The sequence below is a fragment of the Neofelis nebulosa genome, chromosome 8 (genome assembly GCF_028018385.1).
Source record: "Neofelis nebulosa isolate mNeoNeb1 chromosome 8, mNeoNeb1.pri, whole genome shotgun sequence".
Taxonomy (NCBI): domain Eukaryota; kingdom Metazoa; phylum Chordata; class Mammalia; order Carnivora; family Felidae; genus Neofelis; species Neofelis nebulosa.
In genome coordinates this window covers 92625635-92676365 of record NC_080789.1, presented here as the reverse complement: position 1 = coordinate 92676365, position 50731 = coordinate 92625635, and the positions used below count along the sequence as shown (strand labels likewise).

Here is a 50731-nt window from a genome sequence, read left to right as displayed (position 1 = left end):
TTGCCTTGGTGTAAGAGAGCCATTGTTTGGCAAGGAAGGTACAACATTTGGCTCATGCCCAAGATATTAATGTGTGTTTCTCATAACCCACAAGGAAGCTTGACAAAATGTGGAAGAGCCTATTTGAGGGCTCAGGGCAACAGCTTCGGGGCAATTTTTGAGGGGGGTGGCCAGTATATTGATTATACCTGCAACAAGTAGGTGGAGCCATGTCCCTCCCTGGTAGTAAAAATATTTAGAATAAAGAATGAAAAGATAGGAATAGGATTTGTCTATTACATATATGTGTGTGTGTGTGTGTATATGTGTGTGTGTGTGTGTGTGTGTGTGTGTGTGTGATATATATATATCACAAAACAAACTTTATTACACATAATAAAGTTTGTTTATTTTGAGACAGAGACATCAAGAGTGGAGGAGGGGCAGAGAGAAAGAGAGAGAGAGATAGAGAGAACCCCAAGCAGGCTCCATGCTTCCAGTGCAGAGCCCAATGGAGGGCTCAAACCCATGAAACCACGAGATCATAATGGGAGCCAAAACCAAGAGTTGGACACTTAACCAACTGAGCCACCCAGGTACCCTGTCCATTTTTATGACACTTTCATGCTCCCACTTACCTCTTATCCTAGAAAATTCAGGCTCTGTGAGGTTAGAACTGGAAGCTATAATTACTGCTTTGCCCCTATGGGGCTTTGTGCAATAGACCACCAGGCAAAAAGGAGTTACTCTATAGGCCAGGGTAATTGACCCTGACTACTCTCAGGATCTAAGGATTCTACTACACGTGGAAGCAAGAAGGAACGTGCATGGAACTGAGGTGATTCGTTGGGTCTTTCCTTGATGCTTCTGTGCCCTATAATAACTGTGAACAGGTGACTGTAGCAATCACAACCTGACAAGGACAAGGACACCAGAGCTCAGACTCTTCCAGAAGGAAGATGTAGGTCACCCACCAGGTAAGAAATACAGACCAGCTAGAGTTCTGGCCAAGGATGAAGAAAATTGAAATGGATGAGAGAAGAGAGATAGGATACATGTCGATATGACTATAGGATTGGCTAAAGCAGCTGGGAATGTAGCTTGGGTTGCTAACCTCTTCAAGTTGTTTTAGGAGATGTCAACTGACACAATCTTAGATACCTGGATTTGTATGTCCAGGAAGTGAGGGCATCTTTTTTACATATAAGATCATATATTAGTAGAGGGTGAAAACAGAACTGAATTGCTCTGAGTGAGCTTTATCGGACTCGGTCAGTTGTGTCCCGACATTGGCTTGCCTCTTTACTCAACCTCAGTAAGTTGCCTTACTTTCCATCCAGATTCGTCCCAGCAATGGCTCACACCATGTCGTGCTGCAGTCTTAGTCACCTTATTTCCTAATACCACCGATTGCTCACACCTTCCCCAGGAGATGAGGACTGGGCTTCTGTGCAAACATCATGCCACCCACTGCAATGGGGGAGCCATAGTAGTTGTACTGTTAGGTCCTACTTGCTTGAATATATGGGGGCTCTGACTCCTCCAGTGGCTGTCCAGACAGATCCAGTAACCATGATGGAAGCGTGGGGAAGTTAAAGTCGCAAGAGGTAGACTTTGACCAGTGAAAGATGGAAGATAATCTGCTTGCCCTTCCTTTCCCATAGAGCTTTCTTAGCAATGCTTTTATTCTGCCTTGTGTAACTGAAAAACTCCTTGGATTTCTTTGAGAGGCTGGGCCAGTTCCATAACAGATCATCTTGTATTTGCTTTTCCTTTTTCCCAGCCTCAACCTCTCCTTGTTCTTTATCCTTCCCCTCAATAAAATGTTGGTTAGCATTTGTGCTTTGCCTTAAACTCTGATTTTTAGAAAACCTGGGCTAAGATATTGCACTTTTGAGACATGTTGAAGACTTGGACTACATGAGTCACAATGCAGATGGCAAAGAGGAGTAGATGTGTGAGATAATTAGGGAGAATAAATTCCTGCATTTGCTGTTGCATTGGATTGGACTTGGAGAGCTGAGTGAGGGTAAGGGAGGCAATTATGAAAACTTTGAAGTTTATAGCATTGGCAACTGCTGAAATGATACATTAACTGAGATTTCAAATATTAAACGTTTGGGGAGAAGGTAATGAGCTGAATTTTGAATCCATTCTGCTTGAGATAGCTGTGGGACAGCCAAGTGTTGAAGTCTAGGAGGAAGTTGGAAATGTGTTCTTGGAGCAAAGGCAGTGGCTTTGGTAAATGAAAGGTTGAGGTCAGCTCACTACAGTGTAAATTTTTTATACACATAGATTTTTTATGGCCACATTTCTGGCAGACACGTAGGTGTGTTTCAGCAGTGAATATAACACCTTTTGGAAAATAAATCATCCAATAGCATTTATTTGAATGTCCCATGCCCTAAAACATTTTAACACTCCTGTCATTTATTTCTTCCAAATCATCTATCATTTATCCTTTCCTGGCTAAGGTTACATTTTTCCACAGGGCTGGCTACGATATGCTATCACAGGAACCAGTAAGGCTGCTCTCTCAGGAAGCATCTCTCTACTGCCTTGCTCAAGCTTGATATTCACAATTAGTGGCTCTACTACTGAAATGAAAGATGTAATTCATCAAAACTCTGTAGGTCATTAGTGGGTTGGAGAGACTGAGATTTTTCCTAGATTTTTCCTGGGGGGAAGATTTTTATTGTAAAGAGAGATGTATGTGTGTGCATGTGTGTGTTAGGATTGGGGGAGCAGGAGGTGGGGAGCGAGAAAGAGAGAGAGAGAGAGTTAGGGGTGTCATGAACGATGTAAAATAGTGGTTCTATTTAGTGGTTAGGAGCTCAGGCTGCCTGGGTTCAATTCTAGCTATGGTGACCTTGGTTCTATCCTCTTGGAAAAGTTATTTTACTGAGATTTAATTTTGCCACACCTATAAAATTAAGCATAATCACTGTAAATGCCCGTAGGACAGTTGTGTGAATTACATGAGAATATGGATGAAAGGTACTTAGGTTATAGAAAGCTCTCAAAAATTATTAATAGTATTTTTGAAGTATAGATTGTGGAGCCAAGGACAAACATTACCTACTTTATAATTCTATGTGGAAAAGGCCTTTTTGGTCATGTATCTTCATTTATTAGTGACTTTAGATTCAGGATCCAATTTCCTTTCTCTCAATTCATTTACTGTATAATTTAAATAAATAAATTTATTCCAGGCACCCCTTACTCCACCCCAGTAGAAGTCTCATCCACCTGCCTCACTTCTTGGTTCGCTGAGAATGCAGCCTCAAGGATTACAATGTTCACTCATTTACTTGGAAGGTGTACTATCTGCTTTACCTCCAAAATACACCGTAAATTTTCTCCTCTCATCATCTACACAGCCTTGACAATGTAAGTGACCTCCTGATGGCACCCTAATTTTTGTTTTTTGCCCCCACCATCTGCTTTCCTCTCAAAACAGAAACCATGTTGGGAGTCATTCAGTTGATTTCTATTTTGATTAGAGTGAAAGCCAAACTTTTAAACATGGCCTCCAAGCTCTTCCATCAGTAGATTCCTGCCACACCTCCCACCTCATAATGTGTCACAAACGTGTCTTCGCAAGTGATGTTCCTACTGTGATTGTTACCACAACATATCCTTCATTTTCTTCACAGCTCTTATATCACAGTTTTTTGTAATTATCTTGTTTATTTATTATTCCATTTGTATAAACCTCTCTCTCTGAGGCTAGATGCTTTATTCCTACCTTGTTTATCTTTGAATCTCTACTGTCAAAAGAGCCTGGCATGGAGAAGTTCCTCAATAAAGATTTGTTTAGTAAATGAATGAATGAATGAATGAACACAGGGACAAATACCGCCCATCCACGTCTCCATAAATAATGGTGTCAGAAAATGAAGTGACAAAGACCACCCACATGACAGCAAATACAAAGTGGCTTTATGCCTATGGGTAGTTAAAAAGAAGTAAACGTGAAGGTTTTAACAGCTAAGAAAGCAGAGCATAATAATAGCAGACACGTGGTTTTTGTTTGTTTACCAGGGATTATTCCAAGGAATTTAACCATATTAACTCATTTAGCTCTCACTACAACCTCACAGAGTAGAAACTGTTATTAGCATCCTTACTTTATAGATGAGGAAGAGTCACAGGGAGTTGAGTAAATTGAGGCTCAAGATCACGCACTTAACAAGTGTCAGGGCAGGGTGTGAACCCAAGCAGTCCGTTCCAGAACCCACACTCATGCGCACACTACTCTCTGACTCTCTAAAGTAGTCTAACAGACTCATCAGTGTGACACTGATGTGACGTGAAGAAAACAAGAAGCATATCTCATAAATGTTTATATCTACCCCAGCACTTAATCCATTGCCTTACCTGTGATGATTGTGTATCAAATGGAATCTGATATTAAAGTCCCTGAAAATGTCAGCAGGGCTGGTGAAGAAGTAAAGGCCCTAAGATAGACCTTAAAGATCAACAAGTTAGTTGGAAAAATGTTCTAGAGATTGGCAAAAAAAGTATGATTAGATAAAATTGGGAAGCATGGTGATAATAAATTCAAATAATAGACTGTTCATGGAATCCCGAAAAAAAAAGTAGGGTGAGAATGAATGTGTTTCTGGGGAAAGAATGGCATTCAAAAGAAAAAGGGTAACTTTACTAGAGAATACAAATATATGATTAAATTGGCAAACATAACCCTTCAGTGGAGAGGAATGACTCACCAGACTGCAGTTTGATGAAAATATCATCTCTTGAGGCCACACGATTTCCATTTCTCTGATTCCATATTTACCAAGCAACCTTTGAATTTAAATTCAGTTTCTCAATGTTTCCTAGCATGGATGAGAAACAAAAAACCAAACACGCAAGCGACCTGTCTGCTTTAAAGTAAAAATTTTCATGGGAAATTATTAGACTTTCTCTGGATTATCAATTCCAGCCATGCTGTTTGAGCACTTTGGAAAGACCTCTTTGAGCTGTGGTGTCGTGTGGAGATGATTGGAACATCCTGCTCTCGGCTTACCTACGGTGGTTGTGAGGATGCTTGTTTTTGGTATAAATGTGGGCCTTATTATCATCTGGAGGAGGTGACCATTAAACTCCTTGATCTGTAGCTGTGAGGATCATATACTGGATCCACATTGTCTTGTAGTAGTATATCTCCACCTTAAATGCTCATTTTTCTAGGAAGGAACGTCCCTTTGAGACAGTTTGCTTATTTGGCTCTGTTCGACCTTGATCCCTCCTCCTTCTCTATCCTGTGAACTAGCACTGATCTGGTGAACCAGCAATGGACATTTCCCCAACTGCAGACTAAAATAATAACTGGCGTTCCATGATAGTGGCATCCTGTAATATTGGTGCTGTGATCCCCTTTTTAGTTGTGGCCTTGGGAAAACCTAAGAGATAGAGGTTGTGTGATCTTGGCAATAACTTGGAAGATTTTTTTTTATTATTCACTTGCATCAAAAAGCCACAGAAGAATGAAGCATTTAAGCCTGTTTTAAAAGTAATCACTTTCAGGGCACCTGAGTGGCTCAGTCAGCTGAGCGTGTCTGACTCTTGGTTTCAGCTCAGGTCATGATCTCACAGCTCATGAGTTCGAGCCCTGCGTTGGGCTCTGTGCTGACAGCACTGTCTCTGCCCCTCCCCTGCACTCTCCCTCTGTCAAAACAAACAAACAAACAAACAAATAAATAAATAAACAAACTTAAAAATAATTTAAAAAATAAATAAAAATCATTTTCAATGAAGAATTATGTAGCATAATCTCTCTCTCTGTCTTTCTCTCTCTCTCTCTCTCTCTCACACACACACACACACACACACACTGAATATCATTACACAGTCTTTCAATTTTTTCATCCCCCCAACACAGACAAGAACCACACATACCGTGTGGGGTGAAGATTTTGGAAAGAGGCATGGAAATAACATTAGCTTGAAAGACTTAAGTGAACTTGTTAACCACTGTGACCTTCACCTTTTGTCCTACTTCTAAGCTCCTAACATCTTCTGATTTTCAGCATCACTGCACAAGCTTTGGTGCATGGGTCCCTCCCAAGGCTAATGTTAATAAGTAGATATAAAAATACTCACAATTATGTAGATCTTAAATATGAACACACTCTAAGACAAAGGGAGTGGAGTTTACTACAGAATGGGTGTTTGATAGATAAGGAATATGGGCTGGATGGCTAAGAACACTGCTTTGTACTCTTGCATCTGTGACCTTCAACCCATGCTTACATAACTAGGCCTCACCTCCACCTCCGGTCTTGACTGAAATCATCTATACTACATATGAGGCTTTTTTCTTCCCACCCCCTTTTCTCCTCTGTTCCATTACTTTTTCATACTTAATGTCTATGTGGAACTAACTCACTGCACTGTTTTTCAATTCGTACTCCCCAAAGCCTCCTCTGGAGTCATAAAACCATGAATAAGAGGAATTAGCAAACAGAAAGCCTATGATTTTAGAGTATCTGGGGTAAATGGGAATATAATTAGGCTGGTGCTGGTTTACAATTAGGAGAGGGATTATATCTGCTTTTACTCACTATCTCTGAAGGTAACCTGGAGAAATATGACTAATTTGGGGAAGAATTATCACGTTCGCCCATAGCTCTAGGTCAGGCTCTCTCTCCCCCAGCTGTGGTAACCCTACAGGCCCCTTCTTACAGAGAAAGCACCAGCTAGCACCCCTGCTGCTTTATAAATGCTCTCTCCAACCTGAAGGGATTGTGCTCACAGCACAGTGCAATTTTCATTTAGAAATGGGCTTCCAATTGTGTTGACACACCTCATTAGCTAAGCCCTACCTCTTAAGTCAGGGACTTTTGTGCAGGTGTTAAGTACTGGGGGGAAAAATAACAAGGAAAGGAAGAAAAGCATCATTCTTCACCTAAATAAATAAGGGACGACAGCACTCTTTGTCCCAAGTCCCTTGTACCATGTAATTCTAAACTTTATTATTGTTGTTGTTATTGTTTTGTTCTTGCTCACTTTTCTTCACCCCAGGGCAAGAAGCCACATTATCTGTGGAGGATGAGGGTGAGATTAGATATGGGTTTAGCTTTTTAGAATTATAGAAAAATTGCTCAATATCGTTTTTCTCTAAAGGGCTTCCACCGCTGTGCATTCTCTTCATTGTCAGGTGTGCCATTTGGAAGTATTCAGTTAAATTTATTTAAATGTTTCATTTTATCAGCCTCTGCTGAGGGCATATTTGGCACTTTATTTTACTTATTGGTTTATTCGATGAGTTGTTTCTCAGTTGTCTACGGGAATATGTGTACTGATAACTGCAGCAGGTGTTTAAGCGTTTGGAAGAGAACCAAGCCAGCTTGGGCCACGTCCTGTGGTAGTAAATTTCAGCTCCCTCTAGGTTTCTCTTGCTCGTCGATGATTTACATGTCAGGAAGAGCATCAAGGAGGTTCTACTGAGTTAGATGACTCTGCCATCCTCAGAAATATTTAATGAATCAATTCTCATTATAAGACCAGGCTAGAGACAATTGCTCGTTCACTTCACTCTTTTTCTTCCTGTTTCTTTCCAAACGCTTTCCCGAGAAAGGGAATTGCAGCATAAACCTGCTGTGTGCAATTAATATGCGACGCTTGCTTTTTTCTGGACCCCTTTGTATGTTTCATGATTAGCTTTTGTGAACAGCAGAAATAGGAGACAGAATGTCAAGAGAGAGAAGGGACTGAAAAGGCTTTTGTAACAAACCATATTGTCAAACATTACCAGGAAACACACGGCGGAACAGTGGCAACGTGCAGGGAGGAAATGCACCAATGGCCACCGCAGACAACAGAGTACATTTAATTTCCTTTAAGCTCTTTATTTACAGGTTATGGTTTTGCAGAACATATTCTGGAATGCTCTTTGGGCAAATTGATAGTTTTTGGAGCCACAACTTTCATCTTCGTGAACTCAGCGCCCCCTTTCCAGGTTTCCTGGAATTATTTTTGTTTTGGCTCTCATTCTATGTCCTTTTCGTTTGACCTATTTTTAAACTGTACTCTTCCTTCATTCTAATTATTGGCTGCCTCTAATGATGTTTCCAGAGACGCCAAAGCATGATTCTAGTTTTGAATTGCGCCACTCCACCAAAAACAATCAGCAAAGTAGCCCACCACTTGAAACACAGATCCTGTTCTGTTCAAAAACATTTCTTACAGTCCAGAAATTGTGTTAAAGTCTTCACTTGTTCATTGGAGACATGGAGACATCACAGTAATTCCAGTCAGTCTCCAGCTCTGTTCTGGAAAAATTGCCCTAGAGCGGTGTTCCAAAGCTTGAATAACCATAAGAATCAACTTCTTGAAAATACAGATTCCTGCCTAAAATTAGACTGGCTTAGATCGGAATCTCTAGGAAGAAAGTCTCAGGAAGCTGTGATTTTGACAAGAGTTTATTCTTACTATCAAACAAGTTTGGGAAATGCTTCTGTGTCTATGAGCTACTGGTCCAGAGGAAAGAGAATGATCTATGAACAGCAGACATAGGTTTAAGCCTCTGCTTTATCATTTACTAATTACATGGCCTTGAATGAGTGAACTTCTATGAATCTCAGTTATCTAATCTGTAGATTAAGGGTAATACTAAGAGTCAAGAGCTGATGTTAAAAATATTTGATAGCTAGAATGGGATGGCAGCAACCAATCAGCATCAACAGTGTCCCGAGCACTGGGCAGGGCACTAACTCGTTAACTGCTGGATCATGGATCATGGACCAGGGCAAGTGGTGGCAAGAGAACCGGGATAGCCAGGGACTCAGGTGGGGGCACTTGGAAGACTGAAGAAGTAGCTACTTACTAATCCATGAAAAAGTATTACAGGACTTTCACAATTGGGAAGGTTATGTTCATATGCCTTTCAGCAGGCTATCAGCCCTATTGACATGAAAATGTATGTACATTGTGACTAGTAAAATAATGCTTGAAAACACAGTGTCCGGTACTTTGTAGGTATTCAACAAATAGAAGTTATTATTATCAGTCATGCTTTTTTTATTATTTATATGGCACCTGTTCTACTTGGAGTACGAAGTTGAACCTGACCAAAGAAGGTTAGACCCAAGAGTCCATAGACACGCCAGGGCTTCTAGAACAGGATAGCAACTGTATTATTGATCTAGACTTGAGGGGACAAGGATGTGAATATAAAAAGGGAATTTGAAGTTGGGAGATGACTCCAGGAACAAAGAACAGCTGGCATATGAAGCGGGGTTAGAATGAATCTCATGTGTCACCCTAAGCAGAGACAGAGCAGGGACATATTATGGGAACTGTCTGCCCCCAGAGAGATCTGGCACAGATCCAAGGAAATAGCTATTCAGACATTCAGGAGTAGATGTCAAGAGCCTAGATGCAGAGATGGGGCATAAATTAGGTGAAAGACCAGGTAATAAACATGGCTCAGGGACAGGAACCCAGACTTGCAGAAACTTGGCTGCATTAATCACAGTGCCATGAAAACAAACAACTTGATTTAACATGGAGATAAAACTTCTCAAATACGAACACTTAAACTCCTCTGCCTAAGGACTGGGCTGATTGTATTGTATGGGTTAAGTCTTAGCCTATAGATGAAGGCTGAGTGTACATGTTCCCAAGCAATACTCTGATCTACATGGTGAGAGCCAAAGACATCATTGCAAACTCCAGGGAGGTACCGAGGAAGGAATGCGTGAGAGACTATGGCAATGATTTGAAGAAAGACAGGCCTGGGAAACAGGAGTAGTCAGCAGGCATGGAAACTGTCTTTTGGTGACACATCAGTCTTTTTCTTCCTATAGTCACCAGCTCTGTCTGCCTCTCACCAATTTTTCTTTCATCTATGGACATTTGTTCCCCAAATAATGTAATTGTGTGTGGAAGCATATCTCCATTGCCCTGGGGAAATATGATATACATTTATTAAATGAAAACAGAACTATATGTAGTAAGTAAACCTGGTTTTTTTTTAATTGAAAATACTACTTTTAAGGTAGTGACAGCAGTATAGCCTGCAACCCTGTCATTGAATTACTGTTGGAAGGAAGAATCTAGCAGCTGGCACCTCCGCGGGGCTGGGAGAACCATTGGAGCCAAAACTGAGAAAACTTCACGTTTTGTAACCCACAGCAGTATTGATTATTCTCTGCTGCCTTCTGTGGGAACCAGAAATAATTGCAGCAAGAAGGCTGGCCAGGGGCAAGTAGAAAAAGAGGTTTCCAAGTAGTTGAAGAAGCACCAGGGAGAGGAGTATCTATCGACTGGGATCTCCTGGTCCCAGGCTGCCTTTTGCAACCTGCCTCTTCCTCCATTTACCTCTGGCCAGTATTGATGTGGAGTAATTGGGAACATTTCTTCACTCCACTTAACCAGACTGCCTCCTGGCGCTCTCATTTCTAAATTTTGAGCTGGTGACTAGAGTTACTACAAGGTGGGTACCTGGTACCCAATGACTTAAATAATGCATATTTATTTATATCTTTGAATAAGTTTTTTTAGGCACTTACTGTTCTAAGAACTGTCACAGTGAAGCTGAAGGGGGGTGAGTTTGGGCTGGGAAGACACTTTCTGTTTTTTGAGTTTAAATTAAATCCTTGACATTATAAAACATTACAGATACATTACCATTGTCGATTGTGTACCGTTCATATGTTTTTGCTATTGCATTATTCAGAATTAAGTTAAAAATTCTTTTTATTGTGTCTTAATGTTTCTAGGATGTGGACAGATCAATATTTCTAGTCTGTGCACACACTCTACCTAAGGGCTGTGAGTCATATTTGCTTTGAAAGAAATAGCACTTAAGGACTGTCAGTCAAGTCAGTTGTAAGAAACATAGAGCTCTTTAAGAATTACTCTGCTTCCTCCTCACATCTAAATATAGCTAACCAGTTGGAGTATCTGAGAAAGATAGCTAAGCTGTATTTAAAAAAATGGTATAATTACAATTAATCAATGCAAAGAAGAAACTCAAGGTCTTTGTCCCTATATGTATCGAATATAGAATCTTTATTAAATTAAAATTTGTACAACACTATGAGTGAGGAATATTTGTAAGGAAATGACCCAGTTTGCTATGGTCATTTGTATGTCAATATTATGGTGTTTTGTTTTAATAGGTCCCTATGCCCTGGTTGGGAAAGCACTGGGCAGTGTGTTCACACACTGGGATGGGATTTTTAGTCTCCATTTGGCCACTGCTTAACTTCATGGCTTTTAAAAGCCACTGCCTTCATTTCTTCCTCCCCAAGGTCTGAATCTCGTTTCACACTACAGGTTTTGAGGACTACTATTAAGAATTAACTGTATATCTTCAGCTTTACTTGCTGTGTCCCCATGAGAAGTTGACATTAATATCAGTACAGTTTGATATAGAAGAAATTCTCCTTTAGCACTAAAACTGGCTTACCTAATTCAGATCTGTTTACTGTCCCTGATAGTAAATAAAAGCAAAATTGTCCCTTTGGTATCTAATAGACAAATAATGTGGCAACTGTTTATCCAGCGACTACTTACCTTTGCTTCGTCAATGTGTTAGGTGTGTGTATATTTAATCTTCTCCCTATATGAACTTCCATTTACCTACCACATAATTTATATTTGCAAAGTGATATTTGGATTCTTCTGGTATATTACTGTCACGGGTGCCAATAAAGGAACCATGCTGTGCCCTAATATCCTTGATTATATTTGTAGCAGTGTCTGTAGAGGTTGTATCAGCAGACGGAAGAATGGACTGTACCATTAAATTAGCACAATTTTGCAGCATTGCCTGGCAGACGCTCACGCTTAATCCAAGAGGTTATTCAACCCTATCCAATATGATTCCTCTATAAATATTTGCCCAAGCTCAGCACCAGCCGTTATATCACTAATCACACACAGGTTTGTTATAGCGAAGACCCCCAGTGTCAGCAATTTGAAAAACAAAGCTAATTAGTTTTGATTTAGGGATGGGAAAACGTATTAAGTTGAAAGTGAAGAGTTTGCATAGGATGGCGGCTATTTAGAACACATATGAATAGGAAAGAGATTTACTATTGTTTGCATGGGATTTTGAGAAGGAATGGAAGGACTGCTAGGCTAAGGATAAGGGCATATGCGACAACAAGCAGTGATGACTGGGGTGAGAGTGGGACAATAGCACAATCCCTTTAAAAATGCTACAGCAAATAAATATACATGAAATAAACAGTGTACTTTCCATGCAACCAGCTTTAGGACAAGTCTTTGCTTTCCTATACCAAACAGATCACTGCTTCTAAACTCCTCCAATAGAGAATTCTGGTACCAACAACAGAGTTGACCCATATAGTTTGATTCATGAGGAAGGTAGCAAAGGAAACCTTTACCTCTATATCCCTCAGTTACCAGTCTACTGTGGTACTGAGGTTGTTGTTATTGGTGTTGTTGTTGTTGTTGTTGTTATTATAATGTTGGAATCCTTTAAAAAATATTTTGAATTGCAAAAATTTTCCATAGTAAAATATATCTTTTTTGAGAGAGAGAGAGAGAGAGAGAGAGAGAGAGAGCACATGGGTGCAGGGGAGAGGCAGAGAGAGAGGAAGAGAGAGACTCCTAAGCAGTCTCCATGCTCAGTGCAGACCCAGATGTGGGCTTGATCCCACGACGCTGAGATCATGACCTGAACTGAAGTCAAGAGTTGGACACTTGACCAACTGAGCAACCCAGACGCCCCAACATATATCTTTATTAGCACCAAATAATCCAGTACTACTTATTCCAGGTTTTGAAAGGCACTGCCATTCAATGGAAAGATCTCTATCCTGAGACATGAAACAAAGAGAACTCACATTGAGTCCTGACATTGGGTCATCCTCTGGACTGCCCTCTTTAATTTTTTTTTTAAATGTTTATTTATTTTTGAGAGAGACAGAGACAGAATGCGAGTGGGTTAGGTGCAGAGAGAGAGGGAGACGCAGAATCCAAAGCAGGCTCCAGGCTCTGTCAGCACAGAGCCTGACGCGGGGCTCGAACCCACAAGCTATGAGATCATGACCTGAGCCAAAGTCGGACACTTAACTGACCGAACCACCCAGGCTCCCCTGTGCTACCCTCTTTAATACGCTTTCACTTAATTTAATACTCACAACAAGTTTACTTTGTAGGGCCCATAATTTCCCCTTTAAAGATGAGGAAACTCAGACCCCATGGGCTTAAATAACTTAGCTATGGTCATCTCACCCTGTCTCCCATTGAAAACCAGATTCTTCTAATAATAGTTGAGATCTTGGTAAGCTGTTTCCTTCTTTGGGGTCACTTGCCTCCTCTGTGATCTCTTCTGTGAGATCACTGCTATCTCAACTTTTTTGATGACACTATCTTATCAGTAAAAAAATGGGCATTTACTCTCTAGCATATATGTATTATAAGATATACATATATACATATACATATACCATTATGAACCCATTCTTTAACTAGCAAGCTCATTTCTTTCTTAAATTACACATTTAAAATGCATAAAAATATAAATCCCAATATATTTCTCCCTCAACTGAATGAATCAAGACTCCTGTGCACCCTACTTTGGAAACTACTGGACTAGATGATCTCCGCAAGTTCTAAAAATCTATGATTTTAGGTTGCCTGTTCAGTTCTGTAAACTATAAAAAGAATGCACTGATAAAAAATCTTACAGCCATGGGTAAATTATGATAGAGGAGCCAGAAAGAACCTGGAAAAACTAGGCCAGGCAAGTTCAGCTGAGAGCAGCGAGAAATGTAATGTGGAAAAACTAGGAATTCAATACATAGGGGAGAAGTAGGGATCAAAGGAGATTATAATGAATAATAATAATAATAATAATAATAATTACAATAGCATACTTTCTCTGTTCCAGGCCCTGTTTTAATAATTTTACATGTATTTATTTATTACTATTTTTTTTAATGTTTATTTTTGACAGAGAGAGACAAAGCATGAGCGGGGGAGGGGCACAGAGAGAAGGAGACACAGAATCTGAAGCAGATTTCAGGCTCTGAGCTGTCAGCACAGAGCCCGACGTGGGGCTCGAATTCACAGACCATGAGATCATGACTTGAGCCAAGTTGGACGCTCAACCAACTGAGCCACCCAGGCACCCCTACATGTATTTATTTATTTAATCATCACAAAACCCTATGAGGTAGGAACTATTATTATCTCTATGAGAAACAGAGACAAAAATGAGGAACGGAGACAGAGGCCAAGTAACTTACCAAAGGTCATTTATCTAATAAGTGGCTGAACTGAGATTCAAACCTAATCACCTGTCCTAAAGAATGAGCTACAAAAGGAAGCAGAGAGGACAAAAAGTCATAAACAATTGTTAAGCCTTTGTGGGTATTTGTTCATTGTCTTATTAGAAGCCAAGCCTCCCTACTTCCTTCCTAAAACCATTCCCAGTCTCTCAATCAACATTTGGATGAAGCTCTCTCTTATCCCTACCTCTGGAGGTAGAGTCACTCACCAGTTGTATTAGTCAGGGGTCCCTGGGGTTCCCCAGAGAAACAGAACTAGTAGGATAAATAGATGAATAGATGGATAAATAGTTAAATTAGATAGGCAAAGAGGTAAATAGATTTATTATAAGGAATTGGCTTGTGTGATGATAGAAGCTAGGAAGTCCAAAATCTTCAGTATGGACTGGCAGCTTGGACACTAAGGAGAGCTGATAGTGTAGACGAACACCACTGGCAGTCTGCTGGAAGATTCCCTCTTGTTCTCAGAGGCTGGTCTTTTTGTTCCATTTAGGTCACCAACTGATTGGATGAGGCCCATTCACATTATATAGGACAATCTGCTTATTCAACGTTCACAAATTTAAATATTAATCTCATCTCAAAACACCTTCCATGTTGACACATGGACCACTCAACCACCACACGCATGACCAACTAACCACCACAACAGTGTAAGTATTTCAATGTAAATTATTTTATCTACCCCTTTTCAGAGATGCATAAGTGACCTAATTAACACCAAATAAGGTCAGGAAAGCTTACCTCTACGACTTGATCTATTTCTGGGGACAGGACTACCTTGCAAACATGAGGGGAGAGGGTGCCTGCAATGCAGCCAACATCAAGCAAGCAAAGCTGAGTAATGGAGAGAGATTCCAAATTCATTTTATAAAACTTCATCTAAGTCCTTAAAGAAACTGAATATACTTGTGGACTAACCAATTGCATGAGTTAATAAATCTCTTTTAATTGAATTTCGGTTGGGTATTCTGATACTTGGAAGGTAAAAAACGAACAAACAAACAAATAAATAATAATAAAAAAACCTCTAACAAATAGAGAGAGAGAACTTGGGCAGGGGGATGAGTCCAAACTTTTTGACACTAACCTTAGAGTATAGGCAGCTGCCATGCTATCCCATAAAAGAATCAGGACAGCTGACTCTTAGATCCGGAACAGCACTGCAGACATTTTCATATATTTCTAGGTGCAGAGAAAAGACTGCATGACATTTTCTGCCAGATGAACTCTTGCCTACATTATGGTTTTACCTAAGGCTCACTTAATGACTAATAAACAAAGAGAAGGATGTGGCCATACATGAATTAAATCAAAGGCAGATACATGAAAGGATTTATGACTATAATTATCTTAATATACTCTACAAAATTATTTATCTTAAACTCCAGTGAAAAATAATCTTGCATGAATCCTTCTGCAAACATTTTACTTTTTTTTTTTTTTTCAATCAGGTCAATCTCTATGTATTTGTAAACAATTTAAAAAAATTTATTGAGAAATAACTGACATACATCACTGTACCAGTTTAAAGCATACAGCCTTTGGGCACCTGGGTGGTTCAGTCAGTTAAGCGTCCGACTTCCGCTCAGGTCATGATCTTGCCGTCTGTGAGTTCAAGCCCCGTGTCAGGCTCTGTGCTGACAGCTCAGAGCCTGGAGCCTGCTTCGGATTTGTGTCACCCTTTCTCTTTGCACCTCCCCTGCTTGCTGTGTCTCTCTCTCTCTCTCTCTCTCTCTCTCTCTCAAAAATACAATAAACATTAAAAAAATAATAATAAAATTTTAAATATTTTTATTTTTGAGAACGAGACAGAACACATGTAGGGGAGGGGCAGAGAGAGAGGGAGACACAGAATCTGAAGCAGGCTCCAGGTTCTGAGCTTTCAGTACAGAGCCTGATGTGGGGCTCAAACCCACAAACCACAAGATCATGACCTGAGCCAAAGTCAGACATTCAAAGGACTGAGCCACCCAGGCACCCCATACTTTTTTGAGGATCCTCAATCCTGTTTTCCATAGTGGCTGCACCAATTTACATTTCCATCAAAAGTGCACAGGGGTTCCCTTTGCTCTGTATCCTCACCAACATTTGTTATCTGTTGTCTTTTTGACGACAGCCCTTCTAACAGGTGTGAGGTGATATACCTCATAGTGATTTTAGTTTGCATTTCCTTCATGACAAATGATGTGGAGCATCTTTTCATGCACCTGCTGGCCTTTCATATATCTTCTTTTGTGAAATGTCTATTCAGTCCCTTTGCCTATTTTTAAATTAGATTATTATTCTTACTTCCTTATGGAGTCTAAGGAGTTGTTTATATATATTTTTATTTAATTTCTTATCAGATACATGGTTTGAAAATATTTTTTCCCATTCTGTATGTTGTCTTTTCACTTTATTGATGGTTTCTTTTGCTGCACAAATCTTTTTAGTTTGACATAATCCCATTTGTTTATTTTTATTCTGTGACTTATGCTTTCAGTGTGATATCCAAATCATCATTACCAGGACCCATGGTGAAGAGCTTATTACTATACCTTCCTCTAGGAATTTCACAGTTTCAAGTCTTGCATTTAAGTCTTTAATCCATTTCGAGTTGATTTTTGTGAGTAGTGTAAGATACGGGTCCAGTTTCATTCTTGTATGTGGGAGTATGCAAATATCCCAACATCATATATTTAGACTATTTTTGGCTTCCTTGTCAAATATTAGTGACTCTATATGCTTAGGTTTATTTCTAGGCCCTTGGTTCTTTTTCATTGGTCTATTTGTCTGTTTTTATGCCGGTACCACACTGTTTTGATGACTGTAGCTTTATAGTATAGCTTGAAATCAGGAAGTGTGAATTCTCCTGTTTTGTTCTTCTTTCTCAGGATTTCTTCGGCTATTTGGAGTCTTCTGTGGTTCTTTATAAACTTTAGGAGTAATTTTTCTACTTCTGTAAAAAAATGTCATTGGAATCTTGATAGGGATTGCATTGAATCTATAGATGCCTTTTGGTAGTATTGACATTTTAACATTAATTTTCCAATCCATGAACACAGGCTACCTTTTCATTTATTTGTGTCTTCTTCAATTACTTTCATCCATGTCTTAGTTTTCAGCATAGAGATTTTTCACCTTCTTAGTTAAATTTATTCCTAAGTATTTTATTCTTTTTGATGCTGGTATAAATGGTATTGACTTTTTAATTTTTTTCTCAGAAAATTTGTTGTTAGTGTAGAGAAATACTACTGATTTTTATATGTTAATATATGAATTTTGTACACTGAAACTTTATTGAATTCATGAATTAGACCTCAGTTTTTTGGTTGAGTCTTCAGGATTTTCTCTATAAAAATCATATCATCTGCAAATAGAAACAATTTTACTTTTTCCTTTCCAATTCTGTTAACTTTTGTTACTCTTTCTTGCCCGATTGCTTTAGGACTTCTAGAACTATGTTGAGAGGGGTGTGAGTGGGCACCCTTGTGTTGTTCCTGATTTTAGAGAAAAGCTTAGTCATTTGTTGTCTTATACCATTACTTTGTAGACTTGTGTGCATGAAAAAAAAAAAAGAAGTTATATATCACTTCAATCATTCTTAGAAGACCAAGACAGAATGTACTCAAGGATTTTCTCTATGGGCTTGGCAAAAAAGAGAAAGCATAATAGCGGAAAAATCTGAATGTGTTGCTCAGCTTGGCGGTGGTAAGTTTAGAGAAAGGCACATGGAAGCTGAAGTGCTTTCAAAATGCAAGGTCAGCCCAAATGTGTAATAGACAGAAAAGATGAACCTTCAGGTTCAAACAAATCCTGTCTGTCAAAAGAGGAACAATGTAGCAATGAGCATATGGTCAGATAACAGGCCAGGCATTAAGACAAGCCCTGGGAAATCCAATAAAAGCTATTGAGTATCAGATTTTTGGCAGGGAAACCATCTCTGAGGTCTCAAATGAAAGCAGGACTCTAGACATTGAAGACTAGCAAAGGGTAAGGAGCCAAGAATTCAAATCACGTGTATGTCACAATCTAGAATTGAGTCAGAGAAATGTAATGCTCTAAAATAATTACAATTAGGAATTAGGACATTATGGCATAATAGCCAGAACCTTAGACTTAGAAACTGTAAGCTCTAGTAACCAGCTGAGTTATCTTGACAGATATTACAACCTCTCTGGATCTCATTTTCCTCTATGGTAAAAATAAGGGGATTGGACTAGAGGAACCCCAAGATTCCACGAAAGTGATTTAGGGATTTCCTAGCCAAGGAAATGCATATTTGCTCCAACCACTAGAGATTTAGGACCACCTGAGAAACCTGTACCTTGGTGTAAATTATTTAAATATTAAGAGTCTGTGTAAGATTTTGTGTAAAAACAGAATTATACTTAAAAAATAGTTTGAGGGGTGCTTGGGTGGCTTAGCTGGTTAAGCATCCAGCTCTTGATTTTGGCTCAGGTCATGATCTGACCATTCATGAGTTTGAGCCCTGTGTCAGTCTCCACACTGACAGTGTGGATCCTGCTTGGAATTCTCTCTCTCTCTTCCTCTGTCTTCCCCTACTCCTTGTGCATTCTCCCTCTCTCTCTGTCTCTCTCTGTCTCTCTCTGTCTCAAAAATAAATAAATAAACATTTTAAAAAGTAGTTTGAAAACCACTTGAACTGGTGCTACTTGAGTTTGTTTTCATTATTGAACATGAGAACTAAGATTATTTATCCTTCCTGCAAATAACCCTACATGGTCAGTGGCTTGTATTTTATTGATATCATTTGAGAGTATTTTGTGGGGAAAAAAAGTTTGGAAAAGGGAGTACTCAAATATTTGAATTTCTGATAAAAAATGTTTATTATTGTATTTTACATTAAAAAAACTAATAGATATTATCATGGACATTTTTCAAAAATAGAGATAAATAAAAGGAAGAAAATGGAGATCATACAGATGCCTATAGGCCAGAAAGTACAATTATCACCATTTTGTTTATTTCCTTCTAGTTTGTGTGTCTGTGTATGTGTGCATGTGTGTGTCCACATGCATGTACACACATGCACATTGTTTCTCAACGAGCTTAGAGCCCTATATATTCACTGTGTATTTAAAGGTGAGTATGGGTAGTCTAGTGGGAGTGTTATAATGTTATGAAAGCAATCAAATCATAAGATAATGTAAACATACCATAAAAAAGGTAAAACAAAAGTTCAGTAGAGAGTGAAATCACTTTTAATTTGGCAAAAGCCTCAAAATTAAGGGAAAATAGAAGTTAGGTTAAGCTATGTGAATTTTAGATAGACTGAAGTGAAAAAAGAAGATATTCTCAGATAAGACAACAGAGGAGAGGTACAGCAATGGAAACTGGTAGAACATATGTCGATTAACCAACCCCAAAGTAAGCAATGCATTTAGACTCTTTTCCTCCAGTCTTCTGATTTCTCTGCCTGTCCTGGAATTTCATATACAGTTAAGATATCAATCATTTGTACACTGGCCCCATAAGCTATTAAAGCATTTTGGCATTCCTAAGCCATCGCTGACAGAGATTAGGAAGGATAGAAGCTTCACAGTATTGACAGAAAGGGTCTTGTCACTGTCAATGTAGACCAATCTATTTTCAGATCTCATGTGAAGCAGGAAGCAACTTTATCCTACTAGAGGGTTTAAACTCCATCTCTCACTTGCTTGTTCATTGTGAGTAAGAGCTTAGATGGTCACTGATATTACAAAGAGATAGCAGACGTAGAGAATATCATTGTTTGCAGCCAGTCAGCACTTAAAGATCATATTGAAAAGAAAAACTTTTCCATAGAAGCTATAAATAGACTTCCGTATATATGGACTGCACTAAGGGCAAGTGCCCAAGTAAAGACCAAGATATCACAGTAAAATTTCTAAAGCAAGATGCAGCATGGGTTTTGCTGGACAAAAATAGAGTAGAATATATAGGGGGAAAAATCATTCTGGATCAACTTATTGCCAGTTATTGAGTGATTGAATCCAATTATTGCCATTTTCTTCCCAAGGAGGACTTGGAACTGTCATCAGAGTTGCTCTATATTCATTGTACGTTAGTGGTTTAAGCAAGACATGGCTGTGTTCAAGGGCCCTCTACATTCTCAATCTGTTTGTTGGAGGCCAACTCAGCACCTCTTAGGAGTTCCACAAAGAAAATCAACTCCCTAAGACTTTGGAGAGAGTTGGATACTTTACTAAGGACTATATGGGGAATGAAAGAGAAGGAAGGTTACATTACACATTGTGCCTGAAATCCTGATGAGAATCCTCATTGGTTACATCTGTTCTTCTTCTGAAGCTCCTCTCTTCCCCAGCCACCTATCCCCTTCTCAATCTTTTCTCCAATAGCTCCTGCTGACCTACTGGCTCTGGTTTGTAAGGTTTCTGCTCTAGCAACCCTTTCTTCTTTTTATCTCTCTTCTATCTTCTATAGAGTTATTTAAAATCTCTCTTTTTTAGTTGCCACCTCCTTTTGAGGGTTTCAGGAAAGGCATGAGTTTTAGTAAACTAAAAATTTTCCATAATACAAATTTTATAGTTTCACATATGTATAACTAGGATTTATTGTCTATTTTCAAAATGTCTCGTTAGCAATTTCCAATGAGTCCTTTATTCTCTTTTCAAAGAGAAGTTCCTTTGGCTACTATTATAGCTGGGTGCAGGTCCAACTTATTTCCGTATTACATCAAGATTTAGATGTCCCAGAAGTTGACCAAATGAAGTAAGAAAGTCCAGTCCATTTCCCAATATTTTACTTTTACTGTAATATAATGCATCCTACAGATGAGATTGGAAAGGTAGGCCGGTTGAAATCATTGTTTCTTGAATCCTATCTTGAATTTCTTGTATAGGAGAGTGACTTTATCAGAGCTGTGTTCCAGAAAGTCCAAATAGGCAGAGCTGGGTAGGCTACACTGGTGGGGACATAAGATAAATTGGAGAATCCAGTTAAAAATTGTGGTAATATTTCTGTGGTCACATGGAAGGTATCCCCTGAAGGGCACCTGAGATCATTTTCCAAGTTCTACTACAACCTGGTGAAGTATTTCCTTTGTTCTGGACAATTTATTATTTCTCCATTGGTTTCCCACTTAGAAAAGGAGTACATTGTAATGTAGGTAGGACTAGTCTGGCCAAAGGGAAGGCAGAACTTCCTCTTTTTATTTAATATAAGAATTCTGATTTATAAATCAACAAAAATAGATTAGTATGAATTTATTTCGGAGAGCCTGAACACTGGCCTGGGTCAATAAAAAGGAAATATTTAAAGACAGAGGCATCTGAGAGGCATCTTATCCATGTTCCCCATCCTTCCCTTTATTTTTTCAATGATCATAGCACATTTCAAGGTCATTTAACCTCTGTTCTTAAGTTTTTAAATCTATGCCAAGAAGGTAATACTTGTTCTAAAGTGCTGTTTTAAGAATCAAATTATCAGTGGAAGAAAAGACCTTTGGAAAAAAATTGAAGTGTTGTAAAAGTGTAAAGGGTAGAATGTCAACTTTTAAACAGAAATTGTTTGGCCTGTGTTCCTGATGGGTCATACCTGGCTGTGCTGAAAGAGTAAAATACATTTAATTTATAGAAAATCTATGTCCCTGTCTATGAATATTTGCTGTAATGTGCTCCATTCTTGGGCTTTTTAAAATGTTGAGAAACATTTCTATTAGATTTATATGATTTCTAGGATAAAAATTTTAGTTCGTATAAACTGGTAACCCTCTGAATGTTTTCTGAAATGGTTGGAAAGATGTCCAACTAAGATGAGCCAAATCAGATGTTCTCAGTTTGAGGTATGTTGTTCTGTGCTCATCATAAATACAGTACTTCTTAGCATTTAATAATCTCAGTGCCCAAGTCTCCCGTTTCCAGCACTCATGCCATACCTGAGACTTGCTTGAAAATTTGTATTGTTGCTACCACTGATATATCTGTTCTAGAAAGAAACCAGCTTTCGTTTCTAGGACTGTCAAGTCAGGAGCGTTCACAAGAGCACAAAGATTCACTCTATTACTGCACATCATAGAACTCATGCCTGTAGCTTGAAAATAGAAGTCTTTGGTGTAGGCATTTGCTTGTTTGACAGTTCTGTTCTAAATTTTGAAACTACTGGTACCGTAAAGTGCCTGTCTGACAATGGTGTACCAGAGCTTAGTCATGCAAAATAATTATTGTTCACGGTTCCTTAGCTGAAGTCAATAGCTCCGTGCAAAACACAACATAATGCAGAGATCTAAAGTTACTAAATCAAAACTGAGAAAAAGAAGACTTTTAAACAGGTTTGGCAGGAAAAAAATGTAGGCTCTACGAGATTTGCCAAGTGATTTCTCTCAGCACATGGAAGGCTCTAATATTTGTAACAGAGGCTCCATGGTAGAAATGATGGGATTAGTACATTCTGGTTATTGCTGTCAGTAAGCTTATATGATGTGAAAGAAGCAAGAGCAATTACGGAGATATTAGCAAATGGTGCATAGTGCTTATTTTCTAAACTTGAAATATTTTCACGTTTGCTTCTGGGAATTCAGTGTTTTAAAGTCTCCAATATATCACCTACACTGAAGGGCTTGGTTAAATTAACCTAAATTATGTAACTAAACTGGAGTGTCAGGATGCCTTCCCTGGACTTATAGTAGCATCCATGAATGAGTGTAGTGGTATGTGCCGGAGAAGTTAGCATTAATCCTACAAATGAAGAATTATGTCTCCATGTTGCCGGCCACATTTGCCAGAGAATCTTGGCTGGATTAGGTGTTGCTATGTGACTGCTTCAGTGAAAGGGATGATGTCCTGCTTAATCCTTGGCAGACAACTGCACTTAAGAATATCCCTTTTCTGGGAAAAACAAGCAATACCTACTGTTTCTATGGAGGAGGGAGAAGCACAGAAATAAACAAGGAGTTCACAGTTTCCTCTGTAACATATTTACCTACATTTTCCTTCAATAGTTTCAAACCAATATTAAGAAGGAACTGATAGAGGTGAATATGCAATTATTTTAGGTTTAGCCCATTGCCTCCTTTCGTAGAATTCATAAATTTAAAAAATGTTTATTATTTTTTTTGAGAAAGAGAGAGAGGGAGGGAGAATGCATGTGCGAGTAGGGGAGAGGGACAGAGAGACAGGGAGAGAGAGAATTCCAAGCTGGCTGCACACTGCCAGCACAGAGCCCAACGTAGGGCTCAATCCCACAAACCATGAAATCATGGCTTGAGCTGAAACCAAGAGTTGGATACTTAACTGACTGAGCCACGCAGGTGCCCCAAGAATTCATAGTTTTTTAAAATTAATTTGTTATTGAGGGGTGCCTGGGTGGCTCGGTAGGTTTAGCATCTGACTTCGGCTCAGGTCATGATCTCATGGTCTGTGAGTTTGAGTCCCACATCAGTCTCTGCGCTGACAGCTCGGAGTCTGGAGCCTGCTTCGAGTTCTGTGTGTGTCTCTCTCTCTGCCCCTCCCCTGCTTGTGCTCTGTCCCTGTCTCTCTCTCAAAAAAATAAACACTAAAAACCTAAAAAATTAATTTGTTATTGAAGTATAATTTGTACACAGAGAATTATATATAATTTGTATATAGATTTTACATGTATAGTTCATTGAGTTTTGATAAACGAGTACTCTCATGTAGATATCCTGAACATTTCCATCACTCCAGAAAGTTTTCTTAGGTTCTTTTTCAGTCAATTGGTACCCCATCCGATTGTAAATAACCACTTTTCTCATTTCTATTGTCACAGATTAGCTTTCTTTTTCTTTGAACTTCACATAAATAAAATTTTACAGGATACAGTCTTTTGTATTTTGCTTTCTTTTTTTAAATGTTTATTTATTTAATATTTATTTAAATGTTTATTTATTTTTGAGAGAGAGAGAGAGAGAGAGAGAGAGAGAGAGAGAGAGAGAGAGAGAGTATGCCCAAGCAGGGGAGGGGCAGAGAGGGGGACAGAGGATCTGAGGTGGGCTGCGTGCAGACAGCATAGAGACTGACATGGGGCTGGAACCTGAACCTGTGAACCATGAGATCATGACCTGAGCTGAAGTGGGATACTTAATCGACTGAGCCACTCAGGCACCCCGATGTGTTTTTTTCTGTGTTGGTTGTTTCTTTTTATTTTGTTTATATTGACCTAGTTAGTATTTTTATGTGAATGTTACCACAATTTGTTTTCCATTCTTCTGCTGATGGACATTTAATTTTCCCCAAGTTTCAGCAATTATAAATAAAGCTGCAAAAAAATTCTTAAACAATTCTTTTTGTGTCTATATGTCCTCATTTCTGTTGAATGATACCTCAGCATGGAATTATTGGATTATAGCCTGGATCTATGATTATAAGAAACTACAAGAGTTTTCCTAGTGTGGGTGTTACATTTTATACTCTCACAGTCAATTTATAAAAATCTCACTTGCTGGGGCACCTGGGTGGCTCAGTCGGTTAAGCATCCAACTTCGGCTCAGGTCATGATCTCATGGTTCATGAGTTCAAGCCCCGCGTCGAGCTCTGTGCTAACAGCACAGTGCCTGGAGCCTGCTTCAGATTCTGTGTCTCCCTCTCTCTACTGCTCCTCTCTGTCTGCCTCTCTCTCTCAAAAATAAATAAACATTAAAAAAAATTTTAAAAATCTCACTTGCTTCACACCGTGATCAATATTTTATTTTCTCTGTCTTTTTAATTCTTGCTGTTCTAATGTTTGGGAAGAAGTATCTCATCGTGGTTTTGATTTGCATATCTCTGAATACTAATGACATCAGGTACCTTTGTATATGACCCTGGGCATTTATATAACTTCTTTTGTGAATTGTCTATTTAAATCTCTTGCACATTTTTCTAGTTTTAATTGTATACTTCTGTCTCTTAATTATTGTTATAGGTATTCTTTGTATATTTTGCATACAAGTTCTTCATCAGATAAATGTTTTGAGAATATTTTTTTCCAGCCTATAGCTTGCCTATTCATTTTTCTTAATGATATTTTTTGATTAGAAGATTTTAATTTTGATGAAGTTCACCTTATCAATTTTTCCTCTCTTATAGATAGTGCTTTTTGTGTGTGGTCTAAGAAATCCTTGCTCACCCCCAAGGTATTTCCCTGTTTTCTTCTAGAAGTTTTATGGTGTTAGTTTTTAAGTCTATGATCCATCTTGAATTAATCTTTGTGTATGGTGTGAACTAGAGTTAAAGTACATTATTTTTTTAAATATGGCTGTCTAGTTGTTACAGCTCCACTTGTTGAAAACATCCCTTTTTCCATTGAATTGCTTTGGCATCTTGTTGGAAATCAATTGACTGATTCAGTGTGATTCTATTTCTGGACTGTATTCCATTCTTTTGACCTACTTGCCTATCCTATACCTTTGCCATATTCTCTTGATTAGTTTCATGAGTTTTGTTATTCTTTAGTCCTGTTTCTCTCATTGTAGCTACTTTTACCTTATGTAGGTAGTAGATTCAGAGTTTATGTCAGAAGTTGGTAAAACCCAAAATGCTCCGGAATTATCTCACAGTGTATATATATGTGTGTGTGTGTGTGTGTGTATATATATATATATATATATATATATATATATATAGTAGGAAAAATAAAAAAAATAAGAACTCTGTTACAGGATTGTTGGAAGAAATAAACAATCTAGTATACTTTTATTTATTTATTTTTTAATTGTTTATTTATTTATTTTTGAGAGAGAGAGAACACAAGCAGGGGAGAGGCAGAGAGAGAGGGAGACGCAGAACATGATCCAGGCTCCAGGCTCCGAGCTGTCAGTGCAGAACCTAACACAGGGCTTGAACTCACAAACGGTGAGATAATGACATCAGCTGAAATCAAGAGTTGATCATGACCTGAGCTGAAGTGGGATGCTTAACTGACTGAGCCACCCCTCTAGTATACTTTTAAAAAGCACATTATAATTCTAAAATAAAATTTGTATGCTTAGAATGTTGCTTATTTTTATTTCACTTTTCTTAAAAGTTCTCAGGCATGTTTACTCAAATCTTCAAGAAGGATATGCCCCCTTAGTTTCAGATTATAGGGACACGTTTTCTGTGGATTTGGAAAAAAAAAAAATCTAAAATAATTACAAGAAATGATGGGCACCTGATCCCTTCCACTTACAGTAAGCCATGCCTTGTAGTGATGTCAGTCCTTTCTGATATTTCTCCTCTGTGGATTTTTTAAAAGGCAAGAACTGCAAGATTGCAAATGCTTTATTCTTCTAGACCTTTCTGATTTGATTTCCTTTGTCTTTGCTGTGGCAGCTACTGTGCTGAATGACCACTGCTCTCCCCACCCCCAAATCACTGACCTTTTAAACTGTTTTAATATTTACTAGGGAATTACTTGTCCTGGAGCTTGGATAGGACTTCCCTGAAAGATTTTATTATAGACTTAAAACAATGATGAAGAGAAGGGTTCAAAGTCTGAACCCCTCCCTTTACCCAAGGTAAAACAAATTGGATAAAAACTTTATTTTCATTTTTTAAATGTTTGTTTATTTTTGAGAGAGACAGAGTGTGAGTAGGGGAGGGGCAGAGAGAGACACACACACATAGAATAGGAAGCAGATTGCAGGCTCTGAGATATTAGTGCAGAGCACGAGGGGGACTGAAACCCGGGGACTGGAACCCATGAGCCATGAGATTAGGACCTGAGCCAAAGTTGGAAGCTTAACCGACTGAGCCACCCAGGCGCCCCAAAGGTGTCAATTCTTTTTTTTTTTTTTTTTTTTTTTTTTAAATTTTTTTTTTTCAACGTTTTTTATTTATTTTTTGGGACAGAGAGAGACAGAGCATGAACAGGGGAGGGGCAGAGAGAGAGGGAGACACAGAATCAGAAACAGGCTCCAGGCTCCGAGCCATCAGCCCAGAGCCTGACGCGGGGCTCGAACTCACGGACCGCGAGATCGTGACCTGGCTGAAGTCGGACGCTTAACCGACTGCGCCACCCAGGCGCCCCCCAAAGGTGTCAATTCTTTATTGCCCTAGTTCATACCCCAATTATCATTCTCATTTCTAAACGGAAATATTTTCTTCCTCAAGTCTGGTCGCCTTCTTACATTTTTGGCCATTGTCTTTGTTTTCTAGATTATAAACTCCTTGAGCAAAATTATCTGATGCTATTTATCTTAGTTTCAGATTTTAGCATCAAGCCAAGTGCTTTGAATTCACTTCTTAAATGGCTTTTGAATTAAATTAATTACTGCCAAGGGTTGACATTGTACTAAAGACAGTGTCATATATATAACAGGCAATAATTGCTCATGGTTTATTGATAGCAGGAGCTCACGGTTTCTTCATTGATTAGTTAAGTTTGGATACATTTTATAATTAGAGCATCAGATGAGTCAGGTGCTCCTTTTGCTCCTTTCTTTTCAAAAACATGTTAGAACTGCTCAACTGGAATTCTAGAGATAAAGTTACTTAATAATAGCTCTCTGTGCCTTTGTCTGTAATATTATGGTTTGGGCTGTATCACCTCCTAATAGATGAAAAGAGTACTAACCTCCTATGGCGAGAATTCATCTCAAAGTCCGTCCTACTCCTGTTAGCGTTATAGACAGGTTCCAGAACACTTTACTGAGATAAGTAAACAAGTATAATTTTCAAAGATACAGACCTGAAAATGAAGCACTGATGCTAGAGTCCCAAATACTCCTACTGAGATGCTTGTACAGAAGTTGTTCTCAGACTTGTGATTAATTTCTGCTTCCTAGAGCAAACTGGTAAGTCTTACTTCCCTTTTTGGTAGAACAAGGACTTGTCCATCAAATCCTGGACAGCTAGTCCTGAGGGCACTCCTTAGAACCTGAAGTAGGTAAAATTAGGATGAAAAAAAAAAGAAAAAAGAAAAAGAAAAGGCAGTATACTACACAGGAGGTGGTAAATGTGTGAGAAGTATTACCAGGAGAGAAGTAACATAGATTGCAAACATAAATCCTTAAATGGTTTTAGATAAAACCAGGGAAGCTAGATCCATAAATATTTTTGTGGGGACTAGGAAGCTTGGAAATATCCCTAATCTAGATATTGACGTTAGAATAACCATGCCTCCCTAAAATACTCCCTAAATGTCCCTGAAAAACCGTACTAAGCTGATTGTGTAATCAACTGATCCAATATAATCTCCTCTAAATCCAGTTTGGACCCTGAACAAGAGGGGACAGAGTGAGGAAGCAAGTTGCTTGGGATCCCAGATTTGGAAGACTATAGGTGCTCTTTACTAAATGTTATATGGTGTCCCTGCCAGCTTTTGCCTGCCACGTGCTCAGGCAAAGCGAAGTTCACTGGAAGGCAATTTTATCAATGATTTCTAATCAGGTTTTGTTTTCTCCCCCAGAGATTTAAATCTTCTATAAAGCTTTAAAGCTTTCAAAAACGCGACAGTAAAACCTTTTAAAAACTGTTTTCAGCTAACTAGGACTCACCTGCCTTTTCCTTGCTTTCCACTCCCACATTGGAAAGGTCCGAGGAGACCAAGGTCCTATACTAACCGCTCACACCCCCACCCCCCGAATAGGGGACACAGCGCGGGCGGGGGGGGGGGGGGGGCAGGGCTTCGACCCGAGCGCAGCGGAGGAGGTTCCAGCGGGGAACGCATGGGCCGCGGTTCCTCCCTCGCACAACAATCGGGTGACTTGGGGGAGGTGCTTCGCAGGGCTGGGAGTCCTGCTTCTGGAGCTGCAGCGCGAGTACCAGGAAATTAGCAGAGTAGGTAGGGCGCCTGCCTGCTGTCCCGTCTGCCCGCGCTGTGAACGCCCCGCGGTGGCAGCGCGACACGCCCGCTGGGGACAGGTTTGTGGCTGGATTCCTACTCGGATTCACTGTACGTGCCGGGCAGGGGATGCGGAAGGAGAGGGCACCGAGAGGGTGGTGGGCGGGCAGGAGCCTTGCAGGAGGCGGGTGTGGGCTGGAGTGGTCTTTGCCCGCGTGAAACTCCTTTGCTCCATTTAGCTGCTACGCGCTGGCTTTCCAATCTGTCACCTCCGAAAGGGAGCTGAGCTCCTCCTCCCTTGTAGGTAAGTTTTCCCCTTTGTCAAACTCCGGGAAAGAAACTTGAGAGAGTCAGTCTTTCTTGAGTTTAAGTGGTGAGTTACTCATGTTTTATTCTCAAGCCAGAGGAACGTCCACTTTGAATGGGCCCCCTGGAACTTAGGGAGAATGAAAAGTAGGTGCAAGTTGTAGTCATATGTGAAGGTGCTACCGTTGAAGCAACGTCTGTTCACCCTGAGAGTGTGAATTCCTGCAGCCCTGGGCCAAGTTGGCTTTCCCACCTCCGGAAATACTGGAAAAACTTGCTCCTCGTGGTTCACTTTCACAGGCAAGAAAAACACCAGCAAGTCTAATGATAATGAGATAACCACAACGGCCACAGCAGCCGCAAAGTGCAGGAGGACATAGGTTAAACTTTGTAATGTTGTAGCCAGCTCCCCAGTCCAGAGGCAGAAGCCGTGGGAAATTCTGATTTGGGAGTTGAGGCCTCAGACAGTATTGCTATCACTGGACTGGGGCAGTGGAGAGAAGGGTGCATGTAAATCTCCCATCTCCTTGTTTCCTTTGAAATAGTCCCAAGGCCTCTTGGTAGTCTGGGCACTCTTATTTTCTCCTTTGCCTTCTGCCTGTTTTCTCTCCAAGGGAATGCCAAGTGGGTTGTAATCAAGCATTGTTGTACGGCAGATGGAAAATTCCCCCAGACCCTCAGGTTACAGCCTTTCAGCCATGTAAGACTAGAGTTCTTAGGGCCTTAGAACCAAGCTACACACACCTTTTGCATCCCCTGGCGGCTTCCTGCCTTGGGAGTTAGGGTAGATTATAATAGGATTTGTGGTCCTGTGCTGTTTCCAAAATAAGAGGACTATGTGTGTTCGTTGACCATCTTTGGTCATTTTTTAAAACGACAAATAGTCCAAATTTGAATATTGCTCTGTGGTGGACAAGTACAGTTTTTCTAAGGGTTTGTTTGAGAGCGGACTTTATTAGTCACTGAGGCTGGGAAGGGAGGTCAGCACTGGCCCCTGAGAACAGCCTTACCCCACATCCACCCAGATCCCTCAGCGTTTTCCTCCCGGCACCTGGGTTCTGAAATATAGGAGGCCAGGGCTGCAGTCGCCTCAAGCCGTCCAGAAATTCTAGAATTGATAACCAGCTAAAAGGCCATTGAATTATCTTTTTTCTTTATCTTGTGGTAGCGTTCTATTTGTTTTAGAAGGTGAAAAGTTGCGGAGTCATGGCTCCGGAGATGTGTGCCCAGATTTTTTGTGTGTTTCGCAATATTGATGTTGCAAGGCCACCATAAATAAGAACTTTGTCCTTTTGGCCAAGAGCCTGTAAAGACAAGAGGAATAGTCCATAGTTGAGAGATAGACTCAACTGTAATAGATACAATGGGGGTAGGCATGGTGTTGGGTGGGGACGGCAAGGTAGGAAGATGAGATTGGGCAGAAAAAGACTCCCAGAAAACCAAAGTAGTCTAGAATTCTTAGCCTTGATGGTGGATAGTCCATGATGAGCTGAACACTTAAGAAAACTGGATTCTAGTCTTGGTCCCTCTACTGTGAATTTGGGTCAGATTACTCACTCTACCTCCCCAGGCCTCGGTTTCCTTATACCTTAAAGGCAGAGACAAATATGACTTGCTCCAACTACCTTAGAGTTTTCTGGATCAAGTGACATCATGTAAAAGCTTTTTGAAAACTCTAAAATGATCTCCTCAGCGCTTAGGACAGTGCCAAAGTAGGAACTTATTTACCAAATGCTTATATAGCACTTACCAGGTCCGAGTACTTTTCCAAGATCTTCAGACTTTACTCATTTGACACTCACAAGAATCCTGTGAGAAAGGAAGTATTAACCTCATTATACAGGAGAGGTAAGTAAGTCCCCGAGAAGTTAAATCCCCACCAGTAAGTGGCAGAATCTAATTCACCAGGACTCTAGTCTAGTTCCAGAGTCTCTGTGTGCTCAACACTCTTCTCCTTGTCCCTTCAGAGGAGAAGCAGTCACCTCTACCTTAGGGGACCGAGCCCTACTCTCTGGCAAAAATGATGGAGGTATTCTCTGCTGTGCTGACCCATGATGGACAATGAAAGGAACAGTACACTATACAAATATGACATCATTGTAATATTTTATTTTCTTTTTTTAATGTTTATTTATTTATTTTGAGATAGAGAGTGGGGAAGGGACAGAGGGAAGGAGAGAGAGAATCCCAAGCAGGGCCTGCACTGACAATGCAGACCCCGATGTGGGGCCTAATCCCATAAGCTGTGACATAATGACTTGATCCAAAATCAAGAGTCAGAGGCTTTACCAACTAAAGCACCCAGGTGCCCCGTAATATTTTATTTTCCATAATTCATAACCAACTTGGATTTGTACCTCACTCCTAGAATACTCAAAACACCTAACATTTTACTCTTTTAATTATTAGTACTACTATATTGCTCTCCTCCCTCCTGGCAACCTTTTCTAGTAAAAAGCTTTCAGTAATTGCATTTTGACTACAGTGTCCAGCCATGACGTGGGCTCAAGGCAACTTACTGACAAATCAGCTTTGAAAAAAAGTCTAGTCCGGCATCATTTTATTCCATGCCATGAATCACTTCTCTATCTCTTAATGTCTTACTTTCATTATTCCTCACCTGGCCCTCAGGTCTCTGAGAGGTGGTTTGTGGTATGAAATCAGAAGCTTGGCATTGGCCCATTTCCCCAAACCACAGACCTGAGGAGTTCAGCCACATTCTCCGTGTTGGAAAAACTTTGTGTGAGGTGCGCTTTCAATGTGTTGTTCACATTTAAAGAAAAAAAACCTCTCATTGCCCTTTTCCTCCAACTGCTGACATCTTTGTGTGCTTTTACCACCAGCTGTTCTGGAAAGCTTCCACTTTTTCTCTACTTTTTCTTAAAAAAAATTTTTTTTTCATGTTTATTTATTTTTGAGAGAGACAGAGTGCGAGCTGGGGAGGGGCAGAGAGAGAGGGAGACACAGAATCTGAAGCAGGCTCCAGGCTCTGAGCTGTCAGCACGGAGCTGGATGAGGGACTCGGACCCACGAGCTGTGGGATTATGACCTGAGCCGAAGTCGGATGCTTAACTGAGCCACCCAGGCACCCCTCTACTTTTTCAATACCAATTTTCTCAAAGGGAAGACCATTCTCTGGGCATTCCACTGCTAAATAAATTTCATTCTGCAAACATTCGTAGAGACCTACAGAAACTGTTTTAGATGTAAAATTATTGTTAAATAACAACAATTCCTACTTGATAAACTTTTCTCAATTTTTTTAAATTAACATTCCTGCTATGTTTCTTCAGATCTCTGTCCAGAGGCTTAGGGATCCCTTATTAAGCTAATTACATGAACTCTGAGGGATAGTGCAGTTTATTCATGACTTCCTCCCCACCCCTGCCCCCACTAGTGGAACAAGATCAGATACGTTAAATGGCACTGAAAGTATTGTCTTGCACTGAGAGCTTATATAACATTCTGTGCTTTCAAGACTACTGACCTGTGGAGGTGGATTAGTTTATTGTATGTATTTGTTTTTGTTTTTTAAATGGGGACATATAGTTTCTGTTTGCTTAAATCCAAAGTACATTTTCAGCCTACCTTGTAAAACAGGGGTTACTTGGGAAGCTTTGGTTTCTTTATCTGAAAAATGGGAATAATAGTACCTACCCTGTGGCGTCATTGGAAGAGGAAACAAGATAACAGATGCAAGATAACAGATGCCAGCTGGCCACAGAGCAGGCATTCAATCAATGTTAGTTGAATGAGAATTAAACAGTTTGCAGTCTCTCTCTCTCTCTCTCTTTTTTTTTTTAATTTTTGAGAGAGATAGACAGAGTGTGAGCAGAGGAGGGGCAGAGAGAGAGAATCCCAAGCAGGCTTCGGGTTCTGAGCTGTCAGCACAGAGCCCCACGCGGGGCTCAAACTCGTGAACTGCAAGATCATGACCTGAGCTGAAGTTGGGTGCTTAACTGACTGAGCCACCCAGGCACCCCAGCAGTTTGCAGTCTCTTGAAGAAGATAGTACAGTGTAGTTAGTGTACAAGATATGAAGTCATAGTCATGGGTTTGCGTCCTAACTTGGCTGCTTAACATCTTGGAGTCACATTTGCTTCATCTATGGAATGGATATAGATATAAGGACTGTAATGGTATGGTTACAAACATTAAATAATGCATATAAAGTACATGACAGAATTGGATACCTAGTGAGCTCTTACAAAATTAAGCGTATATGTATGTTGTTTCGATCACACTAACAGCAATGCGTAGACACAGGATGACCAGTAACACAGTATAAGAAGAGATATAAATTTATAGATTATTGGTAGATGGATAGAATGATCAGAATTTGGTAGATGTCACTCTAGTAAGGTGGCATTCAGGGGTTGAGTTTTAAAGGCAGGAGTGGACATTGCGTATAAGAGACAGTACTACATGCCAAGGGTGGATATGAGAAAAGATGTGTGTTTATGTGGACAAGACAGAAGAAGCAGATAGCAGGGCTGATCATAGAATGAGAGGACATTAAAGAGAATGGCTACCAGATAGGGTAGGAAATTTAAATTTGAAACTTTACTTAATCCCTACCCACTTTGACTTCAGTATCACCGGTCTATCTTAGCTTTCCTTCTGAGTACATTCCCAATTATACTTCCAACTCCAGACAGATAGTAACATTCATTGCAATGTGAAGTAACCTGAAGACTTATATAAAGATAATCTTCCTGGGGCATCTGGTGGCTCAGTCAATTGAACGTCTGGCTTTGGCTCAGGTCATGATCTCATGGTTCATGAGTTCAAGCCCCAAGTCATGCTCCCTGCTGTCATTAAGGATCCTCTGTCCCCTTCTTTCTCTGCCCCTCCTCACTCGTGTGCTCGCTCTCTTCCTCAAAAATAAAATAAAATAGAATAAATTAAATTAAATTTAAAATATTAAAGATAATCTTTCTTCCCTTATTCCTTCTATGAAAGTACCATCAATGCCAATTCCTTACTTTGCATTTGCCTAGCATTTTGTTTCTAATATCCTGCTTCCCCTTCTTCACTTGTGTTGGTACTGATGATGACCATAATCATGCTGATAATGATGATCATAATATAATAAACCTTACTGAGGGTGTTCCATGGGCCAGGTGCTGTGCTAAGTATAAATTTATTCCACATGCTATCTCAATTAAATCCTGGCAACAAACCAGTAAGTTAGGAACCGTTACTATTGCTATCTTATAAATGAAGAATTTCGTTTCAGAGAGGTCGAATCTCTGAACCAAAGTTAACCAAATGGTGGGACTGGAATTCAAATCTTGTAGCCTGGGATCCTAAACACTATTGGAATGGCAAAAAGCTATAAGCTGGGTTTCTAAAGCAGGACGTGTATTAGAATTTAGGCATTCCCAATCAAACATTAATGGTGCTACTATGTACATAATTTGATGTTTCTAATGAGATCAGTCCATGAACTCTGGTCTTTTGGGTCCAGCTTGCAGTTTGATGCAAAAATATGATTTTAGTCTCTATGGAATTTTGCCCATTTATCTTTGCTTCTCATACCCCTACATTTTCATTTTCGCTCCATGTCTGTTTGATATCTTCAAGCTTAATGTTATAGAACTAGAAAACAACCTGATACTATTTATTTTGAAATTGAAAAAAAGATGATTTCTTCTGTGAATAAACCCAAGATCCTTTTTTAAGAACAATATAGTTAATGCTGCAATGTAAGTACATTATGTGACTATCAAGTTATTTGGGGTATTTATGTCTGCTTTTCCTATCTTGTCTGAAATATTTTTAAGATTCCAGACCAAAATTGAAAAAATGGTTGACCTCACTGAACTTATGGAAAATGAAGTATTCATGGCCTTTGCTTCCTATACAACGATTATTCTTTCAAAAATGATGTTTATGAGTACTGCAACTGCATTCTTTAGATTGACAAGAAAGGTAAGACATTTAGGGGGTGATATTTTCCTTTAAGACTTGAAATTTGGAAAAACAATTTTCTTAATTTACTTTTTTTTTTTTTTTTTGGTAAAGCCCAATGGCACGTTGTTTAATATTGCAAATGCATTATGCAGTCATTTGGTACAGATGCATCTGATATATTTATGGAACAGGCACTTTCTCCTGGAAACTACTAAGTGGTTGTTTTCATTGTGGCTTTTACCTTTTGTCATGCTGCTTAGTATATGAGATTCCTGTATTCTGTAAGCAGATTCCATGCTTCTTAGTGTATGAGATTCCTGAGATTCCTGTATGTTCCTCATATTAGTATATGAGATTCCTGTAGTATCAAAGTTTTCAAGGAAACGTTCTATAATTTTGGAGTTAATTTTGCCTGCTAGAGTTTAGAAAATAGTCATTTTCCAGACAGTTAAGTGGTGTCTTCAGTTCTATGACAGGTGAAGGATATACCTTTGGGGACAGAATTAAGTTCTTATGATTATCAATAGAGTCTTTTATGACTGGGACAAGACATTTGAATTTTGTGTAGTTTCAACTTCTTAAGTAGATGCTATTTCTGCCCAGCATTATAAGAATGTGATTTTTTCCTAAAATGGAGGGTTGGGGAAGGTATTAGAAAGATTTTGGAACATATATCCTGTACTCAAGCAGGGTTTCTAACACAGTAAGGGGGGTAGAGCAAAGCTACCTTGACAGAGAAACTATTTTCATTGGTGTCGTCCCTCGTCAGCAACTACTTCCTGGAAACACCTATTTCTCTAGGAGTGCCTGTCCTGAGTTTTTGTCCAGAGACTTGCTTTTGTCTAGAGCTCACAGTCATCCTTAAGATATTTCCCTGTTACTGTCTTGAGGTATAATTCCTTCCCAAGGACATTTACATTTTAACGCGGGCATACACAGACATGTTTAAGGCTCTAATAGGTCCAGGTGTTAGAGCAGCAAGCAGTAAGGTAGTTGCCTACCACCAGCTCCACAGTGTCCTCTAGAAACATGGCACACAGCATAGCAGAAATGTTCCCTGTCTTATAAGGAAAAGAGAAAGGAACTCAGATTTGTGGAATACCAATGATATGTAGCCGTGTGGTGCTCTTGGTATGTGTGAAATCATAGGATCATTTTACACCATCGTTCATATTATCACGGGAAATGAGGGTTAGCCCCCCCATTTTACAGTTGAGGAACTGAAGATCAGAGACGTTATGCACCAATAAAGGGTGATGCTGAGATTCTAATTCAGACTGCTTTAAACTCAAATCTCATGCACTTGCCATTGTAATACATTTGTTTACTTGTTTGAAACATGTTTATTGAACATCTAGTGTGTGCCAGACAGAGCTGACTTCAAGAGCTGATCCTGTATCATGTCCTTTCTCATCAGTTCTCTTCAACATCTTAATCTGAAATAAATGTTTATATCATATTAAGAAAAATATTATAATATTTATGGATTTCTAAGTGTAAATTAGGCTAATTTTGTAGTTCATGTTTTTCCTTGCTTTGAATTATTAAGCAGTGGAGCATACTTAAATATTTCTTAAATGCATTTTTCAAGTTTCAAGGGATGGGGAAGTCATAGCAAAGAGCATAATCATTGCAGGAAGAAATAAATGAATATATGCCGTAGAACATGTCCTTTATAGGAATGCAATTCAACTTCTTATATTTCACTATATTATTCAACCCAAAGTGTTAATTCAGCAAAAGAAAAGAGATACACATATCCTAACAAAGTACAAAATACATTTCCTGCCCCTCACTCTTTTATGTTTCTTGCCCGTTCTCTAACATCCTTGGCTGGTAAACTTACGACTTTCCTATGAACCAGTCAGTTGGAAATGTTAATACCCTTGAGATAAGTTATATCAACATCACTATGAAAAAAAATGCCAATTCACCATAATAATAGTGAATGATAACTTAAAATTATGCTCTCTTTTCCCTTTATGGTTCCTTTTTGCTATTTTTATACGTTGGTTTTTATTTAAGTCCCTATTTATTCTTTTCTTTAAAAAAAATTTTGGACTGTTAATAAAAATGCAGATTTAAAGTATAGACCCTTACCTGTGCTTGAGCTCTGAATTTTTTCCTAAGGGCCAATCTGGATGCCTGTATTTCTTCTGTTAAAATCCAAATAACTTATCAGGTAGAATACTCACCTGTTATTTGGTATTTGAACAACGTTTCTTATTCCTTGGTATTTGGAATAGGTTTTTGCCAACCCAGAAGACTGTGTAGGCTTTGGCAAAGGAGAAAATGCCAAGAAATATCTTCGGACAGATGACAAAGTGGAACGTGTACGAAGGTAAACACACTGCCTCCTGAAATTATCTATTTTATCAAAGAATTTTGGTCAAGGAGCTCAGTGAGATGTTGAGGGTCATAAGAAGAGGGAAAAGCAGTCATCTTATATAGTCCATATAATAATTATGGAAAATTAGGATGTAGAAGTCTCCAACTCTCACTGCAATTGTACATGTTGCCAATTTCCTACTTTGTTGGGGTTAATAACTTTGTTCTGTGTAGGGATTTTTTGAAAGTAGTTACAGGTAGGAGGTAAAATGAGGATAGAAGATTCTTGTGTTTTGTCATCTTTCTCTAGAGTTGAGAGTGTCAGCTTGTGTGAAAGGTTGAAGATACTTTTGCATAAGACTCAAAATGTGGGTGGGTGACTCAGTCAATTAAGTGTCTGACTCAATTTTGGCTCAGATCATGATTTCATGGTTCACGGGATCAAGCCCCATGTCAGGCTCTGCACTGACAGCATGGAACCTGCTTGGGATTCTCCCTCTCTCTCTCTCTCTCTCTGCCCCTCCTCGTCTCATACACACTCACTCACTCTCTAGCTCTCTCTCAAAATAAATAAATAAAAATTGAAAAAACAAGACTCAAAATATGAACATGGGAAATCTTGCCCTTCTTTCTCTCTGTCCTTTGTAGGTATTATGTTTAATGCACTGAGAATTCAATAAACAATGAAAAGCAATAAGCCAAGATACCATTCACACAGGTTCCTAATATAATTAATATACTTAAAAAAACACATTGAATTCTAGTTCCAAGTGTATATTTCTTAATCCTTTCCGTAAAGTCATGTAAATTTCAAACTTTTTTCACCTCTACTGAACTGTAATTGACAACATTATAAAACATTTGAAGTGCACAGCATCATGATTTGATCAATATATGTTGTGAAAGGTTTATCCCCGACGTGTTCATTAACACATCCATCACCTCCACATTTACCAACCTCTTTGTTTTTTTATGAAAACATTTAAGTTCTAATCTCTTAGCAAATTTCAATTACACACTACAGTGTTATTAACTATAACCACCATGTTATGCTTTAGATCCACAGACCTTCTTCATCTTATGACTAAAATTTTGTACCTTTTCACCAACCTGTTCTTAGTTCCCCCAAGCATCTGGCAATCACTTTTCTACTCTGTTTCTATGAGTTTGACTTCTTTTCCCTGTCTTTTAGATTCCTTATATAACTGATACCATACAACATTTATCTTTCTTTGTCTGCTTTATTTTATTTAGCATAGTGTCCTCCAGGTTCATCCATGTTGTTGCACATAACAGGATTTACTTCTTTTTCAAGGATGAATAATCTTCCATCGCATATATATGCCACATTGTCTTTATCCACTCATCCGTTGAGGGACACTTAGGGTGTTTCTGTATCTTGGCTATTGGGAATGCTGTAATGAACATGGGAATACAGATATCTCTTTGGAATAATGGTTTCTTTTTTTGGATATATGCCCAGAAGTGGAATTGCTGGATCATCTGGCTAGAACCTCCATACTGTTTTCCATAGTAGCTGCACTAGTTTGCATTCCCACCAACAGTGTTCCCTTTTTTCCACATCCTCCCCAGCATTTGTTATCTCTTGTCTTTTTTGATAATAGCCATCCTAACAGAGGTTAGGCTAATCAAAACCATTGCCAGCCAATAGTTTTGGATGTCTTTTTTGGACAAAAATGACTATTCAGGTCCTTTGTCATTTACCAATTGGATTATTATTATTGCTATGGAGTTGTATAAGTTCTTTGTATATTTTGGATATTAACTACGTATCAGATATGTGATTTGCAAATATTTTCTCCTATTCCGTAGATTGTCTTTCCATTTTGATGATGGCCTCCTTTGCTGAACAGAAGCTTTTTGGTTTGATATAGACCCATGTGTTTCTTTTTGGTTTTGTTGTCTTTGCTTTTGGCATCAAATCCAAAAAAAAAAAAAAAATCATTGCCAAAACCAATGTCAAGGAGCTTACCTTCTGTGTTTTCTTCCAGGAGTTTTATGGCTTCAGGTATTACATTCAAGTCTTCAATCTATTTTGAGTTCATTTTTGTGTATAGTATAAAGTGGGGTCCTGTTTTCATTCTTTTGCATGTGGATATCCAGTTCTCCTAACACAGTTTATTGAAGAAACTGTACTTTCTTCTTGTATATTATTGGCTCTTTTGTCAAAAATTAATTGACTGCAAATCATGGGTTTATTTCTGGGTTTTCTAGAAAATTAGTTATAGGAAATTAGTTGACTATAAATACATTGATTTATTTCTGTTCCTTTGATCTATATGTCTACTTTTATGCCAGTACCATACTGCCTTGATTATTATAGCTTTGTAATACAGTTTAAAATCAGGAACATATGCCTCCAGCTCTGTTCTTCTTTCTCAATTGCTTTGGATTATTCAGGCCTTTATGGTTTCATACAAACTTTAGGATTGTTTTTTTCTATTTCTCTAAAAAAATGCCATTGAGATTTTGAGAGGGAGTGCACTGAATCTGCAGATTGCTTTGAGTAGCATGAACATTTTAACAATATCAGTCCTTCCAATCTATGAGCACAGAAGATCTTTCCATTACTTTGTATCTTCTTCAGTTGTTTTCATCAGTGTCTTACAGTTTCCAATTATAGATCTTCCACTTCCTTGGTTAAATTTATCCTTAAGTATTTTATTCGTTTTGGCTCTATTGTAAATTAAATTGTTTTTTAAATTATTCTTTCTGATATTTCATTGTTAGTGTATAAAAATGCATCTGGTTTCCGTGTACTGATTTTGTATCCTACAGCTTTACTGAATTCATTTATTAGTTTTAATAGTTGTTTGGTGGAATTAGGGTTTCTGATATAATATCATGTCATCTGCAAATAGAGACAATTTTACTTCTTTCTTTCCAATTTGGATTTTTATTTTCTGTTCTTGATTAATTAGTCTGGCTAGGACTTCCACACTGTGCTGAATTAAAGTGGTGAGAGTGGGCATCCTTATCTTACTCCTGATCTTAGAGGAAAAACTTTCAGCTTTTCATGATGTATGACATTAGCCATGGGATTGACATACGTAGACTTCATTATGTTGAAGTATATTCCCTCTATGTCCGATTTGTTCAGAGTCTCTATCATGGGGAATTTTGAATTTTGTCAAATGCTTTTTCTGCATCTCTTGAGATGACAATATGATTTTTATCCTTCTTTTTGTTAATGTGGTGTTGATTTATAGATGTTGAACCATTCTTGCATCTCTGTGTTAAATTTCATTTGATAATGGTATATGATTTTTTAAATCTTTTTAAATTAAACTGTTGTATTTGGTTTGCTAGTATTTTGTTGAGGATTTTCCTATCTATGTTCATCAGGATATTGACCTGTTTTTCTTTTCTTATAGTGCCTTTATCTGGCTTTGGCATCAGGGTAATGCTGGCCTTGTCAAATGAGTTTAGAAGTATTCTGTTCTCTTCTACTATTTTGGAAGAGTTTGAGAAGAATTGGTATTAGTTCTTTAATTGATCAGTAGAATTACCCAGTGAAGTCATCTGGCCCTGGGTTTCTTTGTTGGGAGGTTTTGATTATTGATTCAGTCTCATTACTAGTAATTGGTCTACTCAGATTTTCTAGTTCTTCATGATTCCATCTTGGTATGTTGTATGTTTCCAGGAATTTGTCCATTTCTTCAAGTTTGTTGTCCAGTTTGTTGGTGTCTAATTGTTCATACTAGTTTCCTTTGTATGTCTCTGGTATCAGTTGGAATGTCTCTACTTTCTTTTTTTTTAATTTTTTTTAACATTTATTTATTTTTGAGACAGAGACAGACAGAGCATGAATGGGGGAGGGTCAGAGAAAGAGGGAGACACAGAATCCGAAGCAGACTTCAGGCTCTGAGCTGTCAGCACAGAGCCCGACGTGGGGCTTGAACTCACGGACCGTGAGATCATGACTTGAGCCGAAGTTGGACTGAGCCACCCAGGCGCCCCAGAATGTCTCTACTTTCAATTCTAATTTTATTTATTTGCATCCTCCCTCATTTTTTCTTGTTAAATATAAAGGTTTATCTATTTTATCTTTTTAAAAAACCAGTTCTTCATTTCATTGACCTTTTCTATTGTCTTTTTAGGCTATATTCCATTTATTTCCACTATGATTTTTGTTATTTCCTTCTGCTAACTGGGGTTAGATTATTTGCCATTTTCTTGTTTCTTGAGGTATAAAGTTAGGTTGTTTATTTGATATCTTTCCTTTTCTTCCTGTAGGATTTATCATCACAAACTTCCCTCTTCAAACTGCTTTTGCTTTTCCCATAAGTTTTGGTGTTTTCTGTTTTATCTTCATTTGTCTCAAGATATTTTTTTTATTTCTCTTGATTTCTTCTTTAACCCTTTGGTTGTTTAGTAGTATGTTGTTTAATCTCCACATATTTGTGAATTTTCCAGTTTTTTTTTCTTGTAATTGATTTCTAGTTTAGTACAGTTATGATTGGAATTGATGATATGATTTCATACTTCTTAAATTTATTAAGTCTTGTTTTTTGGCCTAACATATGATCTGTCCTGGAGAAAGTTCTATGTGTATTTGAGATGAATGTGTATTCTGTTGTTGTTGGGTGGCACGTTTAAAAAAATGTCTTTGGGTTCATCTGAGCTTATGTATAGAATTTAACTCCAATGTTTTCATATTGATTTTATGTCTGGATAATCTGTCCATTGTTATTTTTTAAATTTTATTTATTTTGGGGGGGCAGAGAGAGAGAGAGACAGAATCTTAAGCTGATAGTGAGGAGCCTGACACAGAGCTCAAACCCACAAACTGTGAGATCATGACCTGAGCCAATAATCAAGAGTCGAATGCTTAATTGACTGAGCCACCCAGGTGTCCCTGGATGATCTATCCATTGTTGAAAGTAGGGTATTAAAATCCCCTACTATTATTACTATATTGTCATTTCTCCCTTTTGGTCTGTTAATATTTGCTTTATATATTTAGATGCTTCTATGATAGGTGTATAAATATTTACTAATGTTATATCCTCTGGATGAATTGACCTCTTTCATCATTATATAATGGCTTTCTTTATCTCTTATAATCTTTAGCTTGAAGCCTGTTTTGTCTGATATAAGTGTAGCTATTCCTGCTTTCTTTTGTGTTCCATTTCCATGGAATATCTTTTTCCATCCCTTCACTTTCAGTCTATGTGTCCTTAAAGCAGAAATGAGTCTCTTGTAGGCAGCATCTAGTTTTATCTTGTTGTTTTTTTTTTATCCATTCATTCTGTATCTTTTGTTATAGTTACTTATACTACTTTCGTCTCTTAGTCTTTTCTTTTTTAATTTTTTTTTAGTGTTTAATTTTGAAAGAGAGAGAGAGAGAGAGAGAGACAGAGCATGAGCAGGGGAGGGGAAGAGGGAGAGGGAGACACAGAATCCGAAGCAGGGTCCAGGCTCTGAGCTGTCAGCACAGAGCCTGATGTGGGGCTCAAACCTACAGACCATGAGATAATGACCTGAGCTGAAGTCGGTCACTTAACCGACTGAGCCACCCAGGTGACTGTCTTCTAGTCTTTATACTAGAGTTATGTGATTTACCCACCATCATTACATTAGTATATTTTGAATTTAATTATATTTGCTTTTGCTGATGAGTTTTATACTTTCATACATTTTCTTCTTACTAATTGCTGTCCTTTTGTTTCAGCTTAAAGAACACCCTTTAATATTTCTAGCTGCTTTAGTGGTGATGAACACTTTCAGCTTTTATTTGGAAAACTCTTATCTCTTCTTCAATCTGAAGGACAACTTTGTCAGGTATAGGATTCCTGATGGCAGGTTTTTTATTGTTGTTGTTGTTATTTTTTTTCTTTTAAAACAGTAGAATATATCATCCACTCCCTTCTGCCTTGTAGTTTCTGGTAAAAAATATTCTGATAGTCTTATAGGGTTCCTTTGTATAAAACAACCTGCTTTTCTCTTGCTGGTTTTGAGAGTCTCTCCTGTCTTTAACTTTTGGTAATTTACTTATAATGTGTTTCAGTGTGGGTCTCTTTGGATTCATATTTTTTTGTAGTTTCTGAGGTTCCTGTATCTGGATATCTGTTTATTTCTCCAGGTTAGGGAAGGTGTTAACCATTATTTTTTGGGCTAAGCTTTCTGCCCCCTTTTCACCCTCTTCTACTTCTGGGACCTCCATAATACATACATACATACATACATACATACATACATAAAATTAATGTTTTTAATTATATTCCATAAGTTCCATAAACTATATTTACTTTTTCATTATTTTTTTTCTTTTTGTGCCTATAATTGGATGAATTCCACTGCTATGTCTTCAAGTTTACTGATCCTTTATTCTACTTGATCTAGTCTGTTCATGAACCACTTTATTGAATTTTTAAATTCAGTTACTGTATTCTTCTGCTCTGTGTTTTCTTTTAGGCACTTTTTAATATTTTCTATTTCTGTTGTAAATCTAGCTTTGTTCATGCATTTCTCTCCTGACCTTACTGAGCATCTTATGATCATTATTTTGAACTCTGTATTAAGTAAATCTAGTTATTTCTGTTTCATTAAGATCTGTTCCTGTAGATTTATCTTGTTCTTTGGTTTGAAACACATTCTTCTGTTTTTTCGTCTTTCTTGGCACTGTGTTGGTTTCTGTGCATTAGATAAAACAACCACTTCTCTCAGTCTTGACAGAGTGGTCTCATGTAGGAAATTAACCTTGTCAATTATCCTAGCCTGAGCCCTGTTGTCTCTCAGACCTTCGTGACAGTCCAAGCTGCCATCTTTGTTTTTACTGGCCCCCAATAGTTCAAGGTATGTCAAGATTTGTCAAGTGTTCCAAAGGGAGGATAACAGTGAACATTTAAATATAAGCTAATTGGAAGCTGGACATTTAAGTAACAGCTGGGAAAGTATGTAGTTATGCCCCTTCTAAGGAGATACTGGGGTTTGGGCATTTTAGTCAACTCCATCTGTGCTGGGCCTGCGTATAGCCATGTGGACAGATAGCCGAAGTGACTGCTTGAGCTTGTGGAGAACTGATTCTTTGTTTGCTATGTTTTGTGGGAATAAAATCTAACTAACTAACTCATGACTGTTAGTGCTGATCAGGGCCAGGTGACCCAGGGACCCCTCCCTAGGACTGCAGCCATAAAGGTTGGAGTGCATACATGTGTATAAACTCCTTCCAGGGAGATAGTGGTGACTGGGATCAAGCTAGAGAGAGAAGGCCAGGGAGGTATCCGCCGGCTTCCCTGGTTTCTACAAAGGATCAAAGACTGAACCTAGATACAAGAGTGCTGATGCTTAGGCAGTAGATTTCAAAGTGTGTAGTTGCAGACCTTTAAGAGAAAGACTGGGAGATGGACAATTTTGCCTGCTCCCTCTGTGCTGACACACAAGTCTTGTACATCCCTTAACTTCTCTATTTTATTTGTTGTAAGTCTCGTGGGTCTTTGAGATGCAATCCTCAGTAATTTTCAGAGCAAGATATTTTGGGGGTTCTGTCCTGGGGTGAGAGTCTTAAATGTTTGGGCACTAAATGTGAAGTCCAAACCCACTCCTCCTCAGGAAGAAGCTGGGAGTTGGAAATTCCCTCTCAGTTGTGTGACAGTAAGCTGGGGGTAGGGTTTATGGCAAGACTGTGTCTCAGCCTTAAAGATGGGTATTGTTCAATGTCTAGGAGTCACGCAGTTGTTTTCTGGATTTCTTTCAGATGTAATTACTTTGTGTGGAGCTCTACATTTGATGTGGCTGTGGAAGGGAGGGAGTTCAGGAGCCTCCTGTGTCACCATCTTGGCTGTCCCTTTTTCACCCACAGAATTTTTGTTGTTGTTGGGATTCTATTACTGATCTATTAATTACCGTGTCCTAACACTGAAACATCAAAGTTATATATCAATTTCTCATTTAGTGTATTCTTTTCTCTTTTTTTAATGTTTATTTATTTTTGAGAGAGAGAGATACAGAGCATGAGCAGGGAAGGGACAGAGAGGGGGATATACTGAATCTGAAGCAGGCTCCAGGCTCTGAGCTGTCAGCACAGAGCCTAACACAGGGCTGAGGCTCACAAACCACAAGGTCATGACCTGAGCTGAAGTCGGATGCTTAATCGACTGAGCTACCCAGGCGCCCCACATCTAGTATTTTCTAATGCTCATCCACACATGGTGCAATTCTAGGCACTTTTCAAGGAATAAGTAAACTTACATAAAATTAAAGAAACAATGAAGTGTTTTCACAACCATACTCAAACATACAGATAGTTAGTTTTGTGGCGAATAGTTAAGATAGGAAACATCATGAGTATAGCTGATGGCACCACTTCTGTTTGGTGAATATGAAGAGTGAAATGGATACTGAAATAAGAAAAATTTACTTCTGTAATTCAGGTATCAGTTAGAGTCTCTAGTCCCTTTAGGATCTAGATCATATTTACATTATCACATTTTTGATTCCCAGTGAGAGTCTGAAACCTCTCCCAAGATTTCTGCAGATTCCCTGTCAGTCTGGTCCCTACATTTGTGCGTGGTTCCATTGTCTACATTTTGTGAGACTAGCATAAACTTGGCTCTTTCCTCAACTCTCGACAAACCAACTTAAGAAATGTGGCTAAAATAGACTTGACTAAATTGAGTCACGTTACGGCAACGCAAACATTTCAAGTTGTAGGTTAGACAGAGCTCTGATGGTGTCCTTCAGCGGCCTCTCCCTGGGAAGTTGCACTGTACCTTCTTTGCTTTGGATGATGCCCAGCAGGACATCATTTTGCAGGCTCTGCTTTTGCCCCATGCATTCTCTTGTTCTACCAGTACCAAAATGAAATTCACATTTTTTTCTTATGCAAAAATTCAATCCCAAGTTATTTATTAAACAAGAATGTTTTTCTTCTAAGAAGAAGTCTGTGCTAGATAGCGTGAATAAAATTTTAGCCTCTGCTTCACTTAGTTATATATTTGTTAAGTTAGCAGTCCTGCAGAGTAAATCAGCCAGTCTTTTTTTATTTTATTTTATTTTATTTTTTTTAATTTTTTTTTCAACTTTTTTTTTTTTTTTTTTTTTTTTTTTTTTGGGACAGAGAGAGACAGAGCATGAACGGGGGAGGGTCAAAGAGAGAGGGAGACACAGAATCGGAAACAGGCTCCAGGCTCCGAGCCATCAGCCCAGAGCCTGACGCGGGGCTCGAACTCACGGACCGCGAGATCGTGACCTGGCTGAAGTCGGAAGCTTAACCGACTGTGCCACCCAGGCGCCCCATAAATCAGCCAGTCTTAAAAATGGGCTGTGTCTAGCGTGTGGATCTAAAATAGTTTCAGGACAGAGAATCGATGTGAAAATTTCAAACTATATCAGAAAATTATAAGTGTTATGGTGAAAAAGAATAAACTTTAGAAAAGGTGAGTAATGCTTTGTGGAGTTACTAAAACCACCAAAAAGACAGTAAGCAGTTTAAAACTTTGTCTTTACCTTTTTGTACCTCCCTTCTAGAGAAGGTAATCACATCCATGATGCTAATCATGACCCTATACTCATAACATTGCCCGGGACTTGAAAGTGATAACAATTAGACTCTCAATAGCATTAGTAAGTTTGAAGGGAAGATCCAAGTGTCATGTGTGATAGCTTAATAAAAGATATTTTATTATGAGATTTTAGAGACTTCCCCACTTTCCCTTCCCATTCCCACCCCCCATGTCCATTGTACTTCCAGAGGAGAAAGCCATTATTGAAGCTGATCTTCTAGAAAGCCATTATTGAAGCTGATCTTCTAGTCAGGTTGTGAATAACCATTGACCTTAGTTCTGAAAAGAGTCCGTATCCTTAGAGATGCAGCGAATGTGTGCACAGCGCCCCCTGGTGATCAGACACTGGGTTTTCAGTGTGGAGACAGGAGAAAGAGTCTCCAAAGAAAGACTGTCGGGTTTCCTGTTGTAATTTTTGAGACTTTATCGACCCCACCAAAAAGTTTCTAGTAACAATTCGCCATTGGAGATACTTTGCAGATAAAGATTTTCCAGGATCTCCCCATTTCATTTTTAACCTTGACTTTTTTTTTCTTTTCATTACTTCCACATGTAAAGCTATTTCTATTAGTATAGAAATATGTAGATTTCCACATGTAAATCCAATGTCAGGGACTGAGTGGGGCTACAAATGAAGTGAAATGAAGTATTCTTTCAGTATGCAATACTGAAAAAATTGATATCGATGACATGTGGGACAAATAATTAAAAACATAAAGTAATATGTCTTGGAAATGTTAAGATAAATGAATGGCTTAAAGTAAGTTACTTGCATTTGGGCAGACAGAAATCAGTGATGATTAGAAAACATTTTACATATGTATTTATTTAATCCTATCTCACCATGTTCTGGAAAGAATTTGAGACCATATATACATTCAATACAAGATAAAAGGAAAGTTGCAAGGTAATCAGAGCAGCTGGAGAAATAAAGGGTACCATTCAAAAGGAAAAGATGGAAGGCTTGGCTTTGGTATATAGGGAAAGGAGAGATGTTTAGAATATACTACTTTCAAAGGCAGAGAATCCCCTTTCCCTCAGAGTGCTTAATCAAGTCTAGGTGATACTCACTGGGGATTCTGCTAAGGGACTGATGCATGGGCTAGGAGTTGAACTAGATGGCTTCCCTTCTGGCCCCAGTGCATGAACAAAGCATTCACTGAGACATTATTGTGTGTGTATCACTGTCACTGCTTCTATTGGGATAATATAAAAGAGCTTTAAGACTGATATTCCTGAAAGTGCAAAGTGTCTTCGTTATTATGTTGAGATACACTAATAATAGAAACAAAAATAATGATATGTTAAATAAAAGCCAGATGGTTAAAGGGCAAGGCAATTTAAACAAAAATGAAATAAATACGCATTTTAAAAAATCCGTTTAGTTTTAAAAGAAATGGAAAAATGAATATATGTCTACTGATTTTGAAAGTAGTGTTTTGCTAATTTCCCACAGAGCTCACCTGAATGACCTTGAAAACATTGTGCCATTTCTTGGTATTGGCCTTCTGTATTCCTTGAGTGGTCCAGATCTCTCTACAGCCATCCTACACTTCAGACTCTTTGTTGGAGCACGGATCTACCACACAGTTGCGTATTTGACACCCCTTCCCCAGCCAAATCGTGCTTTGGCTTTCTTTCTTGGCTATGGAGTTACTTTTTCAATGGCTTACAGGTTGCTAAAGAGTAGATTGTACCTGTAAGGAGAATCCTACAACTCATCATCCAGTTATTTTCTAAGAATTCTGTATTTCCAATTTATGATGATCTTTTTTTTTTTTTTTTTTTTTTTTTTTTTTAGATTTTAAGTGGGAGGGGAGCAGAGAAATTTAGATGGGGCAAACAGCCTGAATATTAGCATGACCAATATCCTTTATTCTTATGCTTGTACTGAAATTTTAACACAATTCTTAAGTCTTTTGATTTCCTATTTAAGTGCCTTGTGATAAATTCAGATTATAATTTGTAACATTCATTCAACATTTAATATTTTAAATCTATAAAAAGGGTGAGTGTATGAATGATACCCCTGTATTGCAATATTGCTGAAACAGACATACGAAATAAAGAATTTGAAGAATAGTTTAATTTGGTTTAATTTTTCCCATCTTATATTTTCAAAAGTTTTAAACCTACAGGAAAGTGGAAAAGTAGTACAATGCTCCTTTATATATGTTTCACCCAAGTTTACCAACTGTTAACATTTTTCTTACTTGCTTTCACTCTCTCACTCAATGTTTTTTTCTGAATCATTTCAAAGTAGGTTGCAGAAATCATGATACTTCACTTCTAAATACTTCAACATGTATCTCCTATGAATAAGACAATCTCCAAATAAGTGCAATATCATGATCACACACAAGAAATTTAACATTAATATAATAATGTTATATATAATTCATATCTAAATTTCCTTGATTTTTCTAATAACGTCCTTTATAACTGCTATAGTTTTGATCCAGGAATCAAACAAGGACCACACAAGCATTTTGTTATTGTTTCTATTTAGTTTTCAATGAAATTGAAGAGTTGTTTCATTTTCTTTTCTTTTCTTTCTTTTTTTTTTTTTTTGTCTTTAATAACATTGACATTTTTTTGAGGAGTAAAGGCTCGTTTTACGGGATGAACCTTAATCTGACTTTATTTTTCTATTGTTTTCTTGTTCTTATATTCAGATTAAACATTTTTGGTGACGCTGTGTCTTCCACATTACAACATATCAATAAGCATATGATGTCAGTTTGCCCTGTTAATTGGTGTTGTTCAATTTGATCAACTTAGTAAGGTTGTATCAACCATATTTGTCCATTGTAAAGATATCTTTTTATTTTTGTAATCATATATGGGGACAAGTTGACACTACCCAAATCCTGTTTTCCTATAAACTTTCACCCAATGGGTTGAGCATTCTAATAATGCTGTTTGGTTTCCACATAAAAATATCAATATATACATATAAAAATTCATGAAATATATATAAGTATACAAACATATAAACACATATAAATCCACACAGATTTAGATTTTTAAATGGAATTATGTGTACTTAATATCTTATAATAAAGGATGAACTTCTAAAATACCAATATTACACTTGCCACTAAATTTATATTATTAGTTTTGCTATCTCTTGATTAGTCTCAATTATAAATACATATTTCTTTAAAAAAGTGCTTTTAGTGGCTCTCATAATTGTTCATTCAGGTTTACCGCACAAGAGAATATCAATATCATTGTGTAATATTTTAGGTCTCATAATTTGAGCAACTCTTAAGTACATAAACAGAAACTGTTGGCCTATGGAGAATTCTGTACAAGTTTCTTTTTACTTTTTTTTTTTCTATTTAAAAGCAGCTTGGGCATAGCATGGGTCTTGGCTTCAGAAAAGCTTGTGGTGTAATTAATGGAAAAGTCCATGAGCTTAGAGGTGAAAGGCCCAAAGTTCAAGGATTGGATCTACCTGCATAAACACACACACACACACACACACACACACACACACACTCTCTCTCTCTCTCTCTCTCTCCCTGCTCTTTGGATCTGGATTACCTATTTACCCTGTCTGAGCTTCATTTTCCTCAAACTTTTTGTGAGATTTTTTAAAGGTCTAATGATCTCTGTGTGTGGAGCCTATAAAAAAATACTTTCTAAACAAGTAAGTGTTCTCCATGTGAAAAATTATCTGAGTAATCT

General features: G+C 38.3%; 1 protein-coding gene and 1 long non-coding RNA gene across 9 annotated transcripts; one reads left to right on the top strand and one right to left on the bottom strand.

The window, feature by feature from the left end:
* Positions 1–19439: 19439 nt before the first annotated feature.
* Positions 19440–28781, bottom strand: LOC131519932 (uncharacterized). Of its 2 annotated transcripts, XR_009265882.1 has the most exons (3): positions 28675–28752; positions 27867–28055; positions 19440–21165 (listed from the first exon to the last, which is right to left on the bottom strand). It is a non-coding gene; the product is annotated as an uncharacterized LOC131519932 (long non-coding RNA). The 2 variants fall into 2 exon arrangements; XR_009265883.1 differs by lacking the exon at positions 27867–28055 and having other exon boundaries at positions 28675–28781.
* Positions 28782–28925: 144 nt separating this feature from the next.
* On the top strand, positions 28926–49120 carry MGST1 (microsomal glutathione S-transferase 1). Of its 7 annotated transcripts, none has more exons than XM_058743562.1 (5): positions 28926–29072; positions 31899–32009; positions 35054–35201; positions 37430–37524; positions 48495–49120. In XM_058743562.1, exons 3-5 carry the CDS (start codon positions 35076–35078, stop codon positions 48739–48741), a joined length of 468 nt encoding a protein of 155 aa, XP_058599545.1. In that variant the 5' UTR covers positions 28926–29072; positions 31899–32009; positions 35054–35075; the 3' UTR covers positions 48742–49120. The 7 variants fall into 7 exon arrangements, with proteins under 7 accessions (XP_058599545.1, XP_058599542.1, XP_058599541.1 ...); XM_058743559.1 differs by having other exon boundaries at positions 31899–32014; XM_058743564.1 differs by having other exon boundaries at positions 28929–29041; positions 31899–32014.
* The last annotated feature ends 1611 nt before the right edge of the window (positions 49121–50731 follow it).

What these genes read in the sequence shown, in the direction of transcription:
- MGST1 (XM_058743558.1), top strand. Translation starts at nt 35,076, where the DNA reads ATGGTTGACCTCACTGAACTTATGGAAAATGAAGTATTCATGGCCTTT. An exon ending in TCTTTAGATTGACAAGAAAG is followed by an intron (nt 35,202 to 37,429) that starts GTAAGACATTTA and finishes TATTTGGAATAG; the next exon opens with GTTTTTGCCAACCCAGAAGA. An exon ending in AAAGTGGAACGTGTACGAAG is followed by an intron (nt 37,525 to 48,494) that starts GTAAACACACTG and finishes AATTTCCCACAG; the next exon opens with AGCTCACCTGAATGACCTTG.